Genomic DNA, 72,089 nt, shown 5'->3' with positions numbered 1-72,089 from the left:
TACGTAGACCATCAAACACTTGGTGATTAAGTCTTTGATGGATTTAAATTGTTTCACCATGTATAGTCTCATCGTACGGTCTCTCATGAATAATTTTTTATTTGATATAGTGCGATGGTAAAAAAAAAAAAAAGAGCTCTCATATAATAAGGGTTTGAATTTCTCACAGGATATATACTACGTCCGTGGTAATTGAACCATTTGTGATACTGAGCTGTTTGTCAAAATTCATATGTGCTTTTTAAATTTAGATGTAAAACGTCTATGCACCAAATAGGTCATTTAAAAATTAGTTGGTTTGAAAGAATTGGATCCTATATATATATATATATATATTTTTACAAAAGTACGATCTCTCATGAGGTTACTAGGAGTTTTTGAATGGATGTCAAAATATAAATCAATCTATTGTCTTACAATAATTTCCCAACTATATATTATGCATTGCTCGTCATGAATTATACAAAATGTTTAAGGTGGGAAAAAACTAGAGTCGCTATCAATGCTAAGGGAGGCATAAGATTCAAAGAAGTTAAAAATTGAGGTGCATTTGGCGGATAATGTTGCTAAAGGAAAAGGGTAAAAGGAAGTGTCATTAATAAGTCAAAGATATAAAAGACCATGGAAGATGAACCATACGACCCTATTACTAAAAATCGGTGTTAGTGATAACACTAACATAAGGTAATCATTACATAATGTAATTGCCAGAGAAGAAGACGATGATAACAAAATTTAAGTTTTAAATTATAATATATGGAAAAGAGTAAAATGATAAATGAAATATGTATTATTATAGATAATTTATTAAAAGATGAAATAATAGAAATAGTCACTAAGAAAGGTAAGATTATGTCTTTCAAAATAGTGATTTCAAAATAAACTATATATATATATAAAAGTAGGATTTAATAAAAACATCAAATATAAATTTTAGTAATGTTAGATACATGATAACGCATATGTTGTACTATAGTTACAATTCAATTACCGAACCCTCTAACTAATGTAGTATAGGAGTATAGGACAACTTAGATCGTCTCTTGCGGAATGCAACGATGAGTGTGACAATCTCAAGATCAATTAGTCATAAATGGGGGTATATTTTTGGGATGCTAAAGTTAATTTCAATTAGTGAATTGAAAGAAATGCAGGTAAAAGAAATCTAAATTCATTAAACTACCATGTGACAGAAATAATATCAAAATCAAAGTAACACAATCTAGTCTAATCTAACCTATCTTGCATTCCAAATGGATCACAAACACTTCTAACATTCAAACACAAATAAGGGATTGCAGAAATTAAACAACTAAAATGCACCAACTAGAGTAGCAAAATGTGAGAGGAATTAATTCAAATATGTTGCAATCAAGAAAACCAAATGAAGATTAAGTAAAGGATTGCAGTGAATTCTACTCAAGTCTATCCAAATCAATTAACAACCAACATCAAAGTGTCATAGGAAGCTTGTGGGAGGTAAATGACTGGAGATGTGGGATGGTGGCACCTCTCCTAACCGAGAAGAGAGCTTGTGGATGTGAGGATGGTCGAATGATAAACTTGCGGAAGCTAAGAAGGTGGAATACCTCCACACCTTCTTCACCTATGCAAATGTCGTGTTCCCTTACGCAAGAACCTCCCAATCGGGGGTGAGGATGGAGATGCTTCCCTCGATGAGGAAGGGAACCCCCTTACTTGAGGTGCTGATGATGATAGAGATGGCCAAAAGAACCCTTCTGGCCAAGCATGGATAGAAGATGGTGTGGGGAAGATGGTGGCTCCGATGCTTGATGGAGAAAATGGAGATGAAGAGATGAAACCCTCAAATATGGATGATGACCCTTTATATATGGCTCTCCTCAAGTGAATCAGCTCCCCTAATTTCATTGGTTGTGTTAGAGGACATGGCCAGACCGTGTTAGGAGACACGACCAAGCCATGCTCCCTACTGGAAGTGCCTCTGGGAAGGGTTGATGCTCTCCTTCGCTACCCTACAAAATGAGAGATACTCATATTTCAATAATAATGTCATCAATTAGGAAGGATTTGAATAAAGCTCAAATAAAGTCTTGCTCGTGAAATATGATATAAACACGAATTTAAGCACACGAGAGGTTTAAAATGTCAAGTATGAATGCAAAATAATAGTCATCAATACATGCTTCAAGCATAGTATTAGTATTAAAAAAATATGAATGGCTGCTACGATCAAATAGTAAAAGTTAAAGGATGGAAAGCAAAGTATTTTTAATGTGAGAATAGAAGCACAAGTATTAAGAGAAATATATGACAACTTGACTAAGACATAGGATAAAATGACATCAAATTTGGAAATGATGACCGAGAGCATACTTCATAAGTCAAGAGAATGAATATCACCAAAGAAAGAATCTTGGTAATAGAATGAGGAAGTAAAAAGAAAGTTGTGAAAAATGAATAGCTTATAAGTTACTATACACTTATAAAAAAAACTTAAATATGTTGGTGCTCGGAGCACAATATTCAACTCAGATTTTTGATGTATGACTAAGGTTAAAGTTAGGTTTATTGAGATCTAACAAGTTGGTGTCAAGCATGCAGAAGCAGGTTACTTGATAGTGATAAAATCCTGGTTGGAGACCAGGCAATGACTAAAGTCTTAGTGGAGCTAGGCAACTGAAGACCTGCTTGGAAGTCAGGCAGCTGGAGCGAAGTCATGGTTGAGAATCAAACATGAAAATCCTAGTTGGGAACTAGGTGAATTAAGTCCAAGTGGAATCAGCTGGGAGTTTAAGGCTTTGCAAGACAAGTCCAAGTGGAGTAAACTGAGAGTTGAAGTTGGGTGAACAAGTCCAAGTGGAGTAAACTAGGAGTTGAAACTTGGCAGACAAGTCCAAGTGATATTAGCTAGAAGCTATAGCTTAAAAACTCAGTTTAGATGGGTCACCTGGAGTTGGGCGTCTAGACCCAAAGTAAGTACAAGTAACTTTATATTCTCTATCATACTCATTAAGCGTAACCATTACTGGGAAGTAATGCTTGATGGATCTAGGTGACCAGAGGAATTCTGGGCGACTGACTGGTGATAACTCTAGACAAAGAAAATAGGAGACTCCAGGTGATGTGTGCAAATCCATAAGTGCATGAAAGTATCATCAAATAATAAAAAAATCGAATTCACAGGGACTGGAGATCGAATACGAGCCAACTAATCAAACTTAATTGTCTAGACTAATCGTAAATGGAGAGTGTTGTCATTGAAAAACTCAATAGGTAATGGTTGTGAGAAAAGAGAGGATGAGAGAGAAAGAGGTTGAGTGCTAGATCAGAAAGGCAATAGAGAGAGACATAGGTCAGGCAATAGCTAGTGAATATAAATAATGAAAGTGATTCTAGAACTTCGGTTTCACCTCATTGTTAGTAAACTCTTGATCCTTGTTTAAATTCACATTCTCAATGATGATTAATGTAGGTAGATCCTATGTATCCGGTGTAGACTTTTGGAACTACACCACCAATCCTAATTATTGTCTACTTTTGGAATAGTTGAAATTAGAGATTTCTATCTAGAGAGACCCTGCCATGAGATCCCATAATCCCCAGTTAACGTATTTCCTACTATGTGATGATGAATTAGTATTGATCCACTAAACTCTATGACAATCTAGGGTTCCTTGCAACATACCAATCTACTTTCATAGCCGACTCTCCGTGTCTTGGTTTTCTACGGGTCGAAGGATTGAGTTCTTATTTTGGTTCATTCCCAAACCCTTGTGGGATATAATTTTTACGCTTTTGGCATCGAGATCGTGTTAACATAGTATATCCAGACCACAATTCATCACATCACAGAAATTAGAAGATCAATTAAACTCAGAACATTCAAGATTGTGTTTACGTCATAATGGGCTAGTCCCTAATCCTATAATCCAAAGTTTACCCCATAGACTCGAGTTTCAATCATAGATCATGTTCAAATCACAAGAGTTTGAATACAAGTTCAGAAAATCAGAGTAAGAGTATGCTTAGGCTCGATCTATGAATCTTCCTCCTAACCACTGTTGATCGCTCCTTGAAGCATAATTGGCGTTAGATCCACTGGAGATTACCTGGGGCCCCTGGATGACTCCATGTTGATATCTCCTTTCAAAATGGTGTGATCGACTTAAATAAGAAATGGAGCAAATGACTAACACAGGTCGTGCCCGATGGCACAAGTGCCTGTGTCGGGCGCGACAACTTCAGAGCAAGGGAAAACAAGGGCTCGTGTCGGTGGGCACAGATGCCTGTGTTTGGTACTGTATCTTGAGCACGACCCGTGTTGGCTGGTACGAGCACTCCAGATCTAATGGCCGAACAGAACACTGCCCATGCCATTGGCATGGACACCCGTGTAGAGGTGGTTGAATAGAACACGGCCTGTGCCGTTGGACACGGATGCCTGTGTTCAGCTATGGAAGCTTTCCACCTTCATCTTCAATCTTTAGTTTTGCTCCATTTCATGTCCTAACACAGGAACTGCACAAGAGTAGTATTCCAAAATAGAGATGTATTGAAATGAAACATAAAGAGATGAAATCATGAAATATATACATGCACAGTGGGTCAAGAAATGCATTAAAACATATCAAAATCCCTATATAAATTAGGCACATCAAATCCCCCCGACCAAACCTTTGCTTGCCCTCAAGCAAACACTAATCTAAAATGCATGTGAATAACATTCTCTCCAACTTCAATGAGCTCATCGAATCCTATCATATAGTATCATCCTCAAGCGCAAACACTCAATCAGTTTCACCTAGCCTACATGCTAGTTACGTGTGCACAGTGCATGGTTTGTTCCTAAGGTTTAAAATTCTTTCCTAGTTAATTCATCATTCAATTATGTTCCCAAAGTTTCCAGCGTTAGACACTTACTTGTTATATGTGAGGTTCATTCCCTCTTCAAGAGGTCATCACAAGGTCATTCATTACTTGATTGTTGTGCAAAATATGTCCTATCACCAACATGCTCGAAAAAAGGTTGGTTAGTAGCTTTAGATATATAAAATAAAATCTTACCATTACCAATCACCGAAGAGAGTAAATCATCGAACATGGTTTCAGATGTGGGTAGAGGAGACTTTAGCTTCGGTGGTGATGCTAATAAAATAGGTGATTCTTGGGGTTTTGCCTCCACTATACAAGTCCCTACACTTTTAACATAAAAAAAAAATTCAAATCCTACAACATCCACAGTGTTAAGTGGTTATGTGACCAAAAGGGATTCTTGGGGAATTGCTTCCATAGTACAAGTCCCTACACTTTCATCTACAACATCATCATAGATAGGACAGAATATATCAACATCAACAACAAGAATATCAATAGACACAACTAAATCTTTTTCTTTAATTGATGCCTCAATTACATCATCCGCTTTGTCCTGGTTGTTCTGAGTTGCAACAAAATTTTTCCACTTGATTAGTAAGTTATGAAACCTACTACAAATATCGATTGTGTCTTGTTGCTTCACACATCTCACAATTCAACTTTTCTAGCCATAGAAGGTAGTCAGGGAGGATACTCCATTTTGTTCCACCTACTCAATATACATGGTCAATATTCATTGGGCAATAATTGATATCATGCCATGTCATACCATAGAGCTCACAATAATAATGAGAAAAATTCACACATCAAATTGATTGAACCATTGAATTTAAACATCCATTTTGCTTATCAGAAAAAAGAAAAGAAAAGGTAGAAAAAGAGAAGAAGAAAAAGAAATTTTGATTAACTACATTGCTATCCAACTAATATTAATCGAAACAATCTTTGGTAATGACACCAAAAATATGATGTGATAAATTTACAAGTGCATGAAAATATTGTCAAATAATAAAATATCGATCCATAAGGACTGTTGATTAAGCACTAATTGAGTTTGCAAAGTTAGTTATCTGGATAATCAAAAGTTGGTTGGAGTCACAAACAAGATTAGAAGAAAAAGAGAGAGAGAGAAAGAGAGAGAGAGAGATCACTAAGAGAGCAAGAGGGAAAGGTTTGAGAGAGGGCTAAGAGCGGAGAAGGTCAAGGGAAGATAAGTGGTGACGGGAAAAGTTGAAATTGGGGGGAACAATTCTAGGGTTTTTTTTTCACTATGATACTTGTAAATACTCGATCTATATTTGGTTTCTTATCCTCAATGGTTGCTTATATAGGTAGACTATCCTAGGATATCCGATGTAGACTTTTGGAATTACACCGGCGTATTCATTCCAATTCATTGTCTACTTTCAAAGCTACATAACTGAGGTATTTCTTGCTCAAGATGATCCCTATCACATGATCTCGCAACCCCTGAGTTGCCTTCTCCTACTATGTGGCTATGAATTTCAATCCATTAAGATCTATGACAACCTATTGCTTCCCATGACATATTAATCTACTCTCGTAGCCAACTTTACACAATCTAGGATTTTTATGGGTCGAAAGATTAGGTTCTCCTGTTGGTTCATCCTCAAATCCTTGTAGGATACGAATCTCGTACTTTTAACATCGAGATCGCGTTTAGAGAGTAGGTTGGACCACAAACAATCATATCATGAACATGGAATTAACTAAATATATAGTTTATAATCAACAATCACATTACAGTTACTCCATACTCCTAGAATCCGGAGTTCTACTCTATGGAGAAGGAAATATAACTAAAAGATAAAGAATATAGTAATCTACAACTCAATACATGAAATAGAGAGGAGATCATGCATATTAATGCATTGCCGGTCTTCTTGGATGAAATCCTTACTCCGGAGGTGGACATATCATCAAGATGGATGAAGATTGTTGCTCTAGGATTTCACTAAGAGTGGAAAACCCTCTCCCAAAGAAGGGGGCGAGCCCCTGGTCTAAGATTCCCTAAAGAAGGGCTTCCTTTACCCTTTTATATATTTTCCCCAAATTGTCCAGATCCGCCAGTTTTACATGGCTATGCCAAAACGGGATTTTCGCTCCTTAGACATAGTTTTCTCGAGTTGGACCCCGAAATAAACTTGTAAAGATTGAAATTATCTATATTTTGATAGGCAATTAGATCTGTAACTTTTTAATCGATCTGAAAGTTATGACCGTTTGAAGTTTGGTCCGTAGTGTAATCAGAATTTGACACGGGTCATGATCGCCGCCACGACCACTCATGGTAGGCTCTAGAAAATGGCCATTTTCGACACATGTCATGGCTGTCAGCACGACCAGACCATGGTGGAAGCTGTTGGCTCCATTTTAGCGCTATTTTACACTTGATTTCTTTCGTACGAATACGCTCGTGTCATGGGACACAAACGAAGTGTGATCCTTAATTAAAATTTCATTTTAAAAGTCTTTTGAAAGCCTTTTTCTTCATGTATACTTCATGTGTTCGACTCGATAATGAGACATATCTAGCTCGTGTTGAGCCTTTTCCCACTTCATTCTTCTTCTTCCTTGGTCATAGGAGCACACTTGTGTCATGGGACACGACCAGATCAAGATCATGCTTCTTTCTCCGACTCACATTCCAAGGAATTTATGCTCCATTTTTGCTCCGAAAACATGTCATATCAATGAAAAAAAGCAAAATAATTCTTTAAGCTAGGAAAGTACCAAAATAAAACATAAATAGATGAAAACATGTATGCATATAAAATATGCCAAGATGTGCGTCAAATTATAATTGAAAAAATATATGAAATGTGCTCATCACTTAACCATCAGATACATGTGTGTTTTCCTAAGTCCATGTGCACTTAGACACACATATTAAATACAAGAAGGACCTAGCCTAAAATTATTTGATAACATATCAAAACACCACTAGGGGTATTAACATTTTCTCTTTTTTTTTTTTTTTTTTTGATGTTCGTCAAACTAAGTTTAAATTATGATAAATCGCAATAAAATCATAATGCAGGTAATTTAAATAATTCTAGCTCCCCTTTCATTTATAATAATTTCTAATTTTAATTCTCTTCCTTTACAACAATAAAAAGATAGGATTAGCAAAAATCTAAATTTTTTCTCCCTGTTTTTAGAAATTTGGTGAAAATATTTCAAAATAATAGAAAACTCTAAAATATTTATGTACAGAATGTTATTGATGTGTGTAGTAACATAAACATGGTTTACTGCTACGTTATTATTGCGTGCGGTAACATAGACCATTTACTCCACTGTTGTTACTGCGTGCAAGCGATAAAAGGAAGACAAGAGTGGAGAAGAAGAGGGGTGCGTGCGAATTAGTTGTGAAAAACATTCAGACAGAAGAGAGTTTTGGTTCGTGAACTTTGCGAAGGGTTTTTCGATCTCGTGATCACTACCCGACGTCAAGCAACGGTGACCAAGATCATCTTGGGAGATCACTGTGATTTTTTTTTTTTTTTTGTATTTCATGCTATTAGATGTAACACAAAACACATTATTTCCCATCACTGAAAATTAATTTTATCAAAAAATTATTTTTCAATAATTTTCTAATTTCAATATACATAATTTTTATTTTAAAAATTAACAAAATTTGTAAGCCTATACAAATCATGAAATTTTAGCTACGGATAGAAAACATGCTTTAATTTCATAGAAAAATATTTTTCATGAAAATTTGAACTGAATATCCAGAAAGAAAAAATTTTATTTCGCACATTCATATTGAATTAATCATTTATTTAAAAATATTCCTTTCTATGATCGTCTTTTTTAACATATTTCTTAAGTGGTCAGAACAAATTTCGACATCCAAAACAAATTCACGTTACTAGATTTATCAATTTTTTTTTAGTAACATAATTTTTTGACACTTTTCTAATTTGTGCCTTAGAATTTTCAAAATTACATTTTAGTCCCTCAAACCTTTTCCTGCAAAATTTAATTTATGACCGTCAATTAATAAATTGAGATTGTTTAAATTATAGAAAGAAGTTTTAAGAGTTCCAAATTCTCAAGCTTTTGATCTCAAATCTTAATTCTAGTTTTTTAATTTTAGAATGATATATAATTCCTATAATCTTTGCTAAATCTTGGCACGGTAAATTTATCATTTTTTTTTTGCATGTATAATTGTTCATAAACATAAATAATAATAATAATAATAATAATAATAATAATAAAATGATAAAATCTCAGTTAGTCTCATTGACAGATAACTCAAAAGTCTAACATCCTTTAGTTGCATGTCCCATTTAGAAAATTTTTTTTTACAAATACACATTGAATCATGAGTGTCTGGATAATAATCTGAATGTTCTATCGTAATATCATAACCTCGGAGACTTGTTCATAAACATGGAATCGTACAAAGTATGATTAGAAGAATTAAATTTTGCATTTAAACATAAATGGGATGATGATACCTTCTCTTTACCTTTACCTTTACTTTGGCGCTCTCCCTTTTATCCGAGCCTTTCACTTTCGTCCATTTCCTTGCTTTCTTTTATACCCTTCCATTTGGACACTTGGAAGGGTAGTGACCTTTTTTTTTTTTTTTTTTTTTTTCATCTGAAACAAGTATGTGGTCTTTGTACCTTTTGGCTTCATTTCTTCGACAATTTAGATTAGAAGAAAAACTTAAATCACTGGGTTTAGAGGTTACCTTATGATTTACCTTTTTTTTTCATGATTTCACATTGATTTTTGTACCGCATCTAAAATATACAACGTGTTCTTTGATCTTGACTTTAATCCAAGAACTTGATTCTTGATTTTCTGATATCTCCTTTATTATTGAAATTTGTTCCTCGTCACATCTTGTAGAAGTTGAAGGATCTTCACACGACTCATCTATCGAAGATGGTCTCATCTTCAATTGAGTATGGCGCTTCCTTCTCCTCTTGTGGAGTTTCTGATTCTTCCTCGTCCCTTTTATTTTCGTTGTTGATTATCTCTTCTAGATTCTTCTTTTCATAAAATTCAACAATTTTATGTCATAGTTCCTTGACATCTTTGTAATCACCTATCTAGCTTAAAACATCTTTAGCTAAAACTGCAATAATGGATTTCATACCTTTCTTATTACCTTTATTTCTGCTTGTTGCTTTGTCCATTTCTTCTTTTGAATGGTTCTCCCTCTTTTGTACTTTGGAACTCTCCATCCACGTTTGATTACGAAGGCAACATTGAAGTAGAATTTGAACCACGTTTCCATTCTTCTTTTCCATAATGCAAATTCACCTTCAAATTTAGGTGAATGAATACTTGATCCCGTCATTCTTCCCGATCTAATTGCGTAGTCGGCAATTAGTCTTTCTAGGTAGTTCGACTCTATACCAAGTATTGGTGATGCGAAAGCGATTTAGATCGCTAGAGGGGAGGGGTGAATAACAATTTGTAGATAAAACTCAGATTTCTCTAGCTAATGATTTAGCAAGGACACACATATTAAAAAAAAAAACAAATATAGCATAAAAAAAGGGCTCAAAGTTTACTTAATTTGGAATCCACAAGTTGCTAATCCAAGAACTATGAACATCCACTAAGTTCTCCTTTTTGGAAATGACTCGGAGGCAAAGAAGACTCTTGTAGAGATTAATCACAAGTAATACTGAAAGAATAAACTAAGAAATAATATACGAGTGTGTTGATTCTATTCTTTGAGCTTGAGTCCTTTTTATAAACTTCATCTCGATATGACCATAATGATGATGTGGCATCATCCGTTCGTTTGGAAGCCTTCCGATTGACTGGATCTTTGCTGACTCGGCTTCATGCTTTATCCACTTCGATAATAGCTCGATAACAACTCTAGATGACTCAACTTCTTTTGGTCACTTGGAGGTTATTGACGTGGTCATTCTGATCCATTTTGACAACGGGTCTGAATGACTCAGGTTCAACTTTCGGTCGCCTGGGCTACTTTTGGTCTCCTAGAATATGATCAACCTTTGTACTTAACCATTCGATGATCTTGCCTTCTCCAGTCGCTTAGGTGATACTCTAGTCGTCCAAACATGTAGTTGTCCAGACTTCATCTTGGTCTCCTTGGCTACTCTGGTTGCTCAACTTTGCCCTCCCAGAGCCTGTAACTATGGTTTCGTTTTCACTGCGCAATCTGTCTTCCGGCTTCTCATCCCTCGATGCATCAAACCCTTTCAGCTCGCTCCTTAGCGTCTTTCTCTCTCCATTGGTGTACTCTTTGACAACTCCTTATATCTCAGATGCACTGAGCTCATCGACTTCTTTCCTTTGTCATCCTTCTCGCTCACTTGCATCTTTTGCCAAGATTCTGCCATCTCCGATGCTCTTTAGTGATCGCGTATGTGCGTGTTTTTAAGTCCTGATACACTTAGACACACATATTAAATACAATAAGGACTTAACTTAAACTTATTTGATAATATATCAAAATACCACTAGGGTTAGTGACAATTGATCCCTCCTTAACTAGCTAGGCTTACATTCTCGTATGCCTTTATATCACTCATAATCTTTTGAAAACCTTCTACCTCCATGTCTTCAACCTTGTGGGTGGTTCTCACCCTCGAGTCCATCTCATATTAAGATTCCTTCTTGAATGCACGAAGGCCCATGAGTTTGCTTAATTTGTGACATTTGATCCTTCTCGCATATGAGTTTGCCTCCTTCAAAGTGTGCTAGAGTGCAGCTCAAATCAGTCCTCAAATTAATTAAATATACCAATTCTCTGACCTTGCTCCATGCGTCATGTGTTCATCGTCTTTCGAGTCCACTTTGCATCATGCCTGTCATCCATCAACCCACGCCTCCATGTAACAAAAGGTGATTCGCTCGTCCCCAGCGTCTCCGTCAACCTGTCCGTAGGTCAACACGGAGGAGGTAAATCACGGATGACTACTAGCCATTAGTGCAAATGGCTAAGACATGGGGGAGGATATGCTCGGTCACGCCGAGTTTCGACCCCAAGACCTCATGTGGCAACTCCCCATGTCTTAACCATCGCACCGTCCTGAGGAGACCATCAACCCATGCCTCCAGAACATAGCCGAGTTAATTATCATATGACAGATTTACAAAATTTAATCCAACAACCCACAATCTTGAATCACAACTACAACCACTCATTGCACCTTTTTTTAAAGTGTCCTTTAGGCTCCCTAAACCTCAGGACTCCACATAGGTTTTGGAAACATTAAGCACAAATCAACTTGTAGAGTCATCAAGCTCGTACACTATTTGAATGTCTCCACGAGATATCCATAAGGGATCAATTCTCAATGGATGTATATTCTTGGGAAAAAAAAAACTCCTACTCTTTAACAAATTTGACGGTATAATTTACCTCTCTTTATATATAACCAAAACTATGAGGGACACCTAGAAGAAATATAATCACCTTTATTGCTACAATGTACACTATTCTAAATCTCTACACAACACACATTTTAATAATATAAGTAAAGTCTAATTTAAACTCAATATCAAATATATCAAAATAATACCATTTGTAATTATTATTTCCCCGACATAATTAATAATTAATTATCCTCACTAATTAATCAATTAAATAAGAGTTAGTTATTCTAATTAATAAATAATTTAGTTAAAAAATTAAGTATTAATCTTTTCGAAGAAATATTAATTACAAAATTAAGGATTAATTTGTTCAATTAAAATGTGAAGGGTAAATTAATAAAGAGTTGATTAAATTTTTATTTGAATTATATGAGAGTTTAAATTAATTTCTATAACTAATTTTAAGGTAGAAATATTTTTTTTAAAAAAAATAATACAAGAGATGCAGAATTCTAAAAGATTAAGACCTAAAAAAGAGAACAACTAGTGTAAAGTCTTAGCATCTCTTTAATTGCCAATGTTGAATCCTTTTTGTTGCTATCATTGCACGATTGTTGTGACGACGACTCCATCTTTTCCAAATGGATGTTAGTTCATCAATAATGTAATGAGAGCTCCAAGTATGGATGACATTGAGCTTAAATGAACTTTGCACAACTTCCACAAAAATATTGTAAAATGATTAGATGCTATGAATGTCATTTAGTCAACTAAGTTTTGAATGGAACATGATTATCCAATTTCATAGGTCCAAAAAAAAATTGAAAAGATTTCAAAATAAGGTGTATCACCACTTACCATGAGATTGAACCAATAGAAAACTTGTATGGCACATGACCATGTTTTGTTCAAAACTAGATTATATATTCAAGATTTTTTTTAAAAAAATTATAAAGCATATTATTAGACTATAGTCAAATTTACAAATAAAATGGATTGCTTCAAAAATTCAAAATTAGTATGTCTTTTTTATTTTGTAATAAATAATTTAATTAGCTTGACAAATTGATATATTTTTTATTATTCGTAGAGTCAATTCAAAATTGAGTCATGATTATTTTTATTAAAAAACAATAATAAATAATCATGACTAAAATTTTAAAATAGGATTTAGAGTTCAAAATTCAATCATGATTACTTATTATTATTGTTTTAAAAAAAGTCCAGCACATTTTCGATCTTCTCCTTTTATCTTTTTTAAGTTTAAACAAAAATAAATCAATTAAGTTTATTCTATAAAATATTTTGGCACAACTTATATAATTGAAATAAATTCTTCCAAATTTTTTTTAAAAAAAGATAACTGCTATTTCAATTTAATTTGTAAATCTATTTCAAACAAAAACATCAATTTACGTTTTTAAAAAATAGTTCAAATCATCAAGCTTCACCAAACAAATTGAAACGATTGGAACTAATTAATTTTACCCATTTTTGAAATTTAAAATACATGAACCTAAAAGATTAAATGGACGCCAATTTTTTAAAATATGAACTATTCAATTCAATCAATTTGAGAACCCCTACATGTTTTATTTCTTAATAAATATAAAATTGAAAATATCTATTTTAATTTAATAGCGTGTTCATAGAAATTATTTTTTTTTTTTAAAAAAAATATCTGATTTCAATCCACAATACTATTTTATCAATGAACTTGTTGAAACAAAATCAATTAATCTCTACAACAAAAACAGAAGTAGGCGTTGACAAAAAGACTTACCTCGATTGATAGACGCCCAATGTAGCTGAAACGGATTATCTGAAAAGCACAAAAGTAGAGCAAACAAATCCTTACTAGGGAGATGCGAACCCATAGAATTAGGCATTACATCATGAAAGAAACATTTCACCCACATATCAGCACCAGGCTTTAAGGTGAGAATTGTGCTGAATAAAAGTTAAAAGCAACACACCTCAAACCTTGTTCCTTAGTTTGGCACTTATATATCATTCAAGAGCATAGCCATCCAAATGAGCAGCTTAGCACTCAGTACAGGGAACCTTAAAGAGAAAACCTTAGCAGCAAGATGAACCCACCAAGAAACTGGCATAAGTACAGTTCCCATGTTCAAAACAGTTTTGTGCACACGGAGGATATACAAAAACCACATGACAATTGCCTTTTGTGGTGCTGCACTCCTTACATATAGGGTGGCAACCGTGGAGGCCGCATATGCTGGAATCCATTCTCTGGGCAGTTTTGTGTAGCCCTTTCAGCTGTAGGTCTTTGAGTAAAGGTTCCTGGCTGTGGGTTCTGGTTGGGGTTGAAAGGGCCCCACCAATGAGCTTCACCCTCAATAGGAATCCATGGCAGAGGACTGATGCCCTCTCTACCCCATCTGTAAAACTGCTCATGTCTACCTAGGCCATCACCTTCCTGATGGCTCCTGTTTATGGACCCAGAGACTGAGAATCCATAGAATCCCCTTACTTCAGCAGAGGAAGGAGCTGCAACCGAGGAAACAAGAGTTAATCCCCTTGGTCTCATTCTTCTGATGGAACTAAATGGGGAGCCATGGAGTGATGAAGAATACAAGGATGGCTGATATATGTGATTCCCGACTCCACTATTGTGACCCCGAACCTCTCCTGTAACTGGTGGGACTAGTGATCCAGCTATATTGCTTCCACTGCGTGAAACGGACCTGAAATTGTCAAGACATTGATGAGAACAAACCATCAACTTATATAAGATTTCCACAAGAAATGATATGTAGTTCAAATTGAAAAGGTAGTAGTAATTTACCCATGCATGAGAGAATTGGGATGCACAAAGGATCCTAATCTATGTTGGCTGCTGCCATCATTTCTGGACATCCTTGCACCATACTGGGTTGCAATCTCTGTATTTCCTGATACAGGATATGAAAGAGAGTGGGGTTGCTGCCAATTATGGTTTTGCGGTTCAGTTACTGGGAAGCTATTGGTGTTCATCATTTCAGAAGAAGACTGACCCCCTAAGCTGATGGAATGCTGATGGAATAGACCATTATCAGGAAGAGAATCAGAAGTAATTGTTGCAGCACGCATGGCATTAGGAAAACCATGTAGAGCCAGATACGGGCAAACATGAGTGCTACTAGATGAATTTGAATGGTCTCGGAACATGGAATTGTTCATAAACTCATGATCTTCAATGTAAAGTGGGAAAATGTCAATATTAACTACAAAAAGTCATTAAAGCTGATGATAGTGTTAATGGGCTTACATGAAGCTGGGAATGATTCTGCTTCCCTGCATGATGAACAAATATTTAATTATCTTTGATTACAATCCAATATGAGAACAATTAAAAAGAACAACAAGAACAACTTAATCAAGCAGAATCTTCCCTGAATTCTTGGGCAGGAAGCTATGAAAAAAAAGTAGTTAGAATCCAGAAACAGTCAAGGTTCAAAAGGATAACAGGCAGTGAGTGTTTTTCTTCTCGTGCACAACTCATGGGTTATTACCAATATGTGCACAAAAGAAAGAGAGAGAGTCCACTTGATTTGACAGTAAACTGAAACATCTTTATGAAAATAACTGGTATGAGAATATCTTGATTAAAAAAAAGTTCCTCAAAAGTTTGCAGCTAGCCTAGTACAACAAAAGAAAGCAAGCCACAACTCTTGGCCACTACACTGTGCTGTTACTTAAAATGCACGTGTAAGCTTTAGATTTGATTGAATTAACAGTGATTCCATTTTTCAGCTTAAAAACTATTTTACAACTCATGAAACTTTATGAAGGTGCCTCATAGTTGATGGCAAAAAGAGATCTATCAGAAAGAATAATGTCAAGATGACTGATGAATCAGTTACTCAGATGCATGAAAGATACAAAGAGATTTGTAATGAACTTTTCACTATAGGTGCAAAAGTTAACCATGATATCTTGTCAAATGCACTGAAAGGATTCCCAGACACTCCATTTTGGACTTATATGGTGGATGCATATCAATATTCAAAGAAATTTGAATGTAAAAGTTGAAGACATGTTATGTACTATAAAGTTGCATTAAGGTTCCAACTCTACTCAGAAAAAACAAAAAAGGTTATTGCTTTTGCAATGGAAAACGAAAGAAAGAAAAGAGCATCCAAGAAGGTGCAACAACTATTTTAGCTCTTATTTAGATTCTGACTCTTGATGATGATGACTACCGGACTCTCATGGCTCTAACACATGAAGAAGAGGAATCTAGTTAGAGCAAAAATTACACCTCATGCACTAAAAGTGAGAATGTAGATGAGCTATACTAGAACCATCTCAAAATGATATTTTAGACATGATTAGTCATGTAACTAGAACCTTTACTATATCTAAGAAAAAGGCCATAGCATATTGCAAAGAACTCATGACAGAAGGCCAAAGAGGATTGACCTCAAGTAACTTCTGAAATCAAGGTCTATTACTTATCTCGAAAAAACTTTGAGAAAAAATGAACAATTAAAAGAACAAGTGAACGAGCTAAAAAACTCTTGAGAAATTCACGAAGAGCTTACAAATATTTTGATATGATACTTGGTAGTCAACTTGCAATTTATAGCAAGGTCAAGTCTACGTCTACGTTATTAAGCCCAAAAAAGGCCTACACATCACTTAGTGCAAGAAAGGAAAATATATATCATCCTACTTCTCATGTTATATTTCACAATCCTTTCATGTCTAAGCAAGTAACTAGAGGAATATTATCTAAAAGAATTGTTTAAGATTGAGTTCCCAAGCAATATCTTGTTAAACCTCATCATAGCCAATGTCTTTTGGATACCAAAACAATAATTTTCTTGGAAATAGGTAGACTTAAAAAGTAAACATGCTAGAAATAAATGATTCTTGAATAACATATGCTCCAAACTTGGGACCAATGCTGCTAGTAAGTTTGTAGCTTAAATACAAGACAGAGGTAATACATCTTTGGATGATAATGATAAATGCAAAATTATTGGGTCTACACTATTGAATTCAAGATCAATTTTATTAAAGTGTTATTAGTGGAAGGTGAGGTGACCCTTATAAGTCAATTGTCTAATGTAGGTTATAGAGGTACTCTCAACCAATTGTCCCATATGACATTTTAATTTTGGCAACTTCATTCTTGAAGGATGTCCAAATGATCTAATGCATATATTAAGTGCTTCATGTCCGCGCCTGCAGTGCATGCCTAAGAGGGAGGGGCCCACATGCAAGTGCCCAGGTGGGTCCCTCCCTCTCAAGCGCGGACGCCGTGTTACGCTGCACACATATATATATATATATAATATGATAACGATTATTATTAATACCCCGTGATAGTTTTGATATGATCAACCAAGTTAAGTTAGGTTATGTGTATTTGATCTTTGTGTCTAAGTGTGCAGGAGCTTAGGAACACAAGAAGTCGAGCGGAAGACGCAGCTAGCGAGAAGGATGACATGCGAAGGAAGCCGACGGGCTCGATGCATCCGAGAGACGAGGTGTTGCGGAAAAGTACACCAGCGGACGAGAAGGATGCGCGCGACGATCCGAGAGACGAGAAGTCAGGAAGGAAGGTTGCTCGAGGAGAAGGCCGGAAAATAAGTTCGAGTGAGCCCTATTTCAGTTGGCCAAAATCACTCAAGCGAACGGAACAGCGAAAGAGCAAAACGGAGCTGCTGGAGCTGCCTCCAACGCTGCTGGAGGCGCCCTCGTGCCTTTCTGGTGGAAGGCGCCTTCAAGCCTTCATGGAAGACGCCTTCAATCACTTGAAGGCGTCTTAGACTGGGCAAAAAGTGGCCATTGGCGAGGATAAAGTCTTATCCTCGCCTGCCTCGCTGGAGGCGCCTTCCAACCCCGGATAGAATTTTCCAGGGGCTATAAAAAGACCCTTGAGCTAGGAAATAGATATCAACTCTTGTATTCATTTCCTAGCAACTGTCTGAGCATTCAACGAGTGTAAGAGGTTTCTCCGCCTTCATTGAAGGAGACTTTTAGTGCTTTTCATGTATCTTGGATTAACAACTACTTGGTTGTAACCAAGTAAATTTCTTTGTCTCTTCTTTCATTTTGTAGTTGTTTAATTTACTTATTATAATTAGACTATTGCTACTAATCTGAGTTGAAAGTCGGGAAAGGTTCATCTCCCCTCTTGCCAGCCCACCGGGACCAAGAATTAAGACTATTAAAAATTAACATAATTTAATTTATTTAAGAAAATAATTTTATATGAATATATAGAATTTATTACAATTTTTCCAAAATTTTAAACGAATTTATAAATATTTTAAGGGAATAATTGAATTAGAGTTTTAGAACTATTGTATTTAAGTTAGGAGTTGATTGGCCTTAAACTTGTATTTTAATCAAACAACCCTACATTTTAATGAAATGTCATTGCCTTCTCCTCCTGTAACCCTTCGCGCACATGCCTCCACCACGCCATCGCCTATGCCCGAATGCCAGCGCCGCCCTCCGCTCACGTGAGCAACAACGACACTGACATCCCCTCCACTGACACCCCTAACCGGGCTCCGGCAACCCCCGTTGCTACCCTTCACCGCTCCCTCTCCCGTTCGTGTCTACCATCGCCGCCTCCCATGCCGCTGTATAACATGAAGGACAGCCGCAGTTGTGTTCCGAGGTCCTTGAAGCGAGCAATAAACGGCGTGCCATCTGTGATTGGTGGGCACAATACTGTTCCGTTGTTGCTCTGATGTCGTTGCAGTCGCTGCTGACACGACTCCTCCCTCCATAGCCTGCCACCAGGAGCCCACCACCAAAAACCCGTCAAGGTAACAGATTATCAGTAGTTGATAAATTTGGGTTTATGCCTAATTAACAAGAAGATTAATCTAATTTGGGTTTTGTGCGTTAATTAATGATAAAGTTAATTAGATTAGCATGCTTTAATTACTTAGCAACTTATAACTTAATTGATTAATTATGTGAATAAATAATTACTGGATTAGTTGATATGAATGAGGTAAATTGGATTATTCATAATTCAGTTAATTAATGGGTTAATTAATAAGTTAGTTTGTGTGATTAATTAATAATTAATTGATTGATTAATAAGCTACTTAATAACCTTATTGGGTGATTAACTATTGAATTTAATTACAGATTAATTAAAGATATAGATGAATCAATTGATAGGTGTATTATTGGATTAACACATGAATTAAGTAATAGGTTGATAAAACAATTAGACTTTATTACTAAGATTGCTCTTTTATTTAGATTGTCTTCGCATCTTGTACTTGTACGATTCAAGCTCGGAGCAGGCTCTCTTACTTGAAGATGGATATGATATTTTACAGTTGAGGTGGGTAGTTCCCCCTGTGACCTATTTAGCTATTTCTTTCATTTATGTTGCTTAGGTAGCATTTACTTGCTTACCTTGACTTAACTCTATTTGTTTCTTGAGTTTGATACTTGCTTGCTCTTATTTTAGTCTATATTGATATCTATGTCGTCTCATTGTTCTTCATGCTTGGATTGTTTATATGCATATGATATTATCGAACCATAGTGTAGCTAGTAGAGCTTTACTCTTGAATGTGATTGTTATGACTTACTTGTTATTACTGTTGTGTATGTTTATTCTTGACTTCCCACGGGATTTGTAGTCCGTAGCTACATAGCTACCTACACACCGTCTACCTACGGAATCCGTCCGTGGTAAATCGTTTCTCCCGCAGAAAATGACTAATATATCTAGGCTGTCCACGGGCCCCATCTGTGGTAGAGTGTTTCTCCCGTATTTCATAGCTAGATAGCTACCTACACACCCTGTCTGCCCACGAGATCCATCTGTGATTTTGAGTGTTTCTCCCGTACTATTTACATATCTTGTTTACCCACGGGACCCGTCCTTAATAGAGCATTTCTCTCACATACGGTGATTTACTATATATACACACTAATTGTTCACTAGACCAGATAATGGTAGCCTGATTTTGCGCTCAATCGGTACTTATTATATGCTTGTTTTATGTAGGATTTGTCATACCTAGTTGATCAGGTTAGTAGATGGTTATGTTAGTACTTTTGTTTTTATTAACAGATGTTCATGTCGGTTCTTTTATTTATGTTAGAAACATTAGCTGAGACTGTTCCTTTGATTTCCTTATACTATGTAGTTCATGCATTATTCTTCTTATACCCATTGAGTCGTTATACTCACTACCCCTTACTTTTCCTTTGACTTCCTAGTTAGAAGTTAGAGGATGTGTCATGTCGCTCAGAGCCTCAGAGCATCTAAGTGTCGGTCTCACTCAAGTTTAGATTCTCTTTACGATTTGCTTGGTTTCTTTTTTGCTATCGTTGTTTATGATTTTCTTCCCTCATCGAATCTTTGAGTTTTACTATAATAGAATGACTTATCTTGTTTAGTTTCATATGTTCACATGTACACGCATACATATACGCATTAGCATTTAGAAACTTAGTGATTTTATATTGTGTTAGTATTTGTGTTGGCTTTAATTGGTTATGTATTCATTATTTCTCATATTATCACTAATGGGTACCGTCCGACCTTGCGGATAAGTATATCCTCAAGGCGGCGTGACACAAACAGAGATTTCTTTGTATCTACTTTCCAATGTAACCAACTTCTACAAAACATGCATCCAAATGCACAAGGCTCCTGCTAATACAAGAACTGGTATTGGAAAAATATATCTGTCAGCATAAAAATTTGACACAGAAATCAGGTTAACAAAACAATTGCGCTTTTTGCATACAAATGGAAGAGACTATTGAAAAGCAAAGTAAATGACCTTTTCGACTTTATAACATGCCTAGTAATTGCATTAATAGCTGCAATTACAGTAGGTGCTAAATATTTGGAGTAGATTATATTTTTAAAACCAATAGTATATGATTCAATTGCCATACCAAAAGTGCATTAAGTTATTGCACATTACCTATGTGTTGCTACTGCTGCTTCATAACAGTCCCCACCTTAACCTATTATTTTTAATGGAGTTCTAGTTTATCACAACAAATTAAACCATGAAGGTTATGGCCTTAGAAACAAATAGCATGCAGCTAATTAAAGTGTTAAAAGTAGTATTCTCCATGAAATTGAACAATAAATACAAAGATATTCGCCTACTTGCTTATTCATCTTATTCCTGATTTTCTGTTTCTTGTGATACTTGCTAATCCTTGCTCATTTTTCGTTTATGCTTAGCACTTTATGAATTATGGCGCTGACAAAACATCTAAAGAAGGGAAATGGGCCACTTAAATACTAGGAAAGGATGATGAAAGTAACAGGTGAAGAGAATCTATTGAAAAGATTCTATGTTGAGATGTACTAGTAAGTAAAAAATGGGCAAACCACGTGAATAACAGGAAACTGCACTAACTACATCTGGAAGAAAGATTACACTTTAACAAAGATTTTAATAATAGGAATCACAAACCTGTTTTAATCACATGACGCCCATGATTGGCATGGAACAGAACTACAGAAGAAAACAGAAATCCACCTACATTCTCTTCCTATCAGGATAAATATATTAAAATGTACATATGCCTTTGTTAGATGACTAGTAGATCCCAATATGTTCCTATAAGTCTTGGTTCAAATCATGATTTAAAATTTTGTGCCGTATCGAAGTTTCAATTTATGACCAGAATAATACGATTTTTATACCGTACCATGTTGTGCCGATATGATTTCAATATTTTTTAAATATAAAATATATTAACTATAAATAAATAAAAATAAAAAATATAGCGGTGCGATCATAAGATAAATAAAGTTTTTATAAAAAATTATTATATAATTTCAGAATTAAAATAAATTATATATATATAGTTAATGAGATAATTTTATTAGGGTTTAATTAAGCATATTTAGATTATCCCTATTATAGCTAGGAGTTGATTGAATTATTTACCTAAGCTAGTTTAATTAAAACTAGGGATGTAAACAAGCCGAACCGAGCCGAACAGTATCAGGCTCGAGCTCAGCTCGTTTAAGTTATATTCGGGCTCGAGCTCGGCTCGGCTCGAGCTCGAATCAAGCTCGGCTCGGCTCGAGCTCGAATCGAGCTCGGCTCGGCTCAAGCTCGAATCGAGCTCGAATCGAGCTTTTATCACAAGGCTCGAGCTCGGCTCGTTTTAGAATTATCAGGCTCGCGAACAGTTCGAGCTCGGCTCGTTATTATCTCGATTATCAAAGTTAACGAGCCTAACTCGTTAAGCGAGCTCGGGCTCGTTTAGAGCTCGTTTTTTGCTCGTTTTAGAGCTCGTTTTTTTGGCTCATTTTAAGGCGTGTTTTAGATCTCGTTTTTTTGGCTCGTTTTAGAGCTCCTTTTTTTGGCTCGTTTTAGAGCTCCTTTTTGGCTCGTTTAAGGCTCATTTTAAGGCTCAATTTAAGGCTCGTTTTTTTGGTTCACGAGCCTATAAATGAACATGTTCACGAGCTCACGAGCCGAATATCCTTAAGCTCGAGCTCGGCTCGATAAAACTGTCGAGCTCGAAATCGAGCTCGAGCTCGGTTTGATAAGATAAACGAACGAACTCGAACGAGCTTTTTACCGAATCGAGTTCCGAATAGCTCGCGAACCGTTTGGTTCATTTACATCCCTAATTAAAACCAATTCACGCGACCCCTTCCTATTCCACGCTGCTAGCGACCGCGAGGATCGCACGACATCTTCGCGACAATCTTAGGGATCATGCAACGCCTCCATGGCAATCATGAGGATCATGCGACGCCTTTGCGGCCATCGCAGATCGTAGGTCGCATGTTAATGTTGACACTGTTCCAATCGGCGGGCTGAACGAAATGTTTCGCCCGGTATGACATGAGATTTTAAACCATAGTTCAAATTCCATGTAAGGTATCCATGTATGCAATGTTATCTTTGTAACCTTCAATATATCATAATCACCATCCATATTTGTCCCAACTATTCAGAGTTGACTATTAAAACTTATCTCTAAAATATAGTATTCTCAAAGAACATAAATGATAATAAAGTAGCATCGAGTTTATGGCCACAACAAGGTGCATTAGAAAGTGTATTAAGTTATAGACAATTATTTCCATCCAATCAATGACTCAAGCTTGGCATCTTCCATTTTTTTCTTTGATAATCCAAGTATCCAGCTCTTCAAACCAACTAATACTGGAGGTGACCGGTCTGGCTCCATGGAATTTTTCCACCGACCACTAGGGAATCGGAAAGCACTCGCGGTCCGACATCCAACGGCCAACGTTTTTAGGTCTGTCATCCCACGGAAGGAAAATCATTCCTGTAGTGCGCCATAACTAGGAATTGAATCTTAGATGCCTAGTTAACTATTGGAATGCCTTACCGCTGCACCCCAAGGGCATGCTTGGCATCTTCCATACACATTGTATAAGTGGTCATGTAAAGCACTGAACCAAAGCATAAAATAATTCTGATTATAAACATTGGTTAAACCAAAGAACAATAGACAAATGGTGAGCATTGAGAATTGGCTAACAAAGAGATGTGCGGCAAACATGGAATATAAGAATATGCAAAAGGCTCACATTAAGTGATGGGATCTTGAAAGCCAACCTCAACTAATTTATGATTTTCCGATTATAACTGAAAAAGAGAACTTACTCAAACAATGATGCCAACTGAGTAAATCCACGGAAAGGCAACCACTGAAATCCAAATGGCTGCATGAAGTAATTAGCTTGTATTACCAAAGTGCATAAACTACAAGATGGTAACATATAAAGAAATTTCAAAGGACAAGACAAAGTAAAAACAGCTTGTTTTGTTCACCAATAAGAAAAGATTATTTCCATTCTGACCTTGTAGATGAATATATTTCCATATCAGAGAAGAACTATGAGTAAATCTGAGTGTCAAATAGGTAAAAAATCATTTTGTAATTTCCACGTAAAACATTCAAGGGGGAAAAACAACTCTTTAGACCACAAGTTCCAATCTAAATACAGCGCTCAAAAAGAAATATCCAAAATAAAAATATAAGTAAATGCATCGTTGCAGTGAAACCTGTTTACAAGGAAATAAGTTGCATTTTGGATTCTTGAATGGAAGTGAGAGATTACCATGAAATTCTTTGGCATGCTAACCTTAAAGAAAATCAAGGTATGTCCACTTGAGCTCTTTAATGCAAAACTCTTAAATGCGTGAGTTTTATTTGTAATAGAAAAACAAACACTTGAAATCAGTTAATACAACTGAAAAGACGAATGATGAGTTAGTAACTCTGGAGACTTGTCTTTATTTGACCAGTCAGTAATTTGAACCAAACAAGATTCAGCTTCAAGCTTTAATAGTGATATGTTGACTCAATTGCAGGTTTGATGTTGATGTACTTCAATGTGCACTTTTGAAAATTTTGATGTTGAAGTTGAAGCATCTCGCTAGTTTTGAGCTTTCAATAACGAAATATGATTTCCAAACGTGTCAATCTTACTCTGCTTCTATACCTGATATAAATCAATCTGCTCAACTAGAAATGTTATAATCAGAAAAATCAGTCTCAATTTTAAATTACACATTTTGGTTGTCAGTCTAAATTAATCATATTAGAGATTATACAAGCCTGTTAGTTTACTGGAGATGTGATATCTATATATATATATATATATATATATATAAACTAAGAAGTTTCTCTGAGTTCACTAAGTAAATGGCAATACCAGAAAATTTAAAAAACATTGAAATTCAGTTTTTGTCTACATTCAAAGTGCTTTCTTTATTGTTTGTCAATGTTTGAGCCTCTTTTCACCAATGACTTGCCTTAAAAACCAACTCAGTAGGTCTGATGATTGGACTCAAAGTCGTGAAGTGTTTGACACAGTATGAACCTAGATGCTCAACATGCCATTTTCTAGAAGTTTTTCAGATGTAGTCGCTTGTCAATGCAAATGTTGATGTCCGTATTGAAGTGTTAACGTAAATATCAAGTGTTCCACATCAGTACAGGAGGGAGGGCAGGTGAAGAATATCAAGGGTTTATTATTTTGCTTGAAATACAATTTCCTCAACTTGGATGGTTTATGCATTGATACACTTAGTAGTTTTTAGTTTAGAAAATAACTTTACCCCTATCTCATGAAAAAGCTGGATTTCAAGTGATATGAATTTTCCGAAAATTATAGACACTTGGGAAATAATCTCCCTTCAATTCAACAAGCTCAGGCTATGTGGCCTGGTTCCACATCAGCAAACCCAATACAAACTCAGTCAAATAGCGACACCAGCATGAGCTGAGCTGTGGTAGTGATCAGAAGCCTGAGCACCTTCCTCAGAGTCTCCCAAGTGTCCAGCGACCTAAATACTCGACCAAACAAGTACCCTATCCAGCCTAGCACACATGACACTCAACCACGTCAGCTTACAAGTACTCGCTCCTGAGCGCCTCTCTAGCTCTGTAGTGCTCGGCATCCCAAGCGCCCCTTCAACTGCTAGAGAGATCAACCTCTCGAACGCCTCTCCAGCTCCATAGTGCTCGGCTTCCCAAGCGCATGATTTAGCATTCACATGACTTGACACATAATTCCCCTCCGAAGAGTGTGGACCCCTGTCCATTCCTGCACAACAGGTCTAATCCCCAAAACGGTAGCGGGCCATTGGGCCAACATAGGCTTGCCCTTGACAGATGCAAACCATAACCTTACATGGCTCTTGCAGGGCATGGTTCCCGCCTATACGAGGTAGAGTTGGACACAAGTCATGCCACTACAAATTGCAAAAGGTCGTTAGAAGGTATGACCTTAACAGGACTGAATGCTCATAATTAGAAACCCCTCCCCCGCCACATCATCTAAAATCACGCTTGAGCATGGTCCTTTGCCGCCATGAATCCTACCTAGGTATAGTCTCCTACCTACCCCCATAAATCCTACCTTGGGCATTACATTCTATTCTCTCTCTCTCAAACTCCACCATCAGAGTCTAACTTAAGCATCAAAGGGCTTTACCGAACAACTGTAGTGCCCTCTTACACGTGTTAATCCACATGTCTAGTGAGAAAACAGATTTCTCCAGTAGCATTTTTGATGTCATTTGTGGGAAACATTGAGCTAAAAGACGTTGAGGATGGCAAGTACACGGAAGAAGAATCCGAAGGAGCTCAAAATCCTCTATAGGTTGGTGGCGACAATCTCTGGCTAATACCTTGGAAATGGAAGCGAGACCCATACATTGGGGTAGATAACAACGCTTATTACCATGACAGTAGATGAGGTTCTCAAGCGACACCCAACCCTTCTTAAACCTACACGGAGGAATTAAAGCCCCAAGCCGAGCAACCCCGAGAATCCATAGCCCAAAACTCTCAAGAGGGCTCTAGGCTACCAAGTTTGTAGAGACATCATGGGGCCCAGAAGCACGGCAAAACACAAAGGGAGTCTCTTCCCGTAGAGGGACTCCCTTCTCGACAAAAATTATAGCTAAGGAGTTACCGGCCAACTTCAGGCCCCTACAAGGTGAAGAGAAAAATAGTTCTTCTAACCTAGAAGATCACGTGTAGATTTGAGAAGGCTACCCTCCTGCATCAATACCCAGAGTGGGTAAAGTGTGAGGTGACCTTGGTCGGTTCTACTCGATAGCGGTTCAACACGCTGAAGTCAAACACCATTCAATTCTTTGAGGATTTTAGCATAGTATTCTTGCACCATTTCACCAATAGTAAGAAATACCATAAGACCCCTATTAGTTTGGTAAACCTAAAGCAATAAGGGCAAGAGTCAATCCGGGAGCAACTTTGGAGATGTCTTCTACCACACCAGAGGTGTTTACTTAGGGGTGTCAATTCGGATGGGTCGGGTCGGGTTGAGTTTTTTTTTTTTTAACACAACCCGAACCCGACCCGAACCCGAGTTCAACCCAAAACACCTCAACCCGAACCCGAACCCGACCAACCCGATCAACCCGAACCCAACCCATATAACCCAGAAATCTTATTCAAAACGACTTTTTTGGGCTATTTTCCCTATAATTCTTCACTTTTATCTCAATACTTCATCATTATCATACAAACATGATATTAATATACATAAAAATATCTAAATTTTTAAAATAAAACTTGATTTAACCCCAAAAAAACCCACAAAACCCTATATTTAAGTCAACCCGGGTCAACCCGGGTAATCCGAACCCAACCCGACTCAACCCGAAACTTTTTTACTCTCCAACCCTCCAACCCGAACCCGACCCGAACCCGAAAATGCCCAACCCGAACTTGATTTTTTTCGGGTCGATTCGGGTTGTGTCGTCGGGTCGGGTTTATTTTTGACACCCCTATGTTTACTAGTGTCTTCTTTCAAGGCATTCGATAGGGAACATTCTTTTGATCTCTAGTGAAGAAGCTCTCTTCTGACTACAAACTACAATGAGCTCGAACGGGTTGAGAAACACAACAACATCAAGGAAGCGCAATGGTTGAAAAGAGAGGCAATCACTCGACCTATCAAAAAACAGAAAGAAGGGTAGAGGATTGGCCCTCACCCCTCACCGTGGGTCGAGCCCTTGGAGCGCTTCACTCCTTACACACCCTCAAAGTAGCTAAGGGCACTATAGATCTATAAGGAGAATTGGGTTGTACGATGACCCTTGAGTTTCAAAAAAGGACCTAAGAGGACTTCATCCAACCTCTTCTACTCTTTCCACCCTACGGCAATAATACTAGGACTATTGGCAACTCAATTAAGTGTTCAAGCGGGTCATCAATTCCCATCCCCATGAGGTCCCTCCTAGTCTCCGAGGAACATTCCTCAGAGGGAGGTTGATTAGAGCATGGTCGAGCTCCCTTAAGGTTGAAGTGCGAAGAGTTTATGCCCAAGACCAATGTGATTCGCCTACTCAGAAAGAAAGAAACACCTAATAGACGGTAGGATACTAACAATCATTCCACGCGAGGGGTTATCAACATAATCTTAGGTGATTATCAAGATGCCCTCATTACTCTATTTCTTAGAGCATTGGTAAGTGTTTGCATCATGTTAATTTTAAAAAGAAGAGCTTCTCTTATAATGTATGACTTGAGATACCCCTTTTGATCTCATGGCTCCGAGGTAAGTCCTTAAATTTCTCCCAGGCCTCAGAAGTTGGCCTAGGCCTCAACATTGAGTTTCATATCTTCCCAACCTCAGGTCCATCTCTCCTAAGCCTCAAACGTCCAACCAAGTCTCAAGATCGAGCTTTATTATCTCCCCAACCTCATAGGTCCACCTAGTTCTCAGGATCGGTCTTCTTATATTCTCTCTCAAGCCTCATAAGTCTACCTAGATCTCGAGATCGAGCTTTATTATCTCTCTAACCTTAGTGGTCCACCTAGGGATTAATCTATATTCTCTCCTAGACCCTTGAGGTCTCTCTAGGTCTCGGGATCAAGCTTTTATTATCTCTCTGATCTTATAAGTCCACCCAAGTCAAGAGATCGGTCTTCTTGTATTCTCTCCTAGGCCTTAGAGGTCTGCTCAAGTATCCAAATGGAGCTTTACAATCTCCCTTACCTCAGACTCCTTCCTAGGTCAAGGGATTGGTCTTCTTCTATTCTCTCTTAGGCCTTAAAGGTTAGTGCAGGTCTAGGGATCGAGCTTTATTATCTCACAAACCTTAGAGGTTTGCCTAAGGGATCTGTCTTCTTATTCTCTCCCCGACCTCAAATGTTCGGCTAGGTATTAGAATTGAGTTTTATTGTCTTCTTGACATCGGAGTTTCACCAAGGTCAAGGGATTGATTGATCTTCTTATATTCTCCCTCAAGCCTCGGAGGTCTGCTCAAGTCTTAGAATCGAGTTTTGTTAACTCCCCGAACTCAAAGGTCCACTTAGGTCACAAGATCGATCTTCTTATATTCTCTCCCAGGCAAGTCTGTCCAAGTCTCTAGATTGAGCTTTATTATCTCCCCGACCTCAGAGGTCTGCCTAGGTCGTGGAATCAGTCTTCTTACATTCTCTCAAGGTTCAGAAGCCCCTGCAAGTCTGAGGATCAAGCTTTATTATCACCTGGACCTCAAAGGTCCACCCATGTTGAGGGATCAATATTTTTATATTCTCTCCCAGCCCTCCAAGGTTCGGCTTAGGTCTCAGATATTTGTCCAACCTTAAGGGTCTGTCTGGATCGAACTTCTTATCCTGTCCTAGGCCTCAGAGGTTCACCCAAGTCTCAAGAATGAGTTTTATTATTTCCCCAATCTTAGAGGTTCGCCTAGGTCACTGGATCGGTCTTCTTATATTCTCTCCTAGCCTTAGAGATCTGTCGAGGTCTCAGGATCAAACTTTATTATCTCCTCAACCTTATAGGTCCACCCAGGTCACGGGATCAGTCTTGTATTCTCTTCCAAGCCTCAAAGTTCTGCCCAACTCTTGGGATCAAGCTTTATTATCTCCCCAACACTCGGCTACATTAGTTTACAAGTACTTGGCCTCCTAAATGCCTCCAGCTCCGTAGTGCTCGGCATCCCGAGCACCCCTTCAACTGCTAAACAGATCAGCCTCCCAAGTGCCTCTCCAGCTCCATAGTGCTGGCATCCCGAGCACCCCTTCAACTGCTAAACGAATCAGCCTCCCGAGTGCCTCTCCATCTCTATAGTGCTCATCTTCCTGAGCGCATGATTCAGCATTACAGGCTCACATGGCTTGGCACACAATTTATCCCTCCAAAGGGCATGCAACCCTGCCCATTCCAGCACGACAGGTTTAATCCCCAAAAGGAAGTGGGCCCCCGGCCTAGCACAGGCCTGCCCTTGACAGGAGTACACCATGAATTTACATGGTTGCAGGATATGGCTCCAGCCTGAATGAGGTAGAGTGGGGCGCATGCCCTACCGGAACAGGTTGCAAAAGGCTATCAGAAGGTATGCCCAGGACTAGACAATCTTAATCAGAACCCCCCACATCACCTCAAATCACGCTTGGTCATGGTCCTTTGTAGCTATGAATCTTATACAGATATGGTTTCCCACCTACCCCTACTTATAAACACCCAGTTATATCCACACACACACCAAAAAACAAACAGTGGTGTGCTCTCTTAGGAATAGCATTTTGCTTTCTCTCAAACTTCACTATCAGAGTCTTAACTTAAACTCAAAGGGGCTATTGGGCAACTCCGGCCCTTTGACACGTGCTAATCCACGCAGGTTCAACACTCATAGGAGGAAGCTCCATCATCAATGTCCAACGAAGAACCAAATTTCTGCAGTAACATATATTTAAGCTTATTTGGCGTTGTTTACCTCAAACTTGGTATATAACTATCCTAATGACTATTGTTAGATTTAATATTAGATGGTTGTTATATATTTATATGTTTATTCTCACAAGTGGTATTAGGTCATTACATATTATGTTCGTCTTAAAGATTATGTCTTTGTTATGTTTGTCTCTTCTAACATCTTCTCTTAGTGTCAATGTCTAACAACTATTTTTATATTCAAGTTACTTTTATTAAATTTGAACTAGGTAATTCAATTCTACAAATTGAGACTTGTTTGTGTTTTTGTCATCTTGAGGGCATAATTTGATTCATTGAGGTGTCCATTGGGTTTGCATGAAATTTGGGTTCAAATTATATTCAAATTGGAGTTGTACTGGCAGAGAGAAAGTAAACCAATGGCTGGGACTTAATCAAATTCATAGGTTATTAAAATTAGGAATACCCACTCCTCATCAAATCCTTCTGAGAGAGAGTTGTCATTGTCCCCCTAAATCGATAACATTGAGGACGCCGCCTCCTGCATTTTGTCATTAGAAATGCACTCACGTTAGGCGCAATATTAACCTTTACCCCTCATCCTCTTGTATGGTTGCAAGCAACAACCTCACTCCTAGTAGGCGATTCTCACCTCACGTGAGTTTTTATTGACTAGGGGCAACATATTCTACTCACAACAACAAACACTAAGGCCTTTTCAGCCTTCATTCAAGGTCCCTATTTGTAATAAGCAATGGCTATAGCAAGCACATTAGGACAATAGTCGAGTGAATTCCTCGCCATTCAAGGTGTTTCCCTGAGCCCTTTCCTTTTGTGTTGGCATTGTGCATGGTCATCAAAACAGCAACATTGCGTAATTTACGCACCAATCACTCAAGTTGGGTTGCAGTAGCTTAAGAGATTGCAAAGCTAAGATTAAGTAGTCACCTTCTATTTCAAATTATCTTTGATGTTAAACTATCTTTGATTAGGTAAAAAGTTGCAAAATATCATTAGCAGACAAATTGCAATTGAGCTACTTGCAACCAAGATTCAAAATTACAAATTATGTTGGAGTTTCAGTCTTTGATTGGAATGAAAATCATAGTGACATTATGACGTTTGGAGCCAATGCAAATTAAAGGTGAGAGGAAGATGAAAAATAAAAAGAAGATATGACAAATATATACTAAGTTTGAACTGAGTAACCTATCGGTAATAGTAGTTTTAGCATTATCTTGTGCGGACACAAACTATAATAAATACCCATTAACCTCAATTAATACTGATTCTTTTTGTAGCATGGCAGGAGGTATCTAGTGTTGTCATGACACGGTACTCATCATTATCATTGATACAACAACAACACAAGAGACGTTACTTCTATGTCAAGTAGTATCAAGTTTCAATGATTTATTAAAATAATGTGTCTTGACTATGTTGCTTAGCATGGTACAAGATTTCAAATGCCTATAATAACCCTTTGTTAAGATCTATTGATGAAGATAATCATTGAAAGAGATGGCTACCATGGGGAGTAACATCCCTAAAGCACCCAAATAGTTTTTGTATTGTGTTACTAAAATTGTTTCCCTAAGCATGTTGTGCATGCAAGAACACTGAGAAGTGATGTTCCATGTATGTTAAAGTTTGTTTTGTCCTTATGATATCTCTAAAATTGATGGTTGAAAGTTCTCAATTTAATGCGGCATGTGGTGTTGAGTATTGCACTCATTTTAAGAGAGTGGGCAAACAAAGAGAAAAAAATCTTACAAGATTTGAGTATAGAGGTTGCGGGTGAGTTGTATGCCTTTTTAGGCATAGGGATGGTGTGCATCCTAACACTACCATTGGAGCTCGCCATCAAATTTGGCTTGAAGTGGATGTTGTGTTGCATTGAATTATTGAGATGACAATATGCCATTATGATTATTTGATCAAGCCCTTAAGTATGAGTTAGATGATGTGCAAGGAATTTAAGTGCATAGCCTATCTACATCAACAAGTCCAGGTGGGACTTACCCTTAATTGTGTCTTATAAGAGAGGCATATGAGGTAATGTTCAATCTTTATGACACACATGTTGCCTTCAAGTTAGTTGTAGGTGGAATTGTGTGGCATAATATGGAGACACACTTGTGCTCATGTACTTGATGTACAATTCACACTACACCCATTGAAAAAATTAAGGAAGCGGAGAGGGCGAGATTTGTCTCAAGTTCTAAGATGGATGGAATCACATTTGTGCCTGGCCTATCATTATCATCGAGACAATCAGATCCACTAAGGCATCATGATATTGACTTAGACCTTAATTCTAATAGCTTGTTTGAGACGAAGCATGAATGCTTTGAGTGATATTGTATGCCATCATGAATGCTTTTAGTGATTCATAAGGATGTGATTATGGTTGTGGAGAGTTTAAATTGTGTTGATAGGATATAGATGTCAATTATGATGTTATATCAAGTCAATATACCTTGTATCATGTTTAGAGGGGTGACATAATAAATAAGTATCAAGGTTGAAAAAAAGTAGATCGAATATCCTATAACTAGTCAAATTGATATGTTAGGTTTTGTGCTGACTTGAACTTAGTGAAATTGAGATGAGAAAACTTAGATTGAAACCCTACAATAACAACTAACAACAACAACCCAGTCTTATTCCACTAGATGAGGTTGTCTATGGATTCGTCTACGTCATTGAGCTATATCCCCTACTATATTATCATATATATTTAAATAAATTTTATCTTATTTTATTGTCATTAACCAAGTCTTTTTTGCTCTTCCTCTTTCTCATTTGATGTACATATGTGTCATAGTTTCACATCGTCTAACTAGAGCATTTATTGGTCAACTAAGTACATGTTTGTACCATCTTAAACGTATCTCTCATAGTTTTCCCTCGTCCCAACTCTCTCTAATGTTTTCATTTCTTATCCTCATATATCCACACATCCACCTTAACATCCTCATCTCTGCAACTCTCATCTTCTACTCATGTACTCGAGTTATAGCCCAAGCACTCTGACTATCGTTTTGTAGAACTTCTTTAAGTTTTAGAACTATTTTATGATCACATAGAACACCTAACGCTCTTCTCAAATTCAACCATCCTTCTTGTATTCTATGTAAGACATCTTTCTCAATCCCTCCATCCATTTATAAAAAAAAACCTAAATACTTAAAGCTCTCAGTTCCAGACAACTCGTCATCTCCTATCTTAATAATTATCTTATTACGTCTAATATTGTTAAACTTAATTTGAAGGGGAGCCTTGGCGCAACGGTAAAGTTGTTGCCATGTGACCAAAAGGTCACGGATTCGAATCCTGGAACAGCCTCTTGTAAAAAGTAGGGTAAGGCTACGTACAATGGACCCTTCCCCGGGACCCCGCACGGCGGAAACTTCGTGCACCGGGCTGCCCTTTTCTTATTGTTAAACTTAATTTCATATATTATTTCTTTACTTTACTAAGCCTAAAACCGTGTTTTCCTCCAAAATTCGAGTTTAATATTTACTCCTTCACGTGTCTTATCTAACAAAACAATATCATCTACAAACATGTATCATGGTATCGTGTTTTGGATGTGTCTTGAGTTTGTCCATGATTAGTGTAAAAGATACGGACTTAGAGTTGGTCTTTGATGAAATCTTATCTTTATGGAAAATACTTCGATTAATCCGCCTGAAGTCTTCATTCTTATTGTTACATCCTCATATATATATATATATATATATAACACCTCTCTTTTCTAAAATTCTCCATATAATTTCTCTTGTGACTCTATTTTTTAAGTAGTGAATACCATGTGTAGATCTTGCTTTTATTCTCAATACTTTTCAATTAGTTGCCTCAGATGTATAGTTTGTATTGTCAACCTTCTAGGCATAAATCCAAATTAATTTTTTTTTGTCACCGGAGTCTCCTTCCTTAATCTTTTTTCTATTATTTTTTCCCAAAATTTCATGGTATGACTCATTAGTTTAATACCCTTATAGTATGCACAATTTTATACGTCTCCTTTGTTCTTATATAAGAGAACTAAAATATTTACCCTCCATTAAATAACTTTGTAAGTCATTCAATACCTTATTTCGTAAACATTTCCATACCTCTATTGGAATATCATCTGGTCCAACTACTTTTCCATTTTACATCTCATTTAAAGCTTCTTCTACTTTTAAAATTTGAATTCTACGATAAAAATTTAAATTTTTATACTCATTTGACCTGCTTAAATTATCTAAGTTCAGTTGGTCATCTAAACCTTCATTAAAAAGTTGATGAATATACCTCTTTCACCACTCTTTTATTTCCTCATCATTTACTAGTACTCTATTGCATTTATCTTTAATACATCTTATTGATCATCCGACATTTTTCTCATATTAATGATGTTTGTTGAGTGATTATTTTTATTAATATAGTTACTTGTTATTTAAATGAGACAAGGTAAGAGATGACGAGTTGTTGAAACTGAGAGTTTTAAGGATTTAGGATCTTTTTTTGCAAAAGGATTGATGAATTGAGAGAGATGTCTTACATAGAATATAAATATGATGATTGAAATAGAAGAAAGCGTCGAGTATTATATGTGATCATAAAGTATCTCTAAAACTTAAAAAGGAAGTTTTACAAAATGACGATTAGACTTATTATATTATATGGATCTGAATGTTAGACTACGACTAAAGACATGAGCAAAAGAGAGAGTTGTAGAAAGAAAATATTAAGGTGGATGTGTGGGCATACGATAAGGGACAAGATAAGAGATGAAAATATTAGAGAGAAAGTCGATGTCACATCTATTGAGGAAAAACTCCGAAAGACACGTTTAAGATAGTACGGACATGTACTTAGACGACCAATAAATATTGCAGTTAGGCGATGTGAAACTATGACAAATATGCACATCAAACAAAAAGAGATAGACAAAAAAAGACTTGATTAGCAACAATAAAATAAGATAAAATTTATTTAAATATAAATAATGATATAGTAGATGATAGAGCCCAATGGTGTAGCAGGATCCATATAGTCGACCCCACTTAGTGAAATAAGGTTTAGTTGTTGTTGTAGTAGTATAGTCACTTGTTATTTAGTCTAGACATAGAGTGACTAATTACTTAACATACATTATGTGAATTATCAAATGGTGTGCAAGAAGTGTGTTACATGCAACATAGATTTCATCGGTCGGGGCTAGTTCGGCAATTATAAAGTTTCTTACATAAATTTAGTATTTTAACTAAAGTTAATTGCTACAACACTCATCCCATCCAACCTCTTGATTATTCATACTATAATCTATAATTAATACTCACCTACCCACTTATACAATTAATGTAATTTATTATCTCCACCTATCGATCTCTCATTCTATCAAAACTAAAATTTAATAATTATTTTAAATTCATCCTAATAAAATAAATAAATAAATAATCTTATAATTCACACAAACAAAATTTATTATATACAACATAATTAGAATAAAGGGAATTGAATCCCCTTCAAAGATTTATATTCAAACAAAAATTATAAAAGGATTTAACCAAAATAATTAAAATTAAAATTGTAAATTAGAAAACAACCCAAATTAACTTAAAACTTTTATTAACAACTAAAACTTTCCAATAATCCTAATTTAAGTGAAGTTTCATTAGACTTATTATTCTAACAAAGAGAATCTAGGAAATTAACCTAGCAAATCAAACTCATTCAATATTATGCCAATTAATAGTCTTCCAAGGCAACTAACTGATTGAGAAATGTATCCAATTGTCGGTCAAACTAATAACATCAACCTTGACATGCCTAGGCATAGATCATTCATTATTTTTAGAAAAATAATTTGATTCTTCGTTATCATTAGCAGCTACTCTAGGAGAATGTTTTTATGTGATCCTAACGAGTTAACAACTTTGTCATGAAATTATGCATATATGATGGATAATGTTCATTTGAACTATTCAAATGGTCTTAACTAGATCCTACAAATTCTAACCCGTCTTTTACGGAAGTCTAGTTTGTTTTATAATTCACTCTTAAAATATAAATATCTCATATATCTAGTAACGGTATTGTATTTCCTTTCACCATCTTGATCTAAACAAATTTATAAGTAATGACAGAATATTTCAATACCATTTTAGGTGACTCTTTATTGAAAAATGGAATTATTTATCAAAGCTCATGTAAGCTCATGGATCGCGATACTCCACAACAAAATGGAGTTTTTGAATGTCAAAACCGTCATTTGTTGGAAATAGCTCATGCCCGTATGTTCACCATGCATGTTCCAAAATATTTATGAGGAGATGCAATCCTCACAACTGTGTATCTCATCAATCATCTCCCTATTCACTGCATAAACCGTCACACCTTTGTCTCTTCTCACCCAAACATATCCATAAATTTCCAACTTCAATAATCTATCTTTGAAGACATTTGTGTGTATGGCTTTTGTGCATGCTCATAAGCGCAGCAAACTTGACCCTTGAGCTCTTAAAACTGTTTTTGTCAAGTATTCCCATACTCAAAAGGGGTATCATTGTTATTGTCCACACATAAGGAAAATATATGTTACTTGTGATGTTGCCTTTTTGAAGGTATCCCGTATTTCTCTCACACTTCGCTTCAAGAGGGGAAGAATGACGAAGGTTTAAAAAGAATCGACCATAAAAATGCCATGGATGACCAAAAATTGAAGTGGAGAACCAGAACACGCCACAGCCTGACCGTGGTACGTTCCACAGTCGTGGCGCTCTCCAAAATGTGCCACATCCTAATCATGGCACATTCCACGATCGTGGTGCATCCTCAAAGGATGATGAAGGTACTCTTCTTTTACTTAGTGTTAATTTGGACACCACACCTATCTCCATGTCTGATCCAATCCAAATCAACCATCAAATTAGTGAAATAGAGAGAGTACAACAACAACAACAACAACAACAATCAAGCCTTAATGATAGAGAGTATCAAGTCAAAAACAAGATATCCTAACTAATAAATAAATTGTGAATTCTAGCCACAACTAAGAAGATGAACTGACAATAGAATCTTATAACGAGTCAGATATATTTCTCGATCTTAATATACCCTATCCTATACCAAACATCTCATTCCGAACTTTATCTCCTATTATAATTTATCCTCCACATTTAGTGTTTTCACTTCAAAATTGTCTAGTGAATTGATTCTCAGGTCTATCATGGAGGCACTAGCTATTCCTAAGTGAAAGACTATTATTCTTGAGGAAAGACATGCTCTCAAACAAAATAATACCTGAAATTTGGTGGAATTACCATAAGGGAAAAGTGTCGTTGATTACAAATGGGTTTTTATGATTATGTATAAGGTTGATGGCTCAATTGAAAGGCACAAGGCTCGCATAGTGGCCAAAGGTTTTACTCAAACCTATGAGATTGATTACACCAAGACTTTTGCTCCTATTGCCAAACTCATTACTCTTAGAATTCTTGTATAATTGGTGGTCATTATATCAACTTAATATAAAAATGTTTTTCTCAATGGTGAGCTTAAAGAGGAGGTTTATATGAATCAACCTCTAGGATTTCAAAAAAATATGGATGGTAAGACTAGGCAAGCTCGACAAATCTCTCTATGGGTTAAATAGTCAACTCGTGCATGGTGGGATTGATTCTCCAAAGTAATCTAAAACTTTAGATATATTCAAGGACAAGGACACTATTTGTGAAGCGCTCTGACAAAGGAAAAATCATCATTCTTATAGTGTATGTTGATGATATCATCATAACTTTGAATGATAATAAAGAATTAGAAGAAATCAAGAAAACGATGGCACAAGAATTTGAAGTCAAATCTTGGAATGGAGGTGGCTCGAAACAAAAAAGGTATTTCAGTCTCAACGGAAATACACTTTAGATCTGTTGAAGAAAATTGGCATGTTGGGATGCAAGCCAAATAACATGTCAATTGAACTAAGGGAAAATGTTTGAAGGAAAACCAATTGGCAAAGACAGTTATCTACGTCTTGTTGGAAAACTCATCAATCTCTCACACAAATGCTCAAATATTGCCTTTGCAATTAGCCTAGTAAGTCAACATATGCACTCACCATGTCAAGGTCATCTAAATGCAGTATACAAAATCTCGAGATACATGAAACAAACTCCTGGAAAGGGCTTATTCTTTACAAAGACTTGAGGATAGAAGAGTGTGTGCATACACTGATGCAGATTGGGATTCATGATAGAAAGTCAACTTCTGGGTATTGCACAATAGTATGGGGGCATTTAGTGAATACTTAGCAAAAAGCAATCAGTGTTGGCGTGAAGTAGTTTTGAAGCGGAATACAAGGCTGCTCATGGATTTTGTGAATTCATCTGGATCAAAAGAGTGATGAAATACCTAAAAATAGTTTGAGGATACTATGCTACTCCATTGTGATAACAAGTCAGCCTTTAATATAGCTCACAACCTTATTCATCACGACATGACTAAACATGTAAAGGTTGATCGTCATTTCATTCGAGAAAAGGTGGATGAAGGCATTATTTAGTATTGAATATATTCCTACATCTCACCAACCAACTGGTCTTCTTACAAAAGGATTATATGGACAAGCTCATAAAGTTCTTGAAGGCAAGCTTGGTCTCATCAATATTTATAGTCAAGCTTGAGGGGGAGTGTAGGAAATAATCAAATATTTTATCTTTGTTTGTATAGAGCCAATCATGGGTGCAAATAGGATATACTCAATTAGAATGATTTGATAGAATAATTTATTTAGGTAGAATAGTTTTCTTTCTTTCTTTATTTAATCTTTTATTTAGTAACTCCCATTGTAATTATAAAAGGGTGTCTTGGTTCATTAATCAAAAGAAAAGAGAGAATTTTTCTTCTCGACGTGTATAACTTGATTCCTTCTATCTCATTCCATGTCGGCCACGAGCACATAAGACCACCTATCACTAACCATGGTAATATTCATGTGGCGCATGAAATAAGGGTAATTTACCTCATGTCAAAATATCTTATGCTAGTATAGGGTAACGGTAAATTTTGATGACTTTGAGTGACTGGACTCAGTATCAAAATATTTGATGTCAAATACTATAGTCTAACACTTTCATAATAAAGATAAAGATGAGTTCTAACAAATTGCTTAGTTTTGAACTCCTACAAGCAAGGTTATGCCTTGGTTCATCATATTGTACAAGTTAGCCTAGCACTAGATAGAATCATCCAACTTACATCCTCTTACCCTTCTATCTCTTTTTTTTTTTGGTGCAATGAAAATTAGGATTAACTATTACCAATTGCTTCTACGTCTGGCCAATCATCAACGTTCAATGAAGACCGTCTTCTTAGTATCAACATCCACATTAACATATTTCAGACCACATTAGGCACTAAAACTTTCCAGCTAGTTTACTCAATATGTGCCATTTATCTCAATGAAGAAATTTGGTTGGGTAAGCACATAGGAGGACAACTCTCAGCTCTTTGAAAGGCTTCACTACAAGTTTGCGCCAAGAGGAAAAAAAAGTAGTAAAACTTTGCAGGTTAATGACCAATCAATTATCAGTAAATGACGCTACCTTTGTTCCTCACTACTTCATTTAATGAAATGGAGTGGCATCTCCTTCATTGGTCATTGTCACCCAGACTCGATTGATGCAGATGATCTCCTAATTTCCTGGCTGAAACTTCCACTATCTTTTTCTCATCTACCGATCTCCTAATTCCCTGGCTGAAACTTCCACTATCTTTTTCTCATTCCACTATCTTTTTCTCATCTACCTGTTGTCCCTCTTTTGCTCTCTGGTCCAAATCCAAAACATTAAAAAATAATAATAATAATAATAACTTTCTAACAAATATACTGCTATCCCCACCCCCGTGTTACTTTCTAACAAATAATACTGCTAGATTATAATTCATTGTTCTATAACCCAAATTAATTTGAGGCAAATAAACAAACAATGGAATATTAACAATATGATTAAAACCAAGAACGGTGTACTGATCCATAACCCAGGAGATAAATACCATCTGCAACAAAGGAAAGAAAAAAGAAAAAAGTCTAAAGTATCTAGAAAGATTTTTTTTTACTTTAGTACAGTATGACTTAGTTAATTTGCTTATTTAGCAGCCACAAAAACAAGGAAACATAAAGTCATGAACCTAAATACCAAATATAAAAGAATTCATGAAGGTGCTTGCACCCATCATCAGTGATATGCAGCTTAAACATGAATGATGAATATACAAAGGATGTAATGCCTACAGATTTCCTTAAGAACTAAATCGAGACTCAACTAATTATTAGTTTAAGAAAATGGAGTCCATCTTTCTCCATGCATGATGAAATACTGTAAGAATGCTATTGATACTTTCTCAAAAACAATATCAGCTATTACACACATACCAGCTCAGAATAACCAAGATCATAGATGTCCTCAGCTACCCAGCCATCAAGATCCAAATCAGATGAACGGCTCCCATTTGCATAAAGCCACCGACCTTTCTCAACTTTTCGACAATTTGGGCATTGCATCGCTCCTTTTGAATTAAATGCAGATCCAATGCAATCTGGACATGATTATTCATCAATAAATAATAACAACAAAGTATTTGCAGTTTTAAATAACAACAAACACCAAAAAATGTAAAAGAAAAAGAAATTAAAGACAAGGTTCCAAAAAGTGTATGCAGGCCATGGTTTGAAATATCGTATTGTGTTGGGAAATCCATCAAAACTTATCATTTTGCTAAATCATTGAAACTCATTACCACTTAGCACCAAGGTTCAAAATCGTTGTGTCATAGTTTCAATCTTTGACCGAAAAGATATTGTCGTACCAACGTTTCGATACTTGGTGTCGGTGATAGATTAGTGGTTGAAGGAGGAAGGAGATGAAGCAAAAGGAGACATTGAGTTTATGTAATTTACCGAAATGATAGGTTTCAACCGTTTCGCTTTGGTACAAGATTTAAAACTATGCTCAGCATAGACAATATCTTCTTCCTATGTTTTATCTTCTTCCTTCTTCAACGTCAATTCATTACCGAAATAGTGCATCGAAACAATACCAAAACAGTATTGTTCTAGTCAAAGACTAAAATTTCAACATGGCTCAAGATTTTGAAGCTTGATGTAGGTAGTATGCAATGAACCAATAGCAAAGCATGTGCTATGGTATGTGGGGCATATCTAGTCTAATAAACTAACCTAGTCTATTAAAATCATGGTTTAAAATCACGTACTCTACTACTCGGCACAAATAATATCTTAAATGTCGTTGTGTGAATTATGTCAATAAGTAAGATATCATGCCAACACTCAACACCCCTTTGCGTGTTATCTTTTATTTTTCTTATTTAGCTCTTTCCTCCTTTAACCTCCGTTCCACCATCAACACCATATATTAAAATGTTGGCATAATACTAAAACAATATCGTTCTGGTCAAAGATTAAAACTTCGACAAGGCTCAAGATTTTGAATCTTGACTGAAATATAAAAAAGAAAAAATATGCATCTGATCATGTCCGAACCAGGAGTCAACGGACGCTGGGGATGTGGCGCTCTCTGCTGGATCCTCGAATGCTCCGGCGAACCTGCACAGAAGTCGGGCCGGGGAGATCCCGGCGACGACCCTCCGACGTTCAAGTCAGGCAAGGGAATAGGCGAAGAAGGGGGCTGCAGGATGAAGACTCGCGTACCTTCGGTTGAAGAAGTGGAGACCTTAAATAGACCTCTCAAAGGAGCCTGGGCACACCAATCGAAGCAATCACCTGCTTTCGACCATGCCCAGGTGTGGGCCTGTCAGAAGGGCATCCATAAGACCATACTGTTGATACAATCACCTGCTCTCGACCATGCCTAGGTGTGGGCCTGTCAGAAGGGCATCCATAAGGCCATATCACTACTGTATCAACCTTTTCGTGACGTGATGGTGGGACCTTTAATAATGTCATCTTGCGTACAGTCTAATCATCATGCCTTTGCTGACATACCATATCCCGAGCCGAGCGAATAGGCCGCTCGGCTAACCACTGTTCCCTTGCCATGATTCCGGCCGAGCGGACACCTCCGCTCGGCCATTCTGTCCTCGGCCGAGCGGGCACCTTCGCTCGGTCACTCGGCTCCAGTTCTCCTGCTTTGGCGTCGGAAACCCAAACCTTTGGCTGGGTAATCTCGGGTTCCGCTCGGACGGGACCCTATCTGTGGGTCCCCCATTCTTACTGTCGGATCACTTGCCTCCCCTTCAAGTCTAGTCGAAGGAGGCAGTGAGTCCGACTGATTGGCGGTCGTCGCCTTATCGCTGCTGCTGATATCCCTTGAGCCATTCGGCCCTCATGCCGAATTTAGCCGCTCGGCTCTTCGCTTTGTATGCCTTGACGCCCAAAGTGGATGCTTGCTTGTCTAAATCCTCTTGAAAATCGCGCAAGTCTTTTTCATTAAGCCGAAGCATGCGCGGTATGGGCGCATTAATTGCGCTTGGTGACAGAGCGGCACGTGGCGGTGACGCTCCGTACGATGGGACGCCCTTTGTTTTGAAATGGACGGCTAGATGATGACCTCGTCTCTCGTGCCCTGCATCCGACGGACGAGGTTAAGCGGTCTCGCTTGTATAAAGCCCTAGTGCTGGCCTTCACGCCGCACCCTCTGTTCCATCGTGCGTCCTCTGTCGAAGCCGCCCGCTGCTAGCTTACTCCGGCGACTCCCAGTGCTTGCTTTCCGGCGGTTTTCGAGTTCCTGGGAGTTCTTTCCTTTGATCTTCCCTCAGTAAGCTTCTTCTCTTCTCTCGTCCCCTCGTTTCCGAGTATTGCTAGGCTTCCTTCCCCTCTTTAGTCATGGCGAGCACTTCTGCACCCGCTACCGAGGTTCACGGTCCATGGTATATGAGTATGGAGAGTAGGTTCGATGAGGAGCACGCCCGGCGCGTTGTTAGGACCTACTGGATCCCGAACGACCATGAAATAGTTGTAGCCGGCCCGACCGATCGGCCCCATAACCCTCCGATCGGTACCATTTGTTTTTTTCTAGACCAATTCCAGGGCGGCCTTAGATTTCCTACCCATCCATTTATTTTGGAAGTTTGTAATTATTTCCGCATCCCGCTCGGCCAACTTGTGCCGAATTCCTTCAGGCTGCTGAGCGGGGTGGTCGTCCTCTTTAGGCTGCACAGTATTCCACTTGACCCCAAAATATTCCACTTCTTCTTCTACCCCAAACAATCTGAGTTGGGCACTTTTATTTTCCAAAGTAGAATAGGCTTCAAATTTTTTGATAATATGTCGACCTCCAACAAGCACTGGAAGGAGTTCTTCTTCTATATACGACTTCCCGAGCCAAGATTCAACCAAATGGCGGACCATTGTCGAGCCAAATTGAACTCGGCAAATTCGTATAATCCTACCTTAAACTGGTTGTCCGGTCGGTGACAAAATCGACGATTGCTTCTCAAGGAGTGTTGTACATTTTGGATTATCTCCTTCGGGCCAATCTCCCTACCGCATGGGTAAGGACTCTTTACTCCCTTCGCCTTTTTGTCTAAGCGATTTTAATTTCTTCCACCGAAGTCGTGGCGCTCAAGGCTACCGATCACCAAATGAAGGTCGTGGAAATCGAGGGCTACAAAAAGAACTCGAGCGGGGTCTTATCCCACCGGCTGACGCAGGAGAGGAGGGGGCGGCATCACCAAGCAGAAAGTTACCCCATCCGCAACGGAGGTTGAGGCGGATCCTATTCTCCGCTCCACCGAGTTGGAGTCCCCAGCCGGATTCACCATTGGAAGTTCGGCGGAAGCGTCGAAAGAGACCCCAACCTTCCGCCGACCCAAGAGGGCGAACCACGGGCGCCGATCGAGGTATCGCACGCCGTCGCAGATCGGGACCCCGTGGCCTCGCCCACCGCATGCCCTCTGGCTCTCCTCCACGGACTCGTCGCCGCTTACGACGGCGAAACATCAACCATAGGGAGTCCTCGGGACAGGTGAGTGCCGGCCGGCCACCCGACCATCAAGACTACCCTTCGATTCCCCGGAGGAATATTTATTGTCTGCAGATCGGCCGTCCCGCTCATGAAATAACCTTGACGGGTCCGCTCGCCAAACTTTTCGAGGACGCCCAGATTCGGGTGGCCCTCATGACGCCCAAGCAGCTCGGCGATAACTACATGCAGCAGGCCACTCAGGTAGGTTCATTTTTCTTCTTGTGCCCTGCTACTATTTAGTTCCTGATTTTATTATTTCCCTTACAGCATTGGGCCGAGCAAATCGCCACTAGCCATCGGCTAGCCGAGCTGGAGGATCTCATGGAAAAACTCCAAGTCTCGGGGGGTCCATCGGCCGAGCAGGGGAAACAAGCCCTCGAGGCCGAACAGAAGAAGGCCACCGACCTGGCTACAGAGGTGGCCCGACTTGAAGGCTTGGTGAAGAAGCGTGACGGAGACTTGAAGCGCGCCAGTAGCCGGAAGAAGCGGGCGATTGCTGATCTGGACAAGATGAAAGTTGAAGTCCGAGCCCTAGATCAGCAATCTAAGAAGCTAGAAGCCCAACTAGCTGCCGAACGGGATGGGCGGTCCGCTGAACGCACTAAAGCGGAGGTGGACCAAAAAGTTCTCCAGGACTCGCTAATTGCCTCACGGGCGGCGCTCAGAAAATATAAGGAGGGAGAGCCGAGTCGCCTAGCAGCAGCGCGCCAAGAATACCTCCGCTCGGAGCGGTTCGGCTCAAAATTCGGTGTCTACGTCTCCTCAACTTTCGCCGAGGCGGTCAAGGTCACCATGGCGTACTTGAAGAAGGGTGGCCACCTTCCTGCGGGAATGCACATTCCCGCCCCCGATCTGGCGGCCATGATAGACGACATTCCGGACGGTTTCTTCAACTTCGAAGACCCCGAGTGAAGAGTGTTCCTCGTCTATATCTTGCTTTTGCGTTTCTAACGCCCAGCGCAACTTTTTGTACTTGCCGTTCGGCATGATTTCCCTTTAATGCAATTATGTCTTTGCTTGCGTCTTCCTGATCCTTATCCATAACATTCTTCTGTTTGCTTAACGTTCATTCTTAGAGTCAGTCATGCTCTAAGTGTTCTCCATCACGCGGCCGATCAGCTTAACCCATTAATCAAGATCCAATCGGGAGGGCCTACTCGCTCTGCACGTATCTAGCCTGTGTGAAGTCAAACGCCAAGTATCGAAGGACCAACGCCCGAGCGGGCTTAAATGTTTTAATACTTGTGGTTTCCGCGGTTTCTTATTCTCTGATAGAGCGTCGGCGCGGATATTTATAGCCGATCAGCGCGGCTCTCGATCTTTAACGACGGAGCTCGTCAGCCTTCTGCTCGGGGATTTATAGACGCCGGCTCGTCTCTACGGTTTAACGTCTGGACTAGACGGTCTTCCGCTCGGAGGTTTATAGACGCCGGCTCGTCTCTACGGTTTAACGTCTGGGCTAGACGGTCTTCCGCTCGGAGGGTTTATAGACGCCGGCTCGTCTCTACGGTTTAACGTCTGGGCTAGACGGCGCGGATATTTATAGCCGGTCGGCGCGGCTCTCGATCTTTAACGACGGAGCTCGTCGGCCTTCCGCTCGGACGTTTATAGACGCCGGCTCGTCTCTCAATATTTAACGTCGGAGCTCGACGACGCGGATATTTATAGCCGGTCGGCGCGACTCTCGATCTTTAACGACGGGACTGGTCGGCGCGGACGTTTATACGCCGGCTCGTCTCGATATTTAACGTCGAGCTCGACGGTATTGCCGGTCGTCGCGGCTCTCGATCTTTAACGATCGAGAGCCGGTCGGCGCGGGCGTTTCTGACGCCGGCTCGTCTCGATATTTAACGTCGGAGCTCGGCGGTCTTCCGCGAGGGTTTATAGACGCCCGCTCGTCTCTACGGTTTAACGTCCGGCTGCGGTCTTCCCGGAGGGTTTATGACCGGCTCGTCTCACGGTTTAACGTCCGGCTGACGGCGCGGATATTTATAGCCGGTCGGCGCGGCTCTCGATCTTTACCGCCGGAGCTCGTCGGCCTTCTGCTCGGACGTTTAGACGCCGGCTCGTCTCTCGATATTTAACGCCGGAGCTCGGACGCGGATATTTATAGCCCGCGGCCTCGATCTTAACGACGGACTCGTCGGCCCGCTTCGAAGCGTTTATGACGCCTCGCTCTCGATATTTAACGCCTGAGCTCAACGGCGCGGATATTTATAGCGGTCGGCGGCTCTCGATCTTTAACGACGGGACTCGTCGGCCTTCAAGCTAACTCCTTACGGTCGGCGACCTTGGCCTCAGATCGTATCCCGCTGAACAATATTTATGCCGCCTAGAACAGACGGATCATTCGCCACGAGTTTAAATATATAACCTCCGGCCGATCGGCTCGGGGCCGTCGGCTCGAGCTCGGATATAAACCTCCGTACCGATCGGCTCGGGGTCTTCACGAGAAGCCGTTTGGAATGCTCAACGCTTTCATCTTTTGCTTCTGTATTACAAGTACATGGCGACTAGCATGCATATACACCGAATAAATTACAATCGCACCTTTCATCCATTTCGATAGGTGGAGATGATTCAGACTCACGGTCGATCCACCGCCGTCCTCGTCCTCCAGTAGTAAGCCGGCGGAGTTTTTGATAACCTTGAAGGACACGCAAGGAGCTTCCGACGTCGCCGACGAGCTTGACTTTCTTCGAGCGAGATCGCCGACTGGAATGATCCGGGATTACTCGGCGGTTGTAGTTCCGCTGCGCTGCCGGTATGCCATCAATCGCACGGACGCCCTAGCTCTCCTCCTTGACCAAATCCACTCCATGTTCCTCCGCCTCCCTCATCATAGCTCTAGATCCGGACGGACTCAGCGTCGACTTGAACCGGAATGATCGCCTCACCGCCGTACACCAAATGGAACGGTGTGGCGCCCTTCCTTCGGCGTCGTTCGGATGGCCCATAAGACGCGCTTCATCCGCCAACTCCCTCTAAATGGTCGAGCCGCATCTGAAGAATTTCGATCGCTACTTGCTCGACCATTGCTGCGGGATAGGCCACGGGCGTGAAATGTTGCTCGATCGTAACTTTTGCAGTTCTCTAGCACCTTGTGAATTGCCGCCCGTTGTCGAAACCAATCGGCGAGGATGCCGAACCGGCGGATGATGTGTTGCGGATGAATTTTTGACTATCCGCTCGGTGATCTTTCGGCTTCCACCCACTGGAAAAAAATACCACTAGCAAAATTTCCTGCCGGTCGCCATCGAAATGGACCGACAATATCCATTCCCCATTGATCGAACGGGCATGAAATGGTGGATGCCTTCATTTCTTCGGCCGGTCGGTGGGAGACATTGTGATATTTCTGGCACGAAAGGCATGTAGATACTGTCCGAGCGGCGTCTGCTTGCAAAGTTGGCCAGAAATACCCGACCAGGAGGATCTTCTTGGCTAACGAGCGTCCGCCCGGATGCCCCTAGCATGATCCTTGATGCACTTCCTGGATGATGTAAACCGAGTCCTCTGAGCTCACGCATTTCAATAACGGGCGCAAGAAGACTTTTTTGTAAAGCTGATCGCCGATGAGTGTGAACCGACCGGCTCTTCTTCTCAGCAACTGGGCTCATACGCATTGGATGGTGCGGCGCCCGAGCGGAGGAATTCTATGATGGGTGTCCGCCAATCGCTTGGAAATGTAAGGCCCTCCATTCGGTCGACGTGCGCTACCAGCAGTACTTTTTCAATTGGTTGCTGAATGGCGACCGGCGTTATAGAACTTGCTAGTTTGGCCAACTCATCGGCGGCCTGGTTCTCCGTTCGGGGGATCTTCTGAATAAGAACCTCTCGGAAAGTAGCTTTGAGTTTTCCAAAGGCCTCAGCGTAGAGTTTAAGCCGAATGCTGTTGATTTCAAAGGTGCCAGAAAGTTGCTGAGCGGCCAACTGTGAATCCGAATAAAGTGTCACCCGACCGGCTCCCACATGTCGTGCTGCCTGCAATCCGGCTATGAGGGCCTCATACTCTGCTTCATTGTTGGTAGCTTTGTAATCCATCCGGACGGATAAGTGCATTTTTTCTTCTTGAGGTGAGAGCAACAATATTCCAATCCCACTTCCGAGCCGAGTGGAAGACCCATCCACATATATTCTCCACATAGCTTCCGGCTCAGGTCTTTGCACTTCGGTCAAGGAATGCGCTTTGATCGCCGAGCGGGCTGGTATTGGATGTCAAATTCACTTAGTTATGTCGTCCACTTGATGAGTCGTCCGGACGCTTCCGGATTCAACAATACTCTTCCTAGTGGACTGTTCGTCCGGACGATGATGGTGTGAGCCAAAAATATAGTCGGCCGGCGGCTAGGACAAAGCAAAGGCCAACTTCGAGCCCAGTAACGAGATTCGACATCTTTTAGTGGCTCGGAAAATACACCGGCTGCTCCTCGCCGCTGGACCTTACAAGTGCCGAGCCTACAGATGCTCGATTGAAGACAGATAAATATAAAGTGACTCACCCCGATCGGCTTGGCTAGTATAGGCAGAGAATTAAGATATGTCTTCAATTCTTGAATGCTCGGCCGCATTCCTCGTCCCATGAAATTTAGTGGCCTTGCGTAAAATTTTGAAGAAAGGGAGGCTCGGGCCAGTTTGGAGATGACGGGCAAACGCGGTTATCCGACCGGTCAAACGCTGCACTTCCCTTGTATTTCTTGGAGGCGACATGTCTTGTAGAGCTTTCACCTTACTAGGATTGGCTCGATTCCCCGCTCACACCATGTACCCCAAGAACCCTCCCTTTGCTCCGAACAGGCACTTGCTTGGGTTCATATTTGCGTAGCGTTCGGAAGGTTTCTTCCATGTCCTTGAAGAGATCGGCCGCTCGGGCGGATTTGATAAGAATGTCGTCCACATAGACTTCCAGTTCCGCTCTGCTCCCCGAACACTCTGTTCATCAGCGTTGATAGGTGGCCCGGCGTCCGAGCGGCATCACATTATAGCAATAAGTGTCGTCGGCTGTCACGATGCTGCGAGTGGCACTTGACGATAGCCTTGGTAGGCGTCGAGCATCTAATTAATTCACGTAGAGTCCACCGGTGATCTATCCGGCGGAGGATAAAAGTCCTTGGGCGTGCTTGTTGAGTCCGAAAATCAATGCAGACTCTCCACTTGCCGCTTAGAGACTAATACTACGTTAGCCACCACTCGGAATTGACCACGTATATGGCGGCCTAAGTTTCTACTTCCGTCCGGATGATGGCGTTCTCAAGACCGAAATCCCTTTTCTACGCTTCATCGCCGAGTCCGGTCGGACGTACAACTCATCTTCGCTATGCTCGGCGAAATTCCGGGCAACTCGTGTCGACCAGGCGAAGACATCGTGATTTCGCCGAAGACTCCTCCTTCGCTTCTCCTCCAGATCGAGGCGATAAAGTCGTGGCCTCCGATCGGGTCGGATGAATCTGCACTATCTCTTTTCTTCATAAATTAAAGAGGGTGGCTTCTCTGATGGCATTTACCTCGATTCGAGGCGCCTTCCGAGCGGAGTTGGATTCTGCTCGGACCATCTCGATGTAGCATCGCCGAGTCGCTAGTTGATCTCCCGTACTCCACTTTATCCTCCACGGGAACTTGTTACGGTGGAAGGTTGAGACGACCGCTCGGAATTGGCTGAGCGCCGGTCATAACGTTGTAGGACGAGGAGAGTCGACCACCACGAAGTTTATTGTCCTGGTCCTCTGGCGGCTCCTCTCCCAATGAGGTAGCCAGCCGGATTTGTCCGACCTTCGTTACCCGTAAACCCGTAGAGCGGGGTTGTCATGGGCAGCAGATCAATTTGCAGTGATCAAACGCCTTCTTGAATATGATGTTGACCGAACTCCCTGTACAAATATGCGGTAAATAGTGTAATTTGCTATTACTTTAATGAGCAGAGCGTCGTCGTGCACTTCAACTCCTTAAGTCCCGGGCCGAAAGTGATTTCGGTCCACTCGCCGCTCTTGGCCATTGCGTGGATCCGAGCTGCCGGACGCCTTTTCTGCTCGGTTGGAGTCTCCTCTGTCGGCCCACCAAAGATAACGTTGATCTCGCCCGGAAGTATTGCTCTATTTTCCTCTTCCGAGTGGGACGGGACCGTTCTCTGGGCCGGCGATTCTCTGTCTTGGAGATCGGTGCCGATCGGACGTCTGTTGATGTCGGTGCGGGTCCGGTCGGCTTCATGGGTCCTTTGCCTCCTGTCGATGGAAGGAGACCGTCGTTCGGCATTCCCGGGAGCAGGATTAGCCACGAAGGAAAAACTTGACAATCCTTCGTGTTGTGCGTATCCGTCGGTGGAAGGAGCAGAACATAGGGGTCCATCTCTTCTTTGGCTTGGGGCGGCGGATACCTCTTACGTGTGATCCGCGGGGATCGGATTGCCGCCCTCGGTCCTCGGGCGGTGATGAGCGTCTTGCTTCCGTCGGCATGGTAGGTGCCGCTCGATTGGAGTTTCCTTTCCGGGCGGCAGCGCTTCTTCCACGTTGACAGCTTTCCCCAGTAGTTCATTAAAGTACTTTGGGGGCTTTCTGACTAGGGCTCAAAAAAATTCACCTTCGAAAAAGTTTTGAGAGAAAGCACTTATTAATATCTCGAAAGTGGCGGACGGAACATCTAGTGTCACTTGGTTGAATCGCTTGATGTATGCTCACAGGGATTCTTTAACCCGTTGCTTGATCATGAACGAACTCATGCTAGTCTTTTGATACCTCCTACTATTGGCAAAGTGGTGGAAGAAGGGTTTACAAAAATCTTTGAAGCAACAAATGAACTTAGCCGGGAGCCGCCAAAACCATCATTGTGCCGAGCTGAAAAGGGTGGTAAAGAACACTTAGCACTTAACGACATCTGTGTATTGATGAAGGATGACTGCATTTTCAAATTTAAGTAGATGATCTTCTAAGTCGGTTGCTCCTCCATATTTTCCGATCATCAAAGGGTGGAAGTAACTTAGCAGTCTATCTTCCAAAATTTCTTGAGAGAACGATACACTTATCCGCTCAGGGGAAATACTGGCCATTGGCGCTTTCTTCTTTCGAAGGTCTTGAGTTGCTACATCTCCAGAAGATGCTGCTCAAGCCGCTCGGCTTGCGCCTTCTGCTGCTGCTCCACTATTTTTGCCGCTCGCGCCTGGATGAGTGCATCGAGTTCTTTTTGAGAGAGCGTCACGGGGTGTGGGCGTCCAACTTCCTCTATTTTCTCGGCTCGGATTCAGGTGCATTCCCACAGACGACGCTAAATTGATCCTGTCCAAGAGTCGAGTCGACAGACGCTGGGGTTGTGGCGCTCCTTGGTGGCTTCCGCGGAGACCTTTGGGTGACGTGGAACTCCAGGGAGAATCTGCAAACACAAGTCGGGCCGGGAAGGGGTTCCCAGTGACGACCCTTCGACGCTCAAGTCAAACACTGGCGGAAAGAAATCGGAACAGAGTAATGAAATGAGAACTGTAGCTACAGTAGTGATGAATGCATACCTCCGTCGAAGTCTGGGGGTCCTTATATAGGGCTCCCCGTAGGCACGTGCATGCTTACCGAGGCATGCACACTTTTCAAAGCATACCTGTAATGGTCGTGTCAGAAAAGTGTGTCTGACGCCATACCTCAATAGTCCCGTGACGTGATGGTGGGGCCTTTAATAGTGCCGTCTGCGTCTGATCCAATGCGTACCTTCTTTGGCGTACGTATCAGGGCCCGAAATGATAGGTAGCTCGGTAACCAGCATTCCTTGCGGCGATTAGGTAGGCGGACACCTCGGCACCGACCGATGTCCTCGGCCGAGCGGGCACCTTCGCTCGGTCACTCGGCTCCAGTTCTCCTGCTTTGGCGTCGGAAACCCAAACCTTTGGCTGGGTAATCTCGGGTTCCGCTCGGACGGGACCCTATCTGTGGGTCCCCCATTCTTACTGCCGGATCAGCATCCATACACAACGGCTAATATACAATAAATTATATTTGTTGCCAAATAGATTCCTACTTCCATGTAGAAGAAAAAGTATATGCAAAACACATGAGATATATCAACAATGTAAACATATAAATAGTATGCAATTAAAGAATATGATGATTATTTTGGTTGTTATTCAATTAGATGAGGTGATATTAGGATGGATTATTAGATTGATTGATCATTTTTGGTGTATGGCCTAACATTATGTCATTGTAAAAGTACATTGACCGTGATTTTGAAATTGTAAATAATTGATCATGAAAAGTTGTTAGGACATCAAGATGATCTTGGATTTGAGAATTAATTACAATTTCATATCTATGAGTCAAGGTTATGCTTAAGGATAAATTGTTCAAAGTAGAATTTGATCAATAAATGGTTTAGATTATCTTATTTAGAAAGTGTAAATTATATGGTCACTTCTATTTGAGTTATAGATGCATACTTGTGATATCAATAGAAAGGTTGATCTAGGATATTTGTAATCATGTTGTATAGACTCTAGGAAGTTAGTCTTGACGTGTCATATCATACAAAGAACCCACTTTACCTTATTCTTCTACTTGCTTGAGTAATTCCACTTGCTTTGTGTTCTTAAACCTTCTTTATTCATTGTATGGTTGACTTTCGATGGTTTAGATTCATATGAAGTGGTATGATGTATACTCATGCAATTATATAGTAGCAACATGTTATATCTTATATCATACTAGACTTTAGCAGGGATAGATTCTTTCTATGTTTTGAATCTCGTCGGATAGTCGTAGATTACCTCAAAGGCTCAGTGGTGAATCGTGAATGGCATTGGGCCTACGAAAGATTCACTCTACACTCTCCCTAACAGTCGAGTCATCTAAAGATTTTAGATATTCATCCAAGTTATTATACAGTTTTCCATGTGGCTTAGCATGCAGTAATATAATCTACTTAGGTTTCTCTTTTTGATGCATAGTATGATGTAACTGTTTATTCTTGTTAGATTTGGTATGCATCTTATGCACAAGCAGATGGGCTTATGGTCATATAATAGGGGATATTTTATTGTGTCCTACTAGAAGATAGGCTATGGTCTTATAATAGGCGATATTCTATCGGGTCCTTGAAGATAATATATTTCCTAAAAGTGAAAGCAAATTATGATAGTCAGATTAAGTGGCCCAGGCTATATATATAAGCTATCTAGGTTAAATAATTGATAACCCAGTCAGAGCATAATCTTGCAATGTCAATAAGTTGTGATATGGTAACAAACTAAGATTTTATGATATCTTTGAACCAACTTAAGAGAAGTGCTAAGATGTTAGTACCTCTACATTAAAAGAAGGTACAAACCAAGAAAATTATCATGTCATTTCTTAGCAATAGTGATCAATTAGCAAGTCTTTTAACCTAAGTCTTAGGAGGTTGAAGGTACATACATTTATAACAAAGTAAAACAAACTAGGATTTTATAATTTCTTTGAACCAACTTAAGGAAAGTGCTAAAGATGTTAGGACCTCTACATAAATACAATAAATAAAGGTGTTATATCATAAATTTCCATTCACGGATATTAAAAAAATTGTAGAGTGGGTTACCTAAGATAAACCCTATTACAGATTATATAAATAAAAATAGGAAATACAGAGATGATTTATCTTAATTGTAGGGATACAATTTAGCTTGATTGTAGGGATTCCATTATGTCTAGATACTCTCAATATATATGTATGAGATTGATGAATAAATTAATAATATATTTTTAATTCCTCTAAAATTTCTTAGCATGATATCAGATCAAACCCTAGATGTCATTCCAAACCCTAGCCACATCTTCAATATTTAAATCATCAATTACGAATCAGAAACAATTATTTTTTTTTGTTGTTGTTGTTGAATACATGCTAAAAATTTACACAAAAGTCAAGATTATAAATCTTTTATAATCTTTCACATTTCACATGCCAAGAGACCTAGCTTTTGGATTTTCTTCTGTTTGTTAAGAGGTCTTGTCATAGGAACTTCTTCTGCAGCCATGGGGCCACACCTCTACGTTTCCTCATTGGCTCCTACCTCACTCGAGCATTCTAGCCACTCGTGTTGGTCTCCGTGGTCAAAGACTTCTTAGAGTTATCTATTGTTGGTAAGTATCGTATCAACTTTGACCTACCTGGACTTCTCTATCTGTCAACTCTTGTTGGACTTCCTTATCAACCAACGCATATAGAACTTCTTCATTTGTCAGTTATTTGATCAACCTTAATCTACTTGGACTTTTTCAATCACTGCATCTGTAGTTCCATGTCGAGATTTCTACACTTGCATACTTGACAAAAATAGTCAATGAACACAACATTAATCTAATTTGAACCTTTTGTCAAAAACATCAAAACAACTTGGTCAATCTTGATCACTTGGGACATTATTGCACGAACAAATTGCTTATCCCTATAGCCTCCATATCCTTTGTTGATGACCTCCACCATTCCACGACGTCCTCTGAACTATGGTTGAAACTGACAGTAACTAATGTGAAGCAACGAGAAGTAAAAGAAAAAGGATTGTGGTTTAAACTAGTAGTAGAACAATATGAGGAAACAAGAATGAAAAAAAAAAGTTGAAGATAGTGAAATTAAAAACTTTATCCTTTTGTTTAACTACCATCACTTCATGTTTTATATTCACTTCACCTCTCTCTCCTTTTTTGTTATAAGAAAAATCTGCAACATATTTTTTCAGATTTACCTCCTTTTTTAAACTCCCCTTTTCTTTTAAGGATAACTTATGTAGATAGTTCTATCAAACATACCAGAATACAAATGGTGATCTACTGGTACAAATCTTACCAAATCAATCTTACTTCATCCCACAATAACTGTTTACTAGGCCATTCACTGTTCTTATCTCTCAACTTTAGCAAAGATGGAGGTTGCCACCCTATGTGTGATTTTTCTTGAAACAAGAGTTGAAGCAATATCCTGTATGTTATTTTATCCATCTTCATTTTTCATATTGAATTTTAATTGTGTGGTAATATATACTAGTCCAAAATCGAAAGGAGACATTATTTCTCAAGTGTGTATACAATCTTCATCAAGAAACAAATTAACCACAGAGAAATGATATTTATCAACAATGATGTAGAGGCGTTGATAAGGGTACTTAGCCTAACATGTCTCATCAATGCTAAAGTTACATAATTTGGGACAACAAAATTGCTGAATTATTAATCATAGTACAAACTAGAAAAGCAATTATCTTAAACAAATTTCCACTGCAAAAACCAAGAAAATTATCAAATAAATTTTTGTATCAACACTACCCAAAACTAAACAGAGGCATCATTTATTATAGCAGATATGTTAACTTTGGAAGCCTGTGAATGAAGCAGAAAACTCAACTTCATGTAAAAGTTGTCCTTAACCTACAGTCACTTCATAGCACCATAATGATGTTCTAAAGAAAAAAGATTTGCAACAGTATTCACATATCATTTTAGAATGTAGAAACAAATTCACACCAAGTGCATAACTAGGTAGGATTATCCACACAGAGGACTTCATATACCTTATTCCTACAATAACAATTGATCACTAGACAAGAAATATATCATGACTGCTATGTGTTTTTGTAGCACAATCATTCAGCCAACACAAAATTTCCATACCAATAGCACTCATCGCAGGTTAAATAAAAAACAAGATCTCAAGAACATATAACTGAAGTGTAATAATTGTTCCTTTAGACAAGACACAAGTAGAACCTCCAAACTGATGTAAAATTTGATAAAGGTGGAATCTTTACTGAAGGATACATTTCTCAACATCAAATTAACTCATCTCCAACAAGTCACCAGAGAACAACCAAGAACTAAAGAAACACAGATCTAGGCAAAATTGATGAATGAAACCACAGAAACAATTTTATCAACAGCAATGCAAAGGTTTGGGTAAGAGTATCTAGCATAATATGTCTCATCAACACTAAAATTGCATATATCTGTGGTCACCTGTGGTGAATCATATCATGAGATAATAGAGAAATGGCCTTAACACAAAATTTCACTGCAATAACCAAGAAAAATCTATTACATAAAACTGTGTTAACACCAAAATTTAAATTTTAATTTACCCAAAACTAAAGAGAGGAATCATATAATTATAACATATGTTAACTTTGGAATCCCTGAATGAAACAGAAAACCGAACTGCATATTAGAGAATGCCCTTAACGCACACCTCAGCATTAAGGCTGTTCTAAAGGAAAATGAGACTAACATGATATTTTAGAATCCAGAAAACAATTAATGCCAAGTTCATAACTAGGTAGGAAAATCCACACAGGATTTTGTCTAATTTATACAATACGAATTGATGCGCTAACAAAAAGTAGACCATGACTGCTATCTTTCTGTCAAAGCACAATCATTCAGACAACATAAAATTTCCATACCAAAAACACTGATCACCGGCTAAATAAATAACTAGCTTGCAAGACCATCTAAGTCAAATGTGATTATTGCTCCTTCAGTTGAGACACAAGTAGAACCTGAAACTGATGTGAAATTTGATAAAGGCGGAATCTTTACTAAAGGGTATTCTTCTAGATGTCAAGTTATTTATCCTCGACAAGTCACCAAAGCACAACTGTGAACTCCAATAAAAACACAGATCTAAGCAAAATTGATGAATCCAACCACATAAATTTGGTATTCCAGCAGATAGCTTCAATTTCAAATCCATCCCCAAAAAAAGAAGAACAAAAAACAGATAGAAAGGGTACAGGATGAGGTAAAAAGAAGTTGATCATCCAAGGAAGAGGAGAGAAATTGCTCACCTAAGTGGAACTCGTGACCGCATTGGAGCTTAGCTGTTGACCTCCTCCCGTGATCCAAGACTAGCTCAAGGCAAATCGAGCAGGCAGAGGCAGCTGCCGTCCCCTTCCCATCCGACGAGAAGTCCGTCTTTTCGATATCCATCGCCTTCGGATCGCTCATTAATTCACTCTACTGCTAATCGCAGATCTAATATCTTGATTTAAAAGCACCCGACGGCGTCGATCGATGGTTCCCCTCGCTTCCACCGTCAAAAAATAGAGACGACCTGAGAGAGAAAGAGACAGTGAGAAGAGAGGAGACGACGGTCTTCGGAGAGAGGGAGGACGGGAGACGGTATTATTTTAGGCATCCAGGATTTATTTCTGCAAACGATAAAGTTGCATAGGGGTGTAAAAGACTCAAGCCCAGCTTACCTATCCTTATCAGGTTCTTCAAATTTATTTATTAAATTTTTATCTAATTCAATTAACAATCATTTATTTAATATATAAAATTTATAAATTGTTATTTTTATATATTTAATAAAAATTAAATTTTTTATGAGCTAATAAATAAATTTATTTATAAATTATTATAAAATTTATTCATGAATCTTAAGTTTATTTAGTTTATATATTTTTTTTACTATCGGATGATGATGAATAATTTTTATCAATCCAAAGTCAAGGTTTGGGACAACTTCAATTATTCAAAGTTTTTATTATTTTTTTATCACCTGATATTTTTAATTGGGTAATTTTAAAAATATTCATAATATCATCTCTTCTAAAACACCCCCTTAAATTTTAATTAATATGTTAAATTTTTTTAAAAAATTTATTTTATTATCAAAATACTCCTTAGACAAAAAAAAAAGAAGGAGAAGAAAGGAACATTTATAAAATAGTTAAAGAGAAAGAGAGAGAAATTTTTTTTGTCTAAATAAAATATATTAAAGATGGATGAATAAGATATTATTTTTTCTTAAAGCTCAAATGTCTAGGTATTTCTATCCTTTATTCACCTAGAGGTGTTTGGTCCGATCCTATGAAAAAATTTTATCGACTACTGGATAAATTCGGAAAACACAGATAGATCACGGGGCAATCCAATATCATGAGTGGTTCAAGTGTCATGGGCATTTATTTACACTGCATGGCAATCAAACCCTTGGTGCTTGAGAAACTCGTTGACTTGCTTACCATCGCATCATGCCTGAGTGGCATGAATTGGATACTATTGAATGATGAGCAAATAACAAAAATAATCAAAGAGGTATTTTTATCAATTTTTTAATGAACGTTTAAAATAAATTTAACTTAAATAATCTAAGTAGGTATATATATATATATATATATATATTATAGAATTCAAACTTTTAGAAGTAGAATAAATTTTAAATAAAATATAAAATGAAAAATAGTTGGATAGATGAAATTTTGATAAAAAATATAGAAGTGTCTAGGGAAATAAGGTATTAAATGATTATAAAATTATTCAACCACATATTAAAAATAAAAAAGTATGATTAATAAAGGATAAGTACTCTAGTTTTCGTAAGATCTAATTTAACGTTAAGAGTCCCGTGATTTACCTCCTCTGTGTTAGTCTTGGGACGGGTTGACGGGGTACTGAGGGCGAGCGTATTCGTCTTTTACCATAATATTACAAATTTTAAGAGTGATAGTAATAATTCTAAACAAATAAATAAAGATTATCAGTGGAAAAATAAAAATTAATTTCACTAAACTGATAGACAAGATTCAACACTTAATTTGTAATATCCAAGAATAAACTTATCATACAGTTTTTCTAAAAAGACTAATTAGCACATAAGACATGTGAAGACTAACAAAATATTGAGCATATCATGACTAATAAAATGTTATTCAAGAATTAGCATGCGAGAACTCGAAGCAAGACTATACGGAGATTGACATGCACGACTAAAATAATATGTGATTTTATTTCTGTTTACTCCTTTCCAAAAAGCCTCTAAGCTGGAGAAACTTTTTAAAAAAATTGAAAATAGGTTTAAGCACAATAAATACAGAGACACGAAAACTAGCAAAAGAATATAATACTAGCCCTTGTTGCCATTTAGAACGATGTTGTATTGCCAGCGCACAAGACGGTTTTTTCGAGGAACACAGAGAGTAGGATGCGTGATTTATGTTCAATTCAAATAGCAGCATCAAGCCTCCTTTTATAGAGCTCATGTCAATGCTGATATAACACTACTCTGATCCAAGTTATCTAGACTATGCTAATTTGGCTATAACATGTACCCGATTCAATCGACTGGACTCCCTCTAGTTTCCTAGAGCTTGGTCAATCGTCGATATTGATCGGCTCCTCCAGATCACTGAATCTCATCATCTCCGAAGGCCTAGAAGCAATCTCCAGTTGCCCAAATGTAAAGTCACCTTGCTCCTCACTCAAATCGTCTGGAAGCTCTTGACTCCGTCAGTCAAGAGTTATCTCCAATAGTCGCCTGGATTCTCTTCTGGTCACTTGGAATTGTCGAAAATACTTCCCTGTGAATAGTAACATGTAATGAGTATGATGGAAATATTATGTACGTACTTTAGCTAGATTTTCAATTCTCAACTGACTCATCTAGACTTAGTTACCAAGACTCAACTCCTAGATGACTTGCTTGGACTTGTTTGCCAAGACCTTAGCTCTTAACTGACTCCCCTTGGATTTGAGTCATCTGGTTCCCATATAGGATTTTCTTTGTCTGATTTCCAACCATGTCTTCCACCGCTTGGTCCCATTAGGATTTTCATCATCTGGTTCCCAACAAGATTTCCACTACCTAGTTTCGCTTGGACTTTCATTGTCTAGTTCTCAACTAGGACTTTCATTGTCTAACCCTACTAGGACTTTTATTGTTTGATTCCTAACCAGAACTTCTCCACTTATCAAGTTACTTGCACCTACACACTTGATACAATTATGTTAGACCACCAATAGGCTAACTTTAAATTTAGTCATGCATCAAAACATAAGTTTGATGTGATGCTTCCTGTAGGACCGTAGGGAAGTACTAGAGGGGGATGAATAGCGCTGATAAATTTCTCGCTTGTTTCGTCGTTCTCATCTACAAAATTAATATGTAAAGAGGATAATAAAATAATAAACTTATAAAAGGACAAGAATATACTAGGGTTTTTACTTGTACACAACCCTCAAGGTTTCTACATCTAAGGTTTACTTATGGAAATGTTGTCAACTAACTTTTCTCCTTTTTGCAAACCTTCTCGAGGTGGAGAAACATCTTACAGGTTTATGATTAATTACAAACAAAATTAAGAATAAAATAAGAGCATATAAAATACATATAAGCAAATATGTTGGCGATCGGTCTAGAAGTCGTAAGTGTCTCACACTCCTCTTAACGCTTCCTCGGTCATACGAGCAGAATTTTTAAAGCTTTTATAAGCACAGGATAGAAAGATTGGATTAGAGATTGATTCTTGAATGTTGATGTGTGAAAACTGTAAGCGCATGACTATCGTTAAATAATAAAAAGATTAATCCTACAGAGACTGTAAAATTGAGTATTGATCAAAGTTGCAAAGCAGGTTATCTAGAAAATCATAGTTTAGAGTTGAAAGAGAAAGAAAATCGAGTAGAGAGCACATGCAAGAAAACGAGGAAGAAACCTGAATTAGAGGAAAGATTCTAAGATTTAGATTTTGTCATGATAATTGTTGACACCCTAAGTTTTATTTACTTTTCTACCTCTATGTTTGTTTGCATATAGGTGGTTCATCCCGAGATACTGATATAGACTTTTGGAATTATACCGGCGTGTCTACCTAAACTCGACACCTACTTTCAAGGAGACCTTACTAGAGTGATTACTTTCTCAGGGAGGCTCCTATCACGATGTTACACGGTCCTCTAGGTGTCGTCCCCTATTTCATGATACCAAGTCAAGGCAAACCCATTAAACTTTATAATAGCTAATGGTGCCCTCATGATGTTTTGGCCTACTTTCGTGACCAACGTCTCATGTCTCGGTTCTTTATAAGTCAGAGATTTAGGTTCACCTTTCGGTCTTTCCTCGCTTTTCTTGAGATATGAAGGGTGCGGTTACTGTCACAAACATGTATGTTCAATAAAGTTGGATCACGAAATAAATATATCATGTCATAGAAAAAGATAAATAGACTTATAAAAAGTGTATCTATCAATATATTAGGCTACTCCCTTGTCCTAGAATGTAAAGAATTATTCTATGGAGATGGAGTTACAATTGAAAGACATTGAGTTAAACATTCTACAACTTGAAATAGAGAGAGTAGAAAGAAGAAAGCTTAGCCGAAATGGTTATTGATGTCTTTTGTAGGATCTCCAACCTCCAAAAGTGGATATATTACTTTGGCGGCTCCTTGGATGATGCTCCTAGGGTTCCCTATCATAGGGAAAAAAAAATCTCCTCTACCGCTTAGGGCAGGGGGAGATCCTACAAATCTCATATGCCCTAAACAAGAGTCCCATGATTCTTTTATAGCATCCAAAGCCTTCCAAAGAGATTAAATCCTTCCTAAATCGTCGAGTTGCCACTAAAATGATGTTTCCAACCCTTTAAACATGGTTTTTATGGGTTCCACCCTGAATAGAACTTGTAGATCTCCAAACTATCTTCAATTTGATAGATTGTAGATCTCATGGCTCAATCCAAGCTAAAAATTATGCTCATTCAAAATTTGATTTGCTGTTTGGGTTACCTCGAGATAGAATTTGACATGACTGTGCATGTGGGCACAACTTGACCATGTCAGAAGTTGTATTGTTGACACGACCATGCTAAGGGATACAACCATGCTAAGAGACACAAGGGGCCATGTCAAAGGTTGTGGACTCCGTTTTTGCTCTATTTTGAATCTAATTTCATCTAGAGGAATACACCTGTGTCATGGGAAATGACTATACATCTTCCTTGTTGTGGACTCGTTCCAAGGCTTTTTAACTTCATTTTTGCTTCAAATGTATGTCATATTAATTAAAAAAGTACAAAGAACAGTTCTCTGAACTAAAAGAATAAAAATGATGCAAAAAAGAGATGTAAGTATGCAAAATATACTCATGTGATAAAATAAAGTGCATGCAAAATAATATTAAAAACCACACATAAAATACACACATCAAACATCGAGCCTCATCTCCTTTTATAATACTAGATCTATCTTTTAGATCGACCTTAAAATCATGTTCGGTCGATCAAAGTTTGGTCTAGCCTCATCCAAAGACCGAGCCCCACTCGATTTGGATTGAGCCTCACAATCTCGTCTTTATCAGTTTTTCAGTCAAGCAAAACCTTTTCCAAAACTAAACTCAGACTCTAGTATGGCTGCCTAGACACATCAATCGACTGACTGGTTCGGGTCAGGTTTGACCCAGGTCAAGTCGAACTTGGTCCTGCTACGTTCAGTTGAGTTTGTGTTCTTCTCTAGTCTTGCTTCTAACTCTATGTTTCTGCAAGATAAGCATGTTAGTACAAGGAGCACCAGACAATTGAAGCTATGTTTTGATTATTGCAAAGGGGCTCAAAGTTAAACTATCTTATGATCTAACAAGTGTAACTGAGTTTGTAGGAAAGTCCTAAGTGATCTTAGACAAAGGAAAAGTCATAGTTGAGGGTAGGAGGTAAAAGTCCTAGCTGCAGTTAGGCAACAAAATCCTGATCTGGGAGACTGGGCAAAGTCTTGGCGGGTCAAGGACTTTGGACAAAATCCTAGAGTCGAGGACTCTAGGTGAAAATCCTGGGGTCGCGGACACCAGGTGGAAGACTAAACAGGTTATGGAGTGGATATCCAACATGAAGTCCTGAAGTCTCGGACGCTAAGTGAAAATCTAAATGGTCTGAAAGACCGGTATGACAAAAGGTACAATCTCCTGAGAGGAGTAGGTAAGGAGGCGTTCTCTGAAGAGGGAACAGTAAGTGTTGGTCCAACCTAGAGTTTTAGCGAAACTCAAAGTCAGGACTGGACAATCCGGAGGCTGTCAAAGTTACTTTTTACCAAACTCTATTTTGCAGGACGACTAACATTTTGCAGGATAAGATTTTACCTTGTTCGGTCGACCAAATGTCAGGATCGGTCAACTGAACCCCCAAGCAAAAGGATCAGATTTTAGCTTGCGATGAGGTTTTGACAGAGGGATTGGTCGACTGAACAAGGAGGTTCAGTCGACCAAACAGTGAATAAATAACGAGTTGATCGGACCAGATAAGCCAGCAAGAATAGTGAGATCAATCTATCAAATAGTGGGATCGGTCGATCAAACGAAGATCTCATCCAAAGAAACAGTATTTGGACGAAAAGTCAGACCAATACAGAAGGATCAGTCGACCGATCAGGGGCATCGATCGACCGATAAAAGTTAAGTTGCAAAACTTGATCCCGAGATCAGTGGATCTAGATCAGGTTCAACTCAGCTATAAAAGGAGGCCTCGACCAACACTTTGGGACAATGAATTCGAACATCTTCTACTCTTGTGTACTACTCCAAAGGCAAGTCCACGAAGTCGTAATGCTATTCTAGCAACCAAAAAGTTGCATCTCCAACCCTCTTAGTCGTCGGTATAGTTTTTCATTTATTGCACTTAATCTACTCAATTGTAATTGCATTATCTTTGTAATTCTCCGAATTGATAGTGAATTGTCCAAAGTAAACACTCAACGAGTGTGGGCCTTGGAGTAGGAGTCATCACAGGCTCCAAACCAAGTAAAACCAAAAGTGTCAGCTTAGTTTTTGATTGCTTGGTGTTCTTTCTTACTATTCCATTGTGTTTACTTTATTTTCCAAAAAATGAATATGAAAATCACGAGCGCTATTCACCCCCTATAGCACAATGACCCTACAATTGGTATCAGAGCGGGGCCGTTCTGAATCGGTACAACTATCGCTCGAGCATTTTCATTGCTTTTTAGTCCATTTTGTAAAGATAAATTCTTACACCTTTTTTTCATTTTCAAATTTTTTTCCATAAGTTAGGATTAGTCTAATAACCTCTCCTGACAAATTTATCGATTTTTTTTCTTGAAATTAGTGTAACACCACTTGAACTGATTTTTCGCCTTATTCTCCTACTACACTATTAATTCAAGACTAAGTCTTTGAACAAGTTTCATTATTGCTGTCTGTGCGAGATTTTCTATCAATAGCCTACGAAGAAGGCTACAGCACTACACGCTCACTACTATTTTCTGGCGAAGATTTTGGCTACTAGAAGAGCCGAATAGAGTACCACCTCAAAACACAGGTGGAAATATGGATAATCATCCAGACGAGATTCACATATCCCACTGAAGATGAAGCTCTCATCCCCTGCGACAAATGGGACACACCAACCTGTAAAAAGATCAAGGCTGATGCCATGACGACTTGAGCCCTATAATGTGAACTAACTAAAGATGAGCTGAATCGATTGGACCATTCAACAACGCAAAGGATCTCTAGCAAAAGTTGATCACACTTCATGAAGGAACCTTCGATGCTAAGGTACGTAAGAAAGATTTGTTGTTAAATAAATTATATAATATCAAAATACAGAATGGAGAATCAACAAGTCAACTATATGCTCGGATCCAAGACTTACTTAACGGACTACACGCGATTGACTAGAAGGTAGAGAATCATGATATTATAAGGTATACACTAAAAGTCTTTCTTAGGAATACCTTATGGGCATCCATGGTAGATGCCTACAAAGTTTCCAAGGATCTTTCAATTATTAGATTAGATGAATTATTTTTGGATTTTTAGTTACACGAACAGAATAATGCATGCTCGGCCGAGAAAGATATTATTTTGGTTGCAGGCACAAGCAAGATTAAGAAATCAAAGCTCAAATTCTGACCCGAACTCGAATTCGAATTAGAAGACAACAAGGCGATCACCTCCAAACTAGTCATCCGAGTTCAAAAATTTCTAAAGAAACAAAGGACAAGGAAGACATTGAAAGCAACGTGGTCTGAATCCTCGGAAGACTCCAATGAAGAACATGAACAAGCGAGCTTCCTTGTTCTACTAATACAAGTTTACATTGCCGAAACTGAGTCTGAGTTTGAAACTAAATCTGAATCAGAAACTGAGTCCAAAAAAAGCCATGGGTTCGTATTTATTTTCGAAGGGCTAAACAATACTATAAGTTCTCTAGTTTTTGGTGCTCAATTAGATGATCTACAGAATTTAGTTTCATATTTATTAAAGAAGTTGGCCAAATCTAATATCCAGGTCAAGTCATTCCAAAAGAAGGTAACAATCCTTAAGAAAGTGATTAACTTGAGTTCTTTGATAGTGCAAGCTCAAGATGGAACCTCAACTCAAGTCTAACAACTTGAGGAAGAGAATTCCAATTTAAAAACTCAAGTCAAAGAACTCAAGGACAAGTTGGAATGATTCACGTTGGGTCTAAGAACCTTGATTTGATTCTTGGAAAACAAAGGGTCATATACAACCGATCCGAACTTGGGAATAAGGATAAACATAAATTTAAATCTTACTTATCCCTTGTTAATCGAACAAATAGAAAAGTAGTCCAAGCATGGATCCCCAAGTCTAACTTGGTTAATCAAGTTGGACTTGATCAATATTAGATCCCTAAGGATCAAATCTACTACCTTGATAAACCTTATCGAGGGTATGATCCAGGGGAGCCAATAAAAGGACTATTTTTGTTATTAAATAGATCTATTTGATGTTTGATTTACTATTTTCTCTATTCATACTTAGATTGGGATAAATAAGAACTTAGACTTGATTCATACTTGACTAGCTAGATCTAGGATTTTTAGAAAGAAAATTAAATATCTAATTTCTTTAAAAGACTTTGTCTAGAAGTGGTTGTTGCTCCAATATCCAAGAAGTTCTAGTGCCTCGCCACAACCTAGAAGTCAATTATTGAAATAGATATTTAATCGACTAACTATTAAACCTAAATCTAACTCAAATGTCGATCAATCCATATAATTCAATTTAAATTGAGAATAAAAATTAACTATCTCACAAAGCCTATAAGGTCCCTGTTTAAAAATCTAGAAAAAGTGAGAAGAATTTAGGTTAAAATTGAGAATTACTTTAATCAAATTCAAATCAAACACAAATTAAATCATATTAAATCAAACTTAATCAAATTTAATCTAAACTTAATCAAACTTAAACCAAATCAAATTAAACTTAATTTAATCTTGAGAAATTAACTTTCAAATTTTAATTAATTTTAAAATCTTACTTATTTTCAAATGATAATTAATTTCCATTAATTTTTAAATATTAATTAATTTTTAAATTTTTAATTAATTTCAAAATCTTACCTATTTTCAAATATTAATTATTTTCAAATCTTAATTAAAAGTTTTCAAAATTCCAATTTAAATATTCTTTTAAAATTCAAACTTCAATACTTTCTAAATTTTAAACTTAAATATTCTTTTAAAATTCAAACTTTAATATTTTCTAAAATTCAAACTTAAATATATTCTTTTAAATTTTAATATTTTATAAAATTTAAACTTAAATATTCTTTTAAAATTCAAACTTCAATATTTTCTAAAATTCAAACTTTAATATATTCTTTTAAATTTTAATATTTTTTAAAATTCAAACTTAAATATTCTTTTAAATTCAAACTTTCAATATTTTTTAAAATTCAAACTTAAATATTTCTTTAAAATTCTGACTTCAATATTTTACAAAATTAAAATTTAAATATTCTTTTAAAATTCAAACTTTAAAATTTTCCAAAAATCAAACTTAAATATTCTCTTAAAATTTAAATTTAAATATTAGTTTTAAAATTCAAACTTAAATATTTTTGAAAATTTAAAATTAAATATTTTTAAAAATTTAGACTTATATATATTTTTAAAATTTAGGCTGAATTATTTTTAAAATATATAATTAAATATTATTTAGACTTAAATATTTTCTAAAATTTAGATATAATATTCTTAAAAATTAAAATCAACTTCAATATTAAGATTAACTTCATTTCACACAAAGTTATAAGCTTAACATGTTTAATAACTTAGAAAGAGTGAGATGAAAAATCAGAAAAATAGATAATAACTTTTTTTTTCGTTTCTCATGATGGGCTCTAGGACTTAAATAATTTACTTAAATTTTTTTAAGGCATTAATCAAGAGGGAGTGAAAGGAATTAAGTTAAATATTTTTTTTTAAAAAAAATGTTAAATAGTTTCTCAAAGTTAAAGTAATTTTTACAATTTTAAAAGTTAAATATCTTTTTAACTTAAAGTTTTTTTAAAATCTCAAAGTTGAATTTTCTCAAAGTTAAAGTATTTTTTTAAAATTTCAAAGTTAAATATCTTTTTAAGTTAAAGTTTTTTTAATCTCAAGTTAAATTTTTAAAGTTTAGTTTTTTAGTTAAAGTATTTTTTAAAAAATAAAGTACTTTTAAGAGAATAAGTTACTTCTTCAAAGTCAAGTTTTTTTTTTAAATTTCTTTTCAAAGCTAAGTATGTAGCTAAGTTTTTTTTTAAAAGAAACTCTTTTAGAGCTAAACATTTTTTTTAAAGAAAGTTAAGTGACCCGTTCGGGTATAGTTTAAGGGAAAAAAGATTAAAAGTTAGCTTCTCAAATTTAAAGTTTTTAATGATATTTTTCTGTCTCTACTTAGTACTATTTTTAATATATATCAAAGGGGGAGAGAAAGGTTAAAGTTAAGTTGACTTAAGTCAAAACTTAGTCAAAACATAATTTTTTATTAAAGGGGAGCATAAGGGTGAACATTTTTTCCAAAAATTTGTCAAATTATGTTACTTATGCTCATGCTCAAAATCCTTATATTAGTTGACTTAAGTCAAAACATAATTTTTTTTTATTAAGGGGAGCAATTGTTTTTCAAAAATGTGTCAAAAGTGTGACTGAGTTTGTAGGAAAGTCCAAATGATCTTAGGCAAAGGAAAAAAATCCTAGTTGAGGCTAGCTAGGTGGAATACCCTAGTTGCGGTTAGGCAACGAAGTCCTAGTCTAGGGGACTAGGTAAAATCTTGGTGGGTCGAGGACTTTAGGCAAAATTCTAGAGCCGAGAACTTTAGGTGAAAATCTTTGGGGCCATGGACACCAGGTGGAAGACTAGATGAGTTATGGAACAGATGTCCAGCATGAAGTCCTGAAGTCTTGGAAGCTAAGCAAAAGTCCAAACGGTATGGAGGACCGGTCTGGCAAAAGGTAAACTCTCTTGAGAGGAGTAGGTGAGGATGTATTCCCGAAGAGGGAACAGTAGGTGTCGGTCCGACCTAAAGTTTCAGTAAAACTTAAAATCAGGACCGGACAGTCCGGAGGCTGTCAAAGGTACTTTTTATATACTATTTACCTAACTCTGTTTTGTAGGAAGATTAATATTTTACCAGGTTGATTTTTTTTCTTGTTCAGTTGACTAAATGTCAGAATTGGTCGATCGAACCCCCAAACAAAAGGATTAGATTTTAGTTCACAATAAGATTTTGACTGAGGGATCGATCGACCGAATAAGGAGGTTCAGTCGACCGAATAGTGGATAAACAATAAGTTGATCGGACCAGATAAGTTAGCGAGGATAGCAAGATCAGTTGATCAAACAACGAGATCAATTAATTGAATGAAGGTTTCATCTAAAGTGGTAGCATCCGAACGAAAAGTCAGGCTGATATAGAAGGATCGGTCGATCGATCAGGGGGATCAGTTGACTGATAAAGTCAAGTTGCGAAACTTGATCTCGAGATCAGTGGATCTGGATCAAGTTTAACTCGGCTATAAAAAGAGGCCTTGACCAGCACTTCGGGACAATGAATTTGAACATCTTCTACTCCTGTGTGCCACTCTAAAGACAAGTCCACGAAGTCATAACATTATTCTAACGACCAAAAGCTTGCATCTCCAACCCTCTAAGTCATCGGTATAGTTTTTCATTTATTGCACTTAATCTACTCAATTGTAATTGCACTTATCTTTGTAATTCTCTGAATTGATAGTGAATTACCCAAAGTAAACACTCAACAAGTGTGGACCTTGGAGTTGGAGTTATCATAGACTCCGAACCAAGTAAAACCAAAAGTGTCAGCTTGGTTTTCTTTCTTACCATTATGCTGTGTTACTTTGTTTTTTGAAAAATGAATGTGGAAACTATGAGCGCTATTCACCCCCTATAGCGCAACGATCCTACAAAGCATACAAACACATAAACAAACCAAACAAGTTTTAGTGTACCTGACATACTGGCTTACTTATTGCTTAGAGTTTACTCCTCCAAGACTTCACACCACCTAAGGTTCACTCCCTTAAGATTTTTCCTTTGCCAAACATTTGATTACCTTTATCTACTTAGACTTATCACTTTGCTAGACATCTGGTCATCCTTAATCTGCCTAGACTTTCCCTTTGTTAAACATATGGTTAATCTTGACCTACCTTAATTTTACCTTTGCCAAATATTGTTGGGACTGAAATGTAGCTAGAGGGGGGGGGGGGGGTTAATAGCTCGGCGCAATCTCGTGCTCGTCGTTGCTTGTTTCTTGAGATGATGTGCAGCGAAAAATACAAAGAAACAACACTCAACGCTAACACTAGGGATTTACTTGGTATCCACTTCAAGAAGAGGTGACTAATCCAAGGATCCACACACTCACGCACCCTCCACTATGTAAACACTCCTTTTTGGTAACTACCGAAGGCGGAGAAGCCCTACAAGCTCTCAATACAACAAGAAACAAAGAGAAGTAAATACAAGGGAAAGCTTACACGGTTTACACAAGAAACTCTAACCCTAGCTTCTTCTTCTTGCTGTAGATCCACCTCTTGACTTGGAAATGCCTCCAAGAACCTTCAAGATCTGGCGGTGAGAACTCTGTGGAGAAGCTCTGGAATCGCTGTGAAGATCAGAGCTGAACAATGCAAGCGTTGGCGGAGAAAGAGCTCGACAATGACTTTAATCGATGCCAACGGTCGAATCCCAATCGATCGGATTGCTCCCAATCGATTGGGGAGGCTTTGGATCGATCAGTCGATCGATCCAGAGCGCCTCTGTACTCTCGGGAATTGCCTGGATCGATCGGCTAATCGATCAAGGGCTTATCGCGCGAAATTACACCTCCCAATCGATCGCCCGATCGATTAGAGGCTCCCAATCGATCGGCTGATCGATTGGGAGGCTTTCTGTTCGCGCGACACTTTTTCCCAATCTATCCACTGATCGATTGGGAGGAAGTTTGTCGTGGGGACTCACCCAATCGATCAACCGATCGATTGGGCATGAGCCAATTGATCGGCTGATCGATCGAGCTCCTGTTTTTGCCCAAAAATAGGTCCAAAATCCCCAACACCAACATCCGGTCAACCATGACCTGTTGGTACATCATGCCTAGCATCTGGTCACCCTTGACCTGCTAGAACTCCCTCACCAAGTGTTCGATCAATCCCTTTGACCCACTTGGACTTTTCTCCTCGTGCCAAGTGTCCGGTCAATTCCTTTGACCTACTTGGGCTTCCCAACACCAGATGTCTGATCAAACTTGATCCATCTGAATTTTCTGTGCCTGGCTTCACTCACCAGGACTTTCACCTAGCTTCATTCACTAGGATTTTCCTTCTGCCTAGCTTCACTCACTAGGACTTCTAATTTGCCTGGTTTCACTCACCAAGACTTTCGATACTGCCTAACTTCACTCACTAGGTCTTTCACCTGGCTTCACTCGCTAGGATTTTCCAGCTGCCCGGCTTCACTCATCGGGACTTTCACCTGGCTTCACTCACTAGGATTTCCCATCTGCCTGGCTTCACCCACTAGGACTTTCCTTCTGCCTAGCTTCACTCACCAGGACTTTCCTTCGCCTAGCTTCACTCACCATGACTTTCCAGTCAAGTATCCGGTCAACCTTGACCTACTTGACTTTTCTTCACAATCTATCCACATGAACAATTGCACCTGTAATCTCCATGTATTGCCTACATGTATTGTCAAACATCGAAACCCAAACATCAAGACTCGAGCTTGAACCAATTCAAGCTCAGTCAACCAAGTCAACCTTGACCTAGGGAATATTGCACCAACAATCTTCCCCTTTTTGATGTTTGACAATACTTTTAAGTTAGGCTAATCTCATAGCCTTAACTCTCCTTCATGCCAATGTAAGAATGATGATTTCCTTCATTCTCCTCCTTTTCTAGAGGGCAAACTCCCTCTTAGGTAATGAAGGTCTAACTTAACCATACATTCTCCCCCTATTGGCACACATCAAAAACTCTCCCCCTGAAGAGTTATCCAACGGTGTTTACAACTTCACTCGATGTTCACAACACAATAACGAAGGTCCCATACCCTTCATTATTCTAAACGCTCATCCTTGAGCATATACCACTTGGTATATTCACACACGATTCAAATGAAGGTCCGATACCCTTCATTGTCATCAACTGCTCATCCGTGAGCATACATTACATGAATAATGAAGATATCCACTCTCCATTATATTCAAATGCCCAACCTTGAGCATGTTCGTTAAAGAAGGTTAACCACCTTCCAAGGTGTATGAAAAATATATTTTCATATCCTTAAAGAGTAACTCCCCCTAAAGACATGCACGTAACCTCTGTCATTGCACCAACAATGACCTGGAATCCCTAAACCTTTAGGAAACCCAAATTTAGAAGTTTTGAGGTTCAAAAATTCAATATTGAAACAAACCTCAACCTAAACCTCTACTTAGTCTCCCTTAACCAATCCATCATTATTTTCATCATGAAAACTCCCCCTAAATGTATACAAATGTGTTTTGAGGGGTTAGGAGTGGTTTTATAGACTAAAAATGGTTTAGAATGCTGAAAACAAGCTTTCCCAGCCAAAATCAGCATCCCCAATCGATTGGAGTTGGGTCCCAATCGATTGAACCCTGCTGAATCGATCCACTGATCGATTTAGACTGCGTGGATCGAT

At 38.4% G+C, this 72,089-nt stretch overlaps 1 protein-coding gene across 1 annotated transcript; it reads right to left on the bottom strand.

Moving 5' to 3' along the window:
• Positions 1-14,045: 14,045 nt before the first annotated feature.
• On the bottom strand, positions 14,046-57,548 carry LOC122002007. Its single transcript, XM_042557021.1, has 6 exons — positions 57,161-57,548; positions 40,809-40,972; positions 23,826-23,884; positions 15,479-15,504; positions 15,017-15,401; positions 14,046-14,915 (listed from the first exon to the last, which is right to left on the bottom strand). The coding sequence occupies exons 1-6, from the start codon at positions 57,318-57,320 to the stop codon at positions 14,411-14,413; spliced, it is 1,299 nt and encodes a 432-aa protein (XP_042412955.1). The 5' UTR covers positions 57,321-57,548; the 3' UTR covers positions 14,046-14,410.
• Between the last annotated feature and the right edge of the window lie 14,541 nt (positions 57,549-72,089).

This window comes from Zingiber officinale, chromosome 7A, assembly GCF_018446385.1.
Source record: "Zingiber officinale cultivar Zhangliang chromosome 7A, Zo_v1.1, whole genome shotgun sequence".
NCBI lineage: Eukaryota > Viridiplantae > Streptophyta > Magnoliopsida > Zingiberales > Zingiberaceae > Zingiber > Zingiber officinale.
This window is presented reverse-complemented; position numbering and strand designations above follow the sequence as displayed.

What these genes read in the sequence shown, in the direction of transcription:
- LOC122002007 (XM_042557021.1), bottom strand. Translation starts at nt 57,320, where the DNA reads ATGAGCGATCCGAAGGCGATGGATATCGAAAAGACGGACTTCTCGTCG. An exon ending in AGAATCATTCCCAGCTTCAT is followed by an intron (nt 15,402 to 15,478) that starts GTAAGCCCATTA and finishes TTTACATTGAAG; the next exon opens with ATCATGAGTTTATGAACAAT. An exon ending in CCCAATTCTCTCATGCATGG is followed by an intron (nt 14,916 to 15,016) that starts GTAAATTACTAC and finishes TGACAATTTCAG; the next exon opens with GTCCGTTTCACGCAGTGGAA.